General features: G+C 41.4%; 4 protein-coding genes across 4 annotated transcripts; 3 read left to right on the forward strand and 1 right to left on the reverse strand.

Annotated features, from left to right (window-relative positions):
* Positions 1–1,108: 1,108 nt before the first annotated feature.
* Positions 1,109–10,353, forward strand: rgmb (repulsive guidance molecule BMP co-receptor b). The gene is made up of 3 exons (XM_041043318.1): positions 1,109–1,629; positions 5,557–6,110; positions 7,948–10,353. The coding sequence occupies exons 1-3, from the start codon at positions 1,512–1,514 to the stop codon at positions 8,704–8,706; spliced, it is 1,431 nt and encodes a 476-aa protein (XP_040899252.1). The 5' UTR covers positions 1,109–1,511; the 3' UTR covers positions 8,707–10,353.
* A 2,549-nt stretch (positions 10,354–12,902) lies between these two features.
* On the forward strand, positions 12,903–20,502 carry erap2 (endoplasmic reticulum aminopeptidase 2). The gene is made up of 21 exons (XM_041041404.1): positions 12,903–12,983; positions 13,711–14,064; positions 14,181–14,367; positions 14,485–14,654; positions 14,766–14,904; positions 15,001–15,135; positions 15,237–15,357; positions 15,427–15,581; positions 15,711–15,824; positions 15,910–16,041; positions 16,152–16,283; positions 17,086–17,154; positions 17,272–17,447; positions 17,557–17,636; positions 17,731–17,914; positions 18,054–18,210; positions 18,311–18,495; positions 18,640–18,801; positions 19,031–19,171; positions 19,438–19,519; positions 19,908–20,502. The coding sequence occupies exons 2-21, from the start codon at positions 13,904–13,906 to the stop codon at positions 20,052–20,054; spliced, it is 2,829 nt and encodes a 942-aa protein (XP_040897338.1). The 5' UTR covers positions 12,903–12,983; positions 13,711–13,903; the 3' UTR covers positions 20,055–20,502.
* Positions 20,503–20,875: 373 nt separating this feature from the next.
* Positions 20,876–35,641, forward strand: LOC121184041 (leucyl/cystinyl aminopeptidase). The gene is made up of 22 exons (XM_041041403.1): positions 20,876–21,284; positions 23,560–23,654; positions 24,466–24,668; positions 25,327–25,438; positions 25,586–25,843; positions 26,029–26,219; positions 26,303–26,441; positions 27,032–27,166; positions 27,312–27,432; positions 27,558–27,709; positions 27,796–27,909; positions 28,017–28,148; positions 28,309–28,443; positions 28,669–28,829; positions 28,915–29,003; positions 29,092–29,275; positions 29,412–29,568; positions 30,744–30,928; positions 31,144–31,305; positions 31,468–31,608; positions 31,723–31,804; positions 33,887–35,641. Exons 1-22 carry the CDS (start codon positions 21,257–21,259, stop codon positions 34,016–34,018), a joined length of 3,108 nt encoding a protein of 1,035 aa, XP_040897337.1. The 5' UTR covers positions 20,876–21,256; the 3' UTR covers positions 34,019–35,641.
* Positions 35,642–44,124: 8,483 nt separating this feature from the next.
* slc14a2 (solute carrier family 14 member 2) lies at positions 44,125–48,828 on the reverse strand. The gene is made up of 10 exons (XM_041043238.1): positions 48,742–48,828; positions 48,125–48,196; positions 47,585–47,771; positions 46,916–47,105; positions 46,593–46,721; positions 46,049–46,241; positions 45,589–45,736; positions 45,086–45,220; positions 44,890–44,939; positions 44,125–44,797 (listed from the first exon to the last, which is right to left on the reverse strand). Exons 1-10 carry the CDS (start codon positions 48,808–48,810, stop codon positions 44,396–44,398), a joined length of 1,575 nt encoding a protein of 524 aa, XP_040899172.1. The 5' UTR covers positions 48,811–48,828; the 3' UTR covers positions 44,125–44,395.
* Between the last annotated feature and the right edge of the window lie 8,527 nt (positions 48,829–57,355).

Genomic DNA, 57,355 nt, shown 5'->3' on the forward strand with positions numbered 1-57,355 from the left:
GAACTGTTTTGGTGTCTCTGTGTGTTGTCATGTCTGGAGAGCTTTGTGTCACGGAGGTGCTCCCTTCACTCCGCGTTCTGCTCTGTTTCTGTGATCTATTCTGAGCTTTTTGCCAATGAAGTAAGCAGAGATACAAACTTATCTGAAGAAATCCACAGAGGAAAGTTTGTGCACAACTCCCTCCAACTGCAACATAATTATCAACATAATTTGGAATAAAGTTAGAAGCGTGGTATTCCATTCCTGGAGGGTTTCATCAGAAAACCTAAAACAAGAAATCAAACAAGGAGTTAGCCATTTGACAGTGAATGCTCACCAACTAATATCATTTCTCCCACAAAATATCCAGCTCTCATGTTCAGAGGATCAAATACATCAAAGGCTTGAAGCAGCTGATTAATATCACCAGCAGTGAGAAAAGCCTGGGATCATCCTACATTCAAAACTATGAGGAGCATAAAGAGCAGCAAGTGGAGAAAAACGCCTCAGATTTTGGGAATTATTTTGGTTTTAACAATGCTTATATTTTAGTTATTGATGTGATAATATAAAGATCCCTGAAATAATAAGATTCATATTTCATAAAAAAAACATAAAAAAAAACTATGAAAATAAAGTTTTTACACGTAAACTTAAAACACTAACTTCAGTTGTTTTTGTACACTACTGCAAGAAAGAAAATACAAAAATAAAAAAAAAACAAAAAACGAACACACATTAAGAAATGGAGAATTCCTATGAGCTCTGGTTTGTCTTGACCAGCTTTCACTCTGCCGCATAAAATACCTTGGCAGCACTACATCGGAAACCCATTATTCTCTTCTTTGTACACAGTGATTTAATGGCATCTTACCAACGTTTTACAACTTTTATCTCCGGCCTCTTCATTATTCTGCAGAGTGCGCTCTCTCTCTCTCTCTCTCTCTCTCTCTCTCTCTCTCTCTCTCTCTCTCTCTCTCTCTCTGTGAGTCTTGGTAGGCGGGTTTTCCGCCAACAGGGTTTGGTTGATTCTCTATTGATTTGTTGGTGGGGCAGAGGAGGAGGAGAAGAAAGTGAAAGGGGAGGAGTGGAGGAGAAACCCCGGCCTGGTGAGGCAGAGAGAGAGAAAGAGGGAGAGATGTGACTGTGCGTGTTTGGGACGAGAGAGGAGAGCACCGAGTGATCACAATCAAGGCGAAAGTCCGACTGCGGTGTGAGCGCAATTAAATCACGTGGGGTGTGGATTTGTCCGGGGGAAAAAGTAAAAGTGTCGTCGGAGTGACTTCTGGTTGCACTTTGTTTTCCTCCTCTCTTTGCCTTTCCACCAACCGCCCCCCGCCTCCCTCCGCCCTGCATTCCGCGGAGCAGCTGTGTTTTAATGCCCCTGCGCACCCGAGGAGGAGAGGAAGGAGAGAAGAGTGAGGAAGAAGAGGCAGAAGAAGAAGGAGAAGAAGTCAGAAGGCCTGGACACCACCCCTCCTCGCCCTTTGGAGGTCTGTCCACTCTCCCCTCCTGGCCCTGCATGGACGGGGATGGGGAGAGCCGGATGCTGTGGCCGCGGGGCTGAGCGCCTCGCCTCCCCGTCTCTGGTGCGCCGCTTCCGGCCACTACTGCTGCTGATCATCGCTCTCTGCTGCGGTGCTCACATAGGTAACTAACTACACTTCATCCCTGCAACAACTACATGCTCTGGGTCATAATAGCCACTAATCTGTGATTTTTACGCACTTTGTTTTCCAGTTTAGTACTAACTGGTGATCCGCCGCACCAGCTACACCCCCAGCAACAACATGTCTTTTAATTCTGTTGCATTTAGAAGTTATCAGAGATATTTTATTAGTTATTAACCGTTTGCGATTATTGTGTTGCCGATCCGTGTTAGGCCCAGTGCTGTCTGACAATGGCTCTCTCTCCAGCGGCAGTGCAGCAGTCTGAGCACGGATCGAGTTTCTCCTCCTCTCTCCTGGGCCGTCATTCTCCTGTCTGCCGCTTAATGGCTCATGGAGGAGGGGAAGAAAAGGGAAGAGAGTGTGACTACCTCTCCTTATATCCATATATAAAGAATTACAGCTTTATTCAGAGCAATATTGAAACAGAAATCAAAATTTGTCAGTTAATGTGATCACAAAAAGTTTGGATAGGGGCTGTACTGTGTACTGTGTGTAAATCTGGCTAAACCTATTGTGAAATACAGTTTATGTTTAGTTGCATGATGCAAATTAATAAAATGCATCATAAGAAATAGTACCAAGGTGATTAAAGTTAGGTGGACTCTTTAATAGGAAAAAGCATAAACTAAATGCTTTTCTGAACAGCAATGTCTTTGTATTCATGGTTGTTTGTCTTCTGACAGTCACCAAAAGCAGAAACAGTGGACATATAATGTGACTCCTTTTTTTTTGTGGCTATACAGAGGTCACAATTCACCAACTCCTTATTTACCACATTGCTTGTTGGTTTGAAATTCATTTGGTTAAGTTTAGTGAAGGTACAGATGCATTTCTCCTTTGGTGCAAAAAGCAGTACAATGTCCTCTTTCCAGAAAGCTTTTTTTTTTGTTTGTTTTGTGGCCGAGTGTGTGTGTTGCTGTGTGTGCAGGGGGTTGGCTCTTGTGGCGGCTGTCTGTTGAGCAGTCACACCTCCAGTAATTAGTTTAACACGGCTCAGGCAGCGGGACAAAACCGCCTCTGCACGCTGCGTGGTGGGAACAGAGAGACCCACTTCACATTAAAGACCCTCTTGGCACTTTCTGTTACATGTGCGTAACCTGGAAAGAATGTGTATTGTTTAGTCTGTTTAGCTAAACAGAATGTTTTATTTGTTAAAATTTGTAGATTTCAGGGTGTTTGCACATATTTCATTGTCGCTCCAGCTGTCAGCCCCACGTGTCTGTTTAGACTGGAAGGCAGGAATGTCTGAATTGTTGACTATTGTTCGCAGCAGTGTCTAGGCGAGAGAGAAAAAGAGTGCGCACTGTACTGAGCTTCTGTAAAGCTTTGTATCTCTAAGCTTGGAGGGCTGTTTGTGTGATTTGAGCTCAGTGTGTGAGAGAGTGCACACAACATGGTGATCAATAAGCACTTCACAAGCCATTCCATCGGTTGAGAGATGATCCCAGTAGATCTTTTTCTGATCTCCGGAGATCAGAGAAGTTGGAGGCAGTTGGATAGGGAGACAAAGAAATTGCTAAACCTGGGAGATTCAGCTGGTGGATCTTTTGACCTCTGTCTGATGGTAGAAAAGGTGCCTAAGGATGCAGGGAAGAGAAGCTGAGAGATGACCCCGGGCGGGCGGGGTGTGTGTGTGTGTGTGTGTGTGTGTGTGTGTGTGTGTGTGTGTGTGTGTGTGTGAAGAGACCGGCCGGGGAATCGAGCTGAGAGAGCTGAAGGCTGAAAACAGAGTAGTGCTGATGGAGGTAAATGATTCAAGCTGGGGAAAAAAATCTGATCTGGACAGACAAGGCTTGAGAGAAAAGTAGAGATGAGACCTTTGGGATGATGAAGTCAGTTGGGAGAGGGGGATGGAGCGAAGAAGAGAGGCTGATGATGTGGTAGGGCATGGGAGGAGTGGTGTGGGCCTTGCTGGCTGGTTTATTGTGTCTATATTAGGTACTTACCCCAAGGAGGTGAAACAAATCAGACTCTGGATGCGCTGAATGACTCTCACACGAGGAGTTCTTTATTCTCAAAAATATTTTCAAGTCGAGTCAGTATTCATCACCCTGGCTCCATTTACCACAAATTTCTTACGTAAAATGGACAGAATGCAGGGTGAGCAGTGGAGCAGCACGATGGGAGCTGGTGTACAACTTCAGCAGATGCTTGTAATCAGAGACGTTTTAACCTTTGTATAAGTCAGCGGTTTGAACCCAAGTCCTTCAGTTACAGGGTCAACTCCCTTTTTGCTACGTCACCCTGCTGGGAAAAATGTCATTGAATGAGTGCTTTTGTGTATTTTCAGAGCAGCTCATGATTCCAATACCCTCTGAAAGAGAATAAACCCACTCTGATTAGATTGGAAGCGGTATTTCAGTACTGCAGGGCAGATAGGAGGGAAAGAAGGAGGCTGTTGGTGCGCCAGTCAAAGACACAATGTGTCCTCAGTACTCAAACCGTCTGTACAGTGGCGGTTGGCATGGAAGGCAGCCTGTGCATGTGTGTGTGTGTCTGTGGGCTGTGGTGTCAGTATTTAACAAGCTGGAGAGAGATTCTGAAGCATGGTGTGAGTGGGGGTCCGTACCTACACCCTGATTTCTAAAACTCAGAGCACTACTGCCCCCAGATGGTGGCGTCCAACTCCTTCATGCCCCCAAATCAAATAAGTGTGCAAAGAAGAGCTGGAATGTGCTGTTTGCTTGTGTGTGTTTATGCATCAGTGGTAACTTACGGTTGTTAATTGACTGTGTGACGTGAAGTGAATCTGTTGATTTCAGTAAAAACCATGGACTTTCTGCTTTTGCTTGACCATTGGGAGATCATACCACCATCTGAAGATCACAGACTGTGTGTGTTTAACGGAAGCACGACCAGCATTCTTTCTAAGATAGCTATTTGTGTGTGTGTGTGTGTGCGTGTGCAGCTGCCCATACACTGCAGAGCCTCTCTCTCAGGCCTAATCTAATAGCAGCACGCTGTGACTGATGCATTAGGTCTGGTCTCTAATCTCTCTCTCGCTCTAACTCCCTCTCTCTCTCTCTCTCTCTCTCTCTCTCTCTCTCTCTCTCTCTCTCTCTCTCTCTCTCTCTCTCTCTCTGATGATCTATGATATAAAAGGCTGCTTTGACCCTCGTTACATTCAGAAATGCAGCAATAGATAAAACATCAGGGACAATTTCAGACCAAGAAATTTGTTCTGGATGGACATACGAGAACAGTATAATCAGTCTTTCAGATGCATTTCCGTTCTTCAGCCTGCTCTGGCGATTATGGTTTTAGCTTTAAACATCAAAAAGACAATAAAAAAACATAACTTAAAGTCACATTCAAGACACATTTGTTGTATATAAAGAAAAATTCTGACTTTTGTAGGGGACCACAAACACAACTGCCTTAAAAATTACCACAGAATTGAATAAAAAAAAGTGTCAACAAAACAGAGATTTACAAGTATCATGGTAGTATGTCTGCATGTAAAGCACACCCTGTATTGTCTAGTTATCTCTATCTACTATACCTCATGTGTTTTCCCTTGCTCCTTGGCTGTATGAGCAGCATTATCTCTTTCCTTGTGGAAAAACGTTCTTTATCTTTTCTCTCTGGCTGCTCTTTGGTTTATTACACTTAAGGTTTATTACACTCACAGAGCGGCAGTGCTGATTGAACAAGACTTTGAACCAGCGGACAGTTCTTTTTCCAGTTTTATTAGGCTGGATCGTAACAGGTTGGTAGTATTGTGTGTTTAAGATCAAAGCCTTCTTCACACTGTAACCTTAGGTGTCTTCTGTGAGAACATCAACTTTCCATTTCAAGTGAGATCCAGCTCTCAGTCTTGTTCATGCCTAAATTAAGAAGCATGTATGTATCAGTCAGCTTTATTACTCTCTTGCAGTATTTCTGACTATCTGTGTTTCCTCTCCAGGTCAGTGCCAAGTGGCCACCCCTCAGTGTCGTATCCAGAAGTGCACCACCGACTTCGTCTCCCTTACGTCCCACCTGACATCGGCCGTGGATGGCTTTCACACCGAATTTTGCAAAGCTTTACGTGCATACTCAGCCTGCACCCAAAGGACAGCCAAGTCCTGCCGGGGGAACCTGGTCTTCCACTCGGCTGTGCTGGGCATCTCAGACCTCATGAGCCAGAGGAATTGCTCCAGAGATGGGCCCACTTCTTCCACGCACCCTGAGGTCCATCCCGAGCCCTGCAGCTACCACAGTCGCACCCAGCACGCCCACGCACACTCCCACGTGCATGCTCACACGCACTCCCACGCCCACGGTCATGGCCACAGCCACTCTCGGCCTGGGTACCTATTCTGCGGACTGTTCGGGGACCCACACCTGAGGACATTTAAGGACAGCTTCCAGACTTGTAAGGTGGAGGGGGCGTGGCCTCTCATCGATAATGACTATCTGTCAGTGCAGGTCACTAATGTTCCCGTGGTACCCGGCTCCAGTGCCACAGCAACCAATAAGGTGAGAAGAGAACTGCTGCAAAGGGGGAAGCAGAGAGAAGTGGGCTTTTTGGGGCCTAATTTGCTGTCATTAAGGCTGAAAGAGTTTCCTAAGTGAGAGCAGCTGGTGTAATTTAGTTTATTTCTGTGTGTGTGTGTGTGTTTGTGTGCGTGCTTGTGTGTTAGAGAGAAACATTTTCTGTAATGACCTCTAAGTTGCTTTTCTGTTTCTCAGAGAAAGAAATCTTATCAGTGTGAGCCTGGAAAACTCCCTTGCTCTCGCTGTTCTACTTTTCTCTCTCTCTCTGTCTCTGTCTCGTTCTCTGTGTCTTTCACTACCTCTGACTCGCAGGTGTGAGGCAAACAGCCCCGATCTTGTGACTGTCTCTTTTGACTGAAGCAGTGTTAGAAACCTAACTTGGTTAATGGCTGCATATAGCGTGACCTCTAATAACATGGAATGAGATGTGTGAAAGGACCCACTGTTTACTTATGTGTGTGTTTGCAAGCATTTGTGTGTGCGCGTCTCATAAGTGGCACTCTTTACACTCAGCTTAAAGCACTGTGTGTTAAATGTCCTTATCCCTGTATGACAAAAATGACACACACACACTCTACCAAATGGATGACGAGCCACACAAGATGATCTTTGTGGTGTTAAAGAAGCAATGTTGATGTTTCCCCTGATGATCTACCCTCTCTAGTTTAGTCGATAGCTTTAATTATTAAAGCACATACACACCCCTGTATACACTTAGTCATACACACATTGGCAAAAACACACACACACACACATATTAAGCAAATAGTAGGGTTGCTACACTGTGGAGCTGAAGGTTTGACCTTGTGTCAGAGGTGGGGCAAGTTATTAGTCATGATTATTAGGGACACACACACTCTTTTACACACACACTCACTCACATACGCACACATTAACAGCCCTCCAGGCTTAATGGCCTGCCAGGCCTCATTCCTCACAGCTGTCATGCGAACAAAGCAGCCATTCACCGGAACTATGATGCTAGCGCTAACCGTAATGCTCACACCACACCCTGTATCCACCACTGCTTCCACTCACCAGTGGGGCCCTGTGTGTTTTTATGTGTATGTGTGTGTGTGTGCGTGTGTGTCAGCATGTTTGCATAGCTGTGTCAAATTACTACTTGTTAAAAAGTCATTTAGTCATTTCTCAAATGCAGTGTGATGAGAGTCAATAACCTGAGTAATAGGTAAATGTTAATGCACACACACATTAACATTTACCTGAGTAACAGGTAAATGTTAATGTGTGTGTGCATGTGTGGAGAGAGAGACATTTCACTTAGATCTATAACCAATGATGATTTTAATTACCAATTAATCTGTTGGTTTCCTTTCCCCGATTAACTGATTAATGGTTCAGTCAAGATAATGCCAGAAAATATTGAAACAAAATTTATTTAAAGGATTGATCAGTAAGGATTGAACTATAAATATTGTTATTATCAATTAATTTCCTGATTATCATTTAATGTAAAAAAAAAAAAAACATTGTAAATGCTGTGCCTGATCAGTATTCAAAATCCCAAATATATGACATATATCATACATGACAAAGACAAGCAGCAAATCCTAACTGAAACGATTAATCAACTATCAAAATTATTCGTGAGTCATTTTGTTTCAACTAACTAATCAGCTGATTGCCTAAATGTTGCAGCACTACAGCTGATCAACTTATGGCTCCAGCTCAATTCATCTCTTTGATGAAAGTTGTGTTCCTCTTGTATCTAATGAATTGGCTTGTCATTCACTGAACACACTCTGGACTTAAAATGTCCCTACAATTTATCTGATGCGCCCCCTCTCTTGCTCTACAGATCACCATCATCTTCAAGCCCTATGAGGGTTGCACAGACCAGAGGGTCTACCAGGCCGTCACAGACAATCTCCCTGCTGCCTTTGATGATGGCACCGTGAGCAGTGGAGACCCCATCCACACTTTTTCTGGTGCGGACGGCGCAGGCGGGAAGGTCCGGGCTCTGTGGATCTCTGAGCGCACCCCGGGGCACCATGTGGAGCTGCATGCTGGCTACATTGGTGTGACTGTAATCGTACGCCAGCTGGGCCGCTACCTGACCCTGGCAGTGCGGATCCCAGAGGAGCTGGCTCAGGCCTACGATGCCACCCAGGACCTGCAGCTGTGTCTGAATGGCTGCCCTAGCGGAGAGCGCATCGACCAAGCAGGGCATCTTCCCCTGCCCCTCTCCCCACCCGCCCTTGGCCTACAGCTTCAGCAGCTACGACGGCCAAGCTACTCCTCACAGACACAAGCATACTCCTACGGTACCCCGCAGGTTTTCGGCGTGGAGGGGGCAAAGGAACGCTGCAGGGAGAAGCTGGAGGTCCAGGACATTTATTTCCACTCCTGCGTGTTTGACCTCTTGACCACCGGGGATGCTAATTTCACAGTGGCAGCGTACAGTGCACAGAAGGACATGGAGAGTCTCCACCCGCATCGGGATAGATGGAGGATCTACCCCCGTGGCTCTTCCACCTCCACCTTACACTCTGATTGTCAACCTATCACACGGCTCACTCTGCTCCTGCTGTGTGCTCTGAGTGTGGCGTTGATGTAATAGTGGGAGTGGGAGTCTTTGTGTGTGCCTGTATGCGTGTGGGCTTGTGTACTGTATGTGTGTGCACTAGAAAGAGAGTTTTTAGCTCTGAGCACTGATACTGAGCGCTGATTCCTCTCTCTTGCAGAGAGGAAACAGCAGGCTGGACAGTTACTGGGAGCTTGACGATTTTGTAGAAGAGGTATCAAGACCTCCCAGTGAGCACAGGAGATGCTGGTAACACTAACTGCATCTCACCTGGAAGAATCAGCTCTCTGGAGGTAAAAAAAAAACAAAACACAGGAGATGTGTGCAGTGTGTCTTTGGATAGGACACCTATGACAGTGACACAAACATTCCTGTGTGGGTGCATTGAGTGTGTGGATAAAAACTCCAGACTGTAAATAGTTCATTTTGTCTTCAGTGCACAGTGTAACAGTGTAGAGTTCGGGGGGGTTGTTTGTGCCATTTGATGTGATTTTCCTTTCATACCTCAGACAGAGGCTGTTTGTTTTAAGAGAAGCACTTTATTTTTATTTTATTATTATTTTTTAACAAATCCACATCAGTGTTTCTTCCTCCCATTTACTGTTCTTCACCAAAATCTCCAGCGGCTCAAGTTTTGGAGATCATCTTTAATTTGGTTTTTGATCCTTTCAAAGTAAAAGGCAGTTGATTACAAGGAGCTGCCATTTTTGTTAAAATGCATCATTCTTCCAGTAGCTGATTTGACTCAGTGCCTCATTTTAAGTCAGTCAATGTGAGTTGTTCTGTTGAATGTATTATGTATATTGTCACAGCAAATGCCATCAGTACTATTTTGTTGCTGTAAGAACTTGTTGTTTTTCCTCAGTCCCCATTTGTGTGAGTGTAGGTACGTCAGTGTTTTTTTTTTTTAATCCAGTTGGTGACATGCTTGAATGTGTTTTTATTTCACCTGAGAATCACATTAGAGGTATTCCCACCTTTTTGCCAAGAGGCTATGACAATACTGCCTCATGTTTGTTACTCAGCGTATTCTTTACTGTTTTCATTTGAGCCAAAGACAGATGATGTATGGTTTTTATGTACAGAGGAAAACATAACTCACCACCAAACCAGCACCCTTCTCCTCCTCACAGTCTCCCTCTCCCCAGTTTTTAAACTTGCTACTGTAGACTATTTTTCTCCTACTTCCAGAATTGACAAGCTGCTCCTTAATGCGATACGTGTAAGGTACTGGAGTGTAAACAGAACACTGCAAATCACTGAGAAAACTTCACCGCAGAGTCTGCTGGGACTTACATTTCAGCATTGTGGGAAATTAATGCCATTTGATACCTGCTAGAAAAGTCAGTCCCTACAACTATGAGCTTTTTCAATATGTAACATTCTGTATAATTACGCCCTACTTGTTTGGCCATATAAGCTTAATCTCAGTTTTTTGGCATTGTGATCTCTTACATCATGTGTGAGTGTCAGTTTGGTGAAGAGTGACTGGTCAGTGTTGAAATACTTAACTTATTTATGAACGTAGTGTCCTGTAGAGGAACTTAAGCTCCATATTCTTGCTGTTGGATAATTTAAAAAAAATGTCAAGATGTGATTGTACTGCCACCTAGTGGTGCTCTGTTGCTATGTCAGTGTGTTACTCAAGGCGCTCAAAAAAAAAAGTTCAAACAAACTGTGTGCAAGTGTTTTATTTAAAAAAACAATAAAGTCAAAATGGTCAAAGCTTACTTCCTGTTTATTCATTTTATATTTACAAGAATATAAAAAACAAAACATGAATACTAAAAATGTAAAGTTTAAAGTTATTTGTAAACTTCCAAATCCCTTGAGCCAAGTTTTCTTTGCAAACGTTTTAGTAATTCAAGGAATTCAGAATTAAAGATTACTGGGACTCTACACGTTTTCTCACAAAGGCACACACACACACACATATATGTACAGTATGTGCACTAACCCATCTGTCTGAGGTTAGGTTTTAAACAGATACCAGGTTTGGCCCCGCAAACACAATCTGCTTTCAACTGCCACAGCCAGCAACACCTGGGATGCCAGTGTGGAAGGGCTGAAAATGGCGCGACAAAAGATTCGTAGCATTTGAGAGCTCCTTCCTTCATGATCCTGATGGTGGTTAATTTCCCATTTAATCCAGGAGGCTTTCCAAAATGCTCCAAGACCACAGGAGCATACTTATCATCTTCCAGTGCAGAAATCCTCTCTGTGTAGAGTTCAGACAAGAAAAAGTTCCCCACTCTTGGTTAGTTTTTCTTTTCAAGGTGACATAGCGGATCAGAAGCTGTCCATTTCCAGACATCTGAAAAGTCAAATATACTGTTAAGTCTTAAGTCTTTAAAAAAAAGTGAAATTCAGTTAGTCACTTTTAGTGTCTGTGGGTAATGCTATTCTGATCTTGTTTTGCTCCAGTTAAAGCACATGGACTCTTACCACTTAATAACAGCATAAATGGTCATCAGAGTGTTGAAAATGATGATCTTCAAGAGAAGCAGCCTCATAGCCAGTACAACCACTGAGTTAGTCCACACAACAATGTCTGGAAATCAAACCACGCAGACCAACATAAGGAACAACATCTGTGTAGTATGAGTCACAGGGAATAGTTTGGAAACAATTGAAATATACCTTCTATCTCTTTATCCTCATGGCAAATCTTATCTTGAACGTCTGAAATTATAAAAATGTGTTAAAGGCTTGGTGAAACAATGAGACTCTGATGTGCTCATGTGATCTACTTTTCAGTCCTACCTGAAGAAGTGGTGTGGTGTCTCCTGATGACCTTCGGGTGTCGCCTGTGACTCACAGAGCAACTGTACGATGGCCAGTCACTGGTCACCACCGTGATAACCGCCACAGCGCTGTGACCACGATGCTTCCTGTTTAAAGCAATGCTGTTTGCTGTAGTAGACATGTGGGCATCTGATGGTGACCTCCAGCTGACCTCCAGGTGCCCCCTCCTGAAGTCACTCACCATACAAACCAGCAGGGTCCATCCAAGCCTTTCCCCTGACAGGTGGACTGGAGGGGCCAGAGATGCAAGGACATCACCCTCTACCCCTCCTGACCCAGGTGGACGTAGAAGGATAGCAGAAAGGCAAATACAATGTTAGGACTAAAAAAATGACATAAACATGCAGTTCTGCCACTGTCTTTCAACAACCTTCTCTTGGTCACTAAATAAAGTTACATATGGTGGTTATGCTATAAACAGAAACTTTAAAATTCTCTTATACATTTTGGAATCATAAGGTTTTTACTGGAGAACTTATTTGCTTCCTGAGTTAAAACATAAACCAGGATCATGTGTTATAGATGAAAGGCTCTCACCTGTCCATAAATAGATGATAGGAAGGTAAAATAGACCCCTGGATGGCTCAGTCATGTCTGCTTTAGTCAAAGTGGCTTCTATAATAACTACCCTGTCTATGTGTGTGAGTGTGTGTGTGTGTTTGTGCGCCTAGTGTATGTGAGTGTGTGTGAAATGGGGGCATGCCGTTTGGATTTGCCAGGAGCATTGCATTGTGGGGGATCGACATGTCTCATTGTTGTGACCTTATACTAACAATGGTATCCCCCGCTCTACCCCCCCATCCCAACACACACGCAAACTGAAACACACACACGCAGAGAGAGAGAAAGAGAGAGAGGCAGAGAGAGTGTGAGCTCTTACACATGTGAAGCTCTATCTGCTTTATGAAGAAAGGAGAAAACAGAGGACAGGACGTTAATGTGGACACAAGAAAGTCAGTGAAGAGTCAGTTTGAACAACTGGAGACACACCTGCTTATGGCTGTTAGATCTGAGGTGAGAAACTGATCATATCAACGCACCCAGAACATTAGACAACACTCTTGTAGGGTACACCTGCACACACAAACACATACACACACGCAAAGTGTTGTGAGGACGGCTGTTTTTTCAGTGTGTGATGTTCTACATTTGTTCCAGTGTAAATTTGATATTAACCACCTGATCACCTCAGCAGAGAATAACATTTTTATTGTAACTATTCTAGTTATAGTGAACCAACTTTAGTATCTGTATCCTCCAGCTGTAAAAGAAATCACTTAAACATTATTTAACAAAGATTAAATATGAAGCTACATTGTCCACATTATCTTTCTCTCTCTCTCTCTCTCTCTCTCTCTCTCTCTCTCTCTCACACACACACACACACACAAATCCACACACACATTGGCGGTTTTTTACCTCAGCAGTGGGAGGGAGCTGAAAACAGAAAGTGAAACTTAACAGCAGGGACATGAAGGAAGAATGATGAGGCTAAAATGACTGAGGTAAAGCTCTCTGACTTTTCTATAAAACATGGCTTCTGAAGCAATCGCAAAACAAGCATTATTTTCCTAACTGTAACCTATTAATGCTAGTTAATTACATTTCTGCTCTCACAGTTTGTTGTAACCGATAGCTTCATGTTTTCAGGATGGTGCAGCAGAGCTACTGCATACGCGGCCTGATTTGAACTGCAGTACTGCTCACTGCAGCTGTTGTCACCTCACAGTTTTAGCTGTGTCCTCACCTCGTTTTGTCCGCATGGAAAATCATGTGGTTTGTTTGTCACTCCTGAAGGAGACTCAAACAGGCAGCAGTGAAGACCGAGATGTGTTGTGGCCTATCACTTTAACAAATCTCAGTTTGCAAGAATCCACTGAGCACTCTTTCCACCACGGCTCCACTTCCTGTAAGCATGTAAACCTGTCTTCCCAAAGCTAGAATATAGTGAAACACTAACAACCTGTGATCCTGTATGAGCAAAGGCCAATCAACGAGAGAAAGATCGAGAAAAGTGAGGTAAAAGTTAGCAGTAATTCAGTCTTATTCTTCCATTAATTTTTGCAGAAGTTTTACAGTGAAAATAGTGACCTTTGCGGCCATAAGACAAAACGGGAAGCAAGCATTTTCAGACCTCTACTAGACTGAGGAAAGAATAACGGCGTTGTCTGAGTGAATACTGTGTCTTTACAGGAGTTGATGTGTCCTTAATCCTCAACTAATGTCTTTCAGGTTTAAGAAGAAGTCCTGAGAACCTGCCTGACGTTTTTTCTCCAGCCACATCAGTGTCCAACACTCACATCAGGTGGTTCTTAGTTGCTCCCTGTGTTTGGGATGTGACCAAGTGACTTCAGTACTAGCTGTCAGCCTGCCACAAGGGTTGGCCTTTTTTTTTTTTAAATCAGGGGTTGACATTTTTTCTACAATGGTCTTGGTGAGGCTGTTAGTGCTGTCTCTATTTCATGTATCTCTGGTTGGGTGTCAGCCCACCCAGAGTTCACAACAGGCGTCAAGCCCTCCAGGAGAACAATCTCCTTTGGGTACTGGTAATCTGTCCTTCCCGTGGAGCCGTCTTCGCCTGCCAAGGTACCCTTCACTCTACTTTTGTTTTACACCCACACACAGGAAATTGACGAGAAAATTGGTGGACTTCTGCTTTTGAGTCACTGATTTAAAAAGCAGCACATATTTCTTCATCTTAGGTACATCATTCCTCTTCACTACCGCCTCCTCCTGCACCCCAACATCACAACTCTCAATTTCACCGGCTCAGTGCAAATCCAGATTGATGTCCAGAACAACACAAACTGGGTTGTATTACACAGCAAGGGTCTGCAGATCTTCAAAGCCACCATACTGAACCAAAACTTTGCTCATCTGTCTGACCAGGTAGCTGTAAATGCAGAGCTACAGATTATTTATCCTTGATACCCAGCTTCTCTCCATATCTTATTCACTTGGCATTTAATGATGAGAAATGAGAAATTCCTGATTTTCTTTTTATAGGTTCTTCCAGTTCTTCATAACCCCTCCCATGAGCAGATTGGCATTTTCTCTCCCAGAGTGCTCAGCAGTGGGCAGAAGTACTTTCTGTATATTGAGTTTGGGGCAGAACTAGCAGAAGGCCTCTATGGCTTCTATAAAAGCACCTACAGAACCAGTGCAGGAGAGACCAGGTAAGAACTAATAGGTTCTTTTGCAGCAGGTTTATACATCCTACACATACAGGTGTTGCAGGTTACAGTTACAATACAACACAAAAACATCTGCTGATGTCTGTCTTTCAGAATCTTAGCCTCAACTCACTTTGAGCCCACGAGTGCTCGGATGGCATTCCCTTGCTTCGATGAACCAATCTTCAAAGCAAATTTCTCTGTTCGGATCAGGAGGAGCCCAGAGTACATTTCTCTCTCCAACATGCCTGTGGTGAGTTTTACATATGTAATATTTCCGACATGAACTAACACACGTTAAAATGTATGTGGGGAAAAAAGGTTACAATGAAATATTTGTGTATTTCAGGTCAAGACAGTTGAAGTGAGCGATAACCTGCTTGAGGACCGGTTTGCTGCGAGCGTAAAGATGAGCACATACCTCGTAGCATTTGTCATCTGTGATTTCAAGTCTGTCACTGCAACAACATCCTCTGGAGTGCAGGTATGCCCTCCAAAGTAAAGTCTGATTTTCTTAATTTCTTGCTTAAAATGTTACTTTCTTGCATTAGTTTTGTTGTTTCATACATTGCTGTGTGTCCATAGGTGTCTATCTATGCCGCCCCTGAAAAGTGGCTTCAGACCCACTATGCACTGGAGGTTGCTGTCAAAATGCTGGACTTCTATGAGGAGTACTTCAACATCCGCTATCCTCTACCCAAACAAGGTAAGTTTTTTTTTTTGCCCATTTATTCTGTCACTTTCTGTTACCTGACATTTGTTTTCCCTCTCTCAGATCTGATAGCCATCCCAGACTTCCAGTCCGGTGCGATGGAGAACTGGGGTCTGACCACCTACAGAGAGACCAGCCTTCTCTTTGATCCCCTCACATCCTCTGTTTCGGATGAACTCTGGGTCACTATGGTAATCGGCCATGAGCTCGCCCATCAGGTGAGGGTGTAGGTGACAGTGCATACAGGATTAAGTGTTTGTTTATCTACAGTAGTTCAGATGCTCATGAATCACTTCATTACATAAACAGTCAATGCAGAATAGTAAAAGTCCAAATCTTGCCTGCAGTGGTTTGGCAACTTGGTGACCATGGAGTGGTGGAACGATATCTGGCTGAATGAAGGATTTGCCAGATACATGGAGTATATTTCAGTGGAGGCCACCTACCCTGACCTCAAAGTGGTATGTGTATGTGTATCTGATTAATAGATTACAATTAAGCATTAGACAGAGGTCTGATAATGATGTTCTGTGCACAATCTTGCAGGAGGAATATCTACTGCACACCTGCTTTGCAGCAGTTGGTCATGATTCGCTGAACTCCTCCCGCCCAATATCCAGTCCAGCAGAGAACCCCACTCAGATCAAAGAGATGTTTGACACAGTCTCCTATGACAAAGTATGCGTTCATTCTCATACATTTACAAGCTGATTTGAAACCAACATATAACATTAACCTGCAGTGGCTTGTTGATTAAATTCATCCTTTCTTTCTCTCTCTCTCATCAGGGAGCATGTGTCCTGCACATGCTACGACACTTCCTGACAGATGATGTGTTTCAGAGTGGGATAGTGCGATACCTCCGCAAATACAGCTACAAAAATGCCCAGAACCAGGACCTGTGGGATAGTCTGGCCAATGTATGAACACCAGTTGCATTCAATGTGCAACACGCTGTGTTATCTTCTCTCAACTTCATTTTTTCTTTATGGGGATATAAATACATTAATAGATCAGAATGCAGCTTGCATTTTTTGAGATGTTTTTTTTTGTTTGTTTTACAAATTATCCTCTCACCTTTTTTTTTTTACAACCTTAGCATTAGACAAACAGGGAGAGAGCATGACCAATCCATTTACAGAAATCATACATTTCATATTTTTCTGTTTTTCTGTTCTGTAAAGACGTTTTAGATTTTTGATTTGTGGTTTCTGTCCTTCCAGGCAGTTGTTGTTTTTCATTCATTTCATTATTTTGCAAAAATCACTTTGCGGAGACTTTAAAGTTGCTTAAAGTGGGTAATTAATCAAAGTAAACATTATGTATATTCTTATTTCTGTCGAAGTTAAGTTATCTGTGCCTGGTAAAGCAGTTGTAAGTGCAGATTAATTGAAAGTAACAAAAATGCACTGCCTTGCCAGGCACTGATAACAAAATACTTATGAAAATAAAAGCAGACATGGTGCTCACTATGATGGATTACCAATCTGAAATAAGTTTAATGTCTAAGTTTAAAGTTCTTACTGTACCAAACTGTATTGGAATTAAATCCACAAACATAGAAAATTGACATTCAAAATCTAAAACGCTGTAGTGTACTAAGATCAGTGGTAAAGCAAAGTAGAGGTGATTTGTATTAAAGGGACTAAACAATTCAAAAAACTGTCATGCATTTTAACAGAAATTGATGTTGAAAATGTTCAGCTTTATGTTGTTTTTCAGACGTGCTCAGAGGAGGACTTCGTCTCAGGAAAGCACTGTTACAGCAGCAGCCAGGCCGCCAAGAATGCAGTGAGTAAACATTCAAACATAAACTCTCTGACCTCTCCTCATGGGTTGCCTCTTATGAACGTCACGCCGTTTACATGATTATGATCGCACGTGTTGATCTCGAGCTGTCTCCTACAGTACCTGTTTGCAGGGGAACATCTGGATCTGACAGCCATGATGAACACTTGGACTCTGCAGAAAGGTATTCCTCTGGTGACTGTAACAAGGAAGGGGTCTCGTCTGCTGCTCAGGCAGGACAGGTTTCTGAGGACAGTTCTGCCCTCTGACCCTCTCTGGGCCACACTGCAGAAGGGGTGAGCATACACATGCTGCATAACCATTGTCAGCAAAACTTTGATTTCAAGTAACTCTCAAGTTCTAAGTTTAGGTTGTGTCTAAACAATATTCTCTGCTCTTGTATAGTTTCCTTTGGCATATTCCCCTGACGTACAAGACAGATGCATCCAGCACCATTCACAGACACCTCATGACAACACACACAGGTAAGAGGGAAGAGAGAAAATGCTAAATACAGATCTTACATATCTCTCTTTTTCTTTGCCTTTTCATGTCTTTTGCTATTTATGTGCGATTTAGACAGCATACACATTGGAGAGGAAGTCAGCTGGGTGAAGGTAAACACTGACATGACTGGCTATTATGTGGTTCACTATGATGACGGTGGTTGGGATGAGATGACCAAACTGCTGAGGGAAAACCACACTGCTCTGAGCTACAAAGACAGGACTCAGTTGATACACAACTCTTTTCAACTGGTCACGTAAGTGTATAAGTGTGTGTTTGTGGTTCTGTGTAAGAGAAAGAGAGACATTTTTTTCTTTGTGTCTGTTGTTAAACATAAATAAAACGGCTCTGATTATTGCACCCATTCTGTCAAATATTCTTGTATTTGTCTAAAGGGCAGGTCACCTGCCGATCAATAAAGCCTTAGACCTGCTTGGTTATCTGCGATTGGAAACACACACAGTGCCTCTCCTCCAAGGATTGGGTTATCTGGAGGCCTTTTACCGGATGATTGAGAAAAGGAATGAGCCTGAGCTAACACGCAGCCTGGGGGTAAGAAGAAAGGAGAACACAGACAGCATGATATTTAGGTCATTGTCAGCATGAAATTGAGTTCATGTGAGATGCCGTTTCCCTGTGTACCTTGGTGCAGATGTACATCCTGCAATTTTTCCGTGCCATCATCGACCAGCAGACATGGAGTGACAATGGCTCTGTGTCAGAGCGACGGCTGAGGTCAGAGGTCCTCTCTCTGGCTTGTCACCTGGATTACCCTCCCTGTCTGGAGCAAGCACAACAGACCTTCAAAGACTGGCTTCAGTCCAATGGAACACTCAAGTCTGTCTAAATTACATTATCAGTCACCAACCACTGATATAATTTACATGAACAACAGTATTTCCCCTTGCTACACTGGACCATATATAATTTGACATTTCATCATGTCCCTAATACGCACGTCTCTGCTTGTGTTTACTCTAGCTTACCCACTGACGTGGCAGAGACCGTGTATTCAGTTGGAGCTCAGGATGACTATGGCTGGACCTCGCTCTTGCATACATACAACATCTCCCTCTCTGCAGCACAAAAAACCAAAATCCTGTTTGCCTTGACCTGCACCAAAGACACCAGCAAACTGGAAAGGTACATCATCTTCCCACTATATTTTTCTACACAGGTAATGTTGCCACCTTGTGGCATATATGGGGTATGGCATCACAGTACTGCTAGCAGCACATATTCTTGGTAAGCATTACAGACATTTTAAATAACTTCAAGTAAAGGCTATTCAAGTGACAGATAATGTGTCATAAATGCAGAAATGTAGTATTTTAGTCAGCAGCAATTGTGCATGTGTGTGTTTGTGTTGCAGACTGCTCGAGCTGGGTCTGGAAGGAAAGGTGATTCGATCACAGGACCTGTCTCATCTCATCCAGATGGTGGCCAGGAACCCACGGGGACATGTGCTTGCCTGGAACTTTGTCAAAAAGAACTGGGACACACTGGTTGAAAGGCTAGTATAACATATTGGAGACACTGTCAATGAAACTGCAGGACCAGTCTAACACAGTAACATCTAAGTACAATTTTTTTCACTCCTCAAGCTGGTCTTGTGGGTTTCATGTAAATACTATGTGTAAACCAATGAAAATTGCCTTTTTAGTGGCTTCCGTGCTGTCCAATAAGAAATGGAGCATTGATTTTTGATTTGATAAGGATCTGATTAGACCGCATCATGTTGTTTGTGACTGTCCCCTCTGTTGTCTTTCTGACCTGCAGGTTCCAGTTGGGCTCATTTTGTATTAGAAACATCATCATTGGTACCACAGGCCAGTTTTCTTCTCCAGAGGAACTCAATGAAGTAAATACACTCTTAAATCTTAAACTAATCTTTATTCCACAATGTTATATTAGCAATATTAGAAATACTGTTTTTATTGGCAGTATTTCCCAGAAGTTGATTTGTGTGTTTTAACCGTTATTCCTTCACATAATATTAAGTCAGTGGTAAAATCGAAATATTGTAGTTGGAAAAAAAAATACTTTAAAATAGCAGTGTCTGAGAAGCCTAACCTTTCTAGCCTGTTTGTGTTTGTTTGTAGTAAAAAAAACACTTATTGTAATTGTTTAGAATTGTAAAATGTTTTGGTACTGACCTAAAAAGACATATCTACAAAAACCTAAGCATGTCACTTTTCAGTTGTGTCCTTGTTTGCATTTGTGTTAATGTATGTGTGTTTGACCCGCAGGTGCAGTTGTTCTTTGAGTCCATCAAAGAACAGGCATCTCAGCTGAGAGCCACTCAGGTTGCCTTAGACAACGTGCAGAAAAATGTTAGCTGGATTCAGAGGAACCTAGAGACTCTGAGAAACTGGCTGAAGGAGCAAATGAAGTGAACGGCAGCAGATAGAGAGGTGGTGGTTGATACATACCACAGAGGGGAAATCTGAAGGTGTTTTTGAATTTGTATGTGTTTTTATTTGGAAACTGTAATGTGCTTGACATCACTGGAGAGTTGATAGTTTTGTATACAAAAAAAGCATTTTGTGAATTTTCAGGGGACTAATTTGTTAGGACAAAAATGTAATTAGCACAACTGGCAGCTGAGCAGTGGCACTGTGTGTGTGAGGGGCCATGTGTGCACCATGAATATTGTGTTGTCTTTGTGTGTGTGTGTATGTGTGTGTGTGTGTGTGTGTGTGTGTGTGTGTGAGAGAGAGAGAGAGAGAGAGAGAGAGAGAGAGAGATCCATTCCAACGATCCATTCCAACGTAACACACATATGCTCTGTAAATGGGTTCCTCACCAACAGACAATAAAAGCGCCTTTGTGTGTTAACTGAAACATATCCTTGTGTCATTGTGTACATGTGTTTAGTCCAACCATTGTGTTTTTAAATGTGTGTGTGTTTGTGTGTGTGTGCTTGGTATTGATCATATCAAATATTCTAGTGTCAATACATGTTGTTAAGATTATGATGAGAACTACCATGGTCCGTGCTAGCCATCATAACATTCAGAGCTGAAGCTAGGACTGGCCTATCAGGAAATGAAATGAAACAATGCAGTGTCCTCATAAGTGGAGTTTAAAAAAAAAAGTGCGTGTGTGTGTGGCGTGCTTATGGCTTCCTGTCCCCGCCCCCAATGCGGCCTCGTCCAATAGGATTTGAGCATTGTAATTCGATGGGGACGCTGTCAACAACTGGTCGGAGAGGAAGGAAAGTGTCATTTGCTCGTTCGTTAGTTTGCCGAACTAGTGAGATTTGTTTACATATTTCTGTCGAAAGGTTTTACAGTTTGGACAACCCCGCCTTATTCACGTACTAGTCCAGTGTACAGCTATGGACAATAAAGTTGTGGAAACCAGCTAACGCTAGCTGAATGAATGTCTTTCAGTCAGTTTAAATTGTTGGAAGTTGGCTCGTTCCAGGCTAGCTATTACGTAGCTAACGTTAGTACAGTGAGGACGGGCTGCTATTTATTGTGAGCGTCCGATAGCCTGCGGCGTGTTGTGGCCAGCAATAAAAAACATCACGGCTGTTGAGCTACTGTGAGGTTCCTTTATTTTGGACGCGAGGAGCCCTTTGAGGTAACACACCATGGATCCATTTGACAGTAACAGTACAGGTAAGGAAGAAAGATGGTAGATACAGTATCCTCAAGCTAACAGCAGCAGGCCAGCTAATAACTAACGGGTCATTAGCTGAAAGCTGTCTGGGAGTGACATTCACCCGAGGACACATGTTGAGAGGGGTGGGTCTGACTTTTGACAATTCTAGTGAAAGCTATCTTTGTGTGTCCTGACTTGGTTTCTTTTTAAACAGTTGGGGGAATCACGGAAGCTAACTAAATCGCAGTGTCAGTCTGTTGATAGCGCCATAGAGGCATGATAATATTTTACAACACACGGCTGTCTCTTCCCCTCAAGGCAGCAAAGCAGAATTTGCAAATCTTGTGGTTCATTCATGTAACGTTTTGGTTTAGTTTTAATTGAACAAAACCAATAGTAAATACCAAAAACCAACAGTTGAAGCAATGTAGTGAGACTCTTGACATAGTATTCCTCTGTTAAGACTGAAGTTGTCTGTTAAAACACATTGTTTTGCCCATTTTAAGCCTGATGGTTTGATAATAGCTATGTTTTGTCTTGGTCTGGAGAGCTGATAAATCATGCTGTGCTCAGCTCAGGCTACCAGCAGCCAGCTACTTTATAACCTCTGGTATGGTCCCAGGGCGTCCAGGGCTTTATTAAAACAAACAAAAAGGCCAGTGCACACACTATAACAGCTCTCAGGGAAGCTGAGTGTTCTCCATGGATGTTATTTCATTTCAGGTTTGTCTTGATCTGAAAGGAGCAACAACCAAATCACAGCAGTTTGACTTCCTGTTTTTTAGTGTGTGTTCTCTTTTGCAACTTAGTGATTTTGATCAGATAATGACAAGAACACCTTAGTAGCTACTTCCTTCCCATACATTTATTATGACAGTTAACAGTTTTGTGGCACAGTACGCAGTGTCTACAGTGTGTGGTGTGTCTGTTGTCTGTTCTTACTAGGTCTGGATCAGTGGACATACCTGTCAATTGCTAGGATTGATAAATGTTTTCAGTAAACAGGAAGACTACAGTCAGCAGATAGCATGACTTACTGCTATACTTACACACAAACTTTTCAAAAGTATAGAGTTGTTGCTTGTTCACATTTGCCTGGCCCATTTTCTAATTGCAGTCTAGATAATCATGACATCAGTTACCTCTCTCATGTCATCTTGGTTATGTGAGATAACTGTCAACATACTATCACAACAATATCCCACAGCTGTTAGATATAACAATAATTAAATTTAATGTTTGTTTTTTTGGGGTCTTATTTTTATCAAACCCTCTTCTGGGCATTACACATTGCGTACTACTTAGCTCTTAGTCTAATTTTGGACATTCATACCACAGCAGTGTGGTCCAGACAGAGACACAGTGACAGCCCATACAGTCATATCAGAAACACTGTACAGGACAGACATGGAGCTAAATTCACCTCTCACATTTCTGGGCTCTTGTCTTCCTTTTGCGGAGTTAAAGCTCACTTTTGTTTGCCATCATTGTGTTTGTGTGAACAGCGTGCTTTCAGTAGGTGTTTACTATCTCTCAGTACTTTCCATTCAAACCCATGGCTAACTGAGACTGAAAAAGCATTGTCTTTAGCCTGTAAAAGCATGAATGGAGCGTGAGGTAAAATGCATTGCATAGCATTTTACTACTTTCGTTATTATTAAATTAGGAAGTTGAACATGCCTCTGATTGTTTCAGGGTTTAGTAAGAGCAGAAATCTGGCAGCCAGAAAATCACATGGATTTTGTAAGAGGTAACTCTTCTTAGGATGCTGCAAATGCAGGCTTTAAGCTGCTGTAGCACACATGATCAGATGATGAATGTTCATAATATTAGCTTTTTCCTAGTTTTGAAACCATTTTCTCAGTTGTTTGTTGGTACTGTGGTTAAATAAATGCACTATGAAAGAAACAGGAGGATTTCTGTCTGAACAGGCTGTTAATGCCAGTTGTTAAAAGTTGCAGCCTCACAAGCCTGATGAACTAATTCTATGTAGGTCAAAGTACCAGGAAATACTGCAGAAGGTTTACTAACAGGAAGCTAAAGAAACTCAGTGCTTTGTTAAATTCAGCTTGATGTTCGCCTGCACGGTGACAGACAAGCCTTTGTTGAATAGTGGCTTACTGCCATCTCTTTGGAAAATTCTGAAACTTCAAAAACATACAATACAAACTTATATTCTGTGTTTGTGTCAGTGTATCTACTCATTTGGAATCCTCTCTTTCTTTTTCGCACGTCTCTCATTTCCCCTTTTGAGAGTCCTCTATGTGATTTGTCTTTTTCTGTGTGTGGCAGAGCGAGCGAGCCTTCCAAGGAACATGATTGAGAATAGCATGTTTGAAGAAGAGCCTGATGTCGTGGATTTGGCCAAAGACTCCACTGCATTTCCGGTTTGTCCATGTCATCTTATACCATGCATGCTACGCATGGCTTTACTTCAAGGACTAGTCTGGCTCAATAATTTGCATATCTTAGAGTACATATTTTCACACACATTGTTCAGTTCTGCTAATCTGATAATGTTAACAGATTGGCTGTTGGCAATATAAATAAGGATCAGTTCATTTAAGGATGGCCGACAGGTCAAAACACACAATGTTCTCTTTTACTTGTCTATAATTTTTTTAAGAACTGAGAGCTGCAGATATCTATTATCAACATTGTGTGAATTATTTCTAGCAAAAAGGAATGTTATTTTCGCATGATGAAGATGCTGTATATTCACAATGTTCCCAGTATCTATATCCTTCTCTGTGGAGCTGCAGTGACCCATTTTCCCCACAGAAGCCATTTAAATTTTATCTTATCTTCACAGTCTGCTCTTCCCTGGTGTCAGTTTCTGTCAGTATAGACCTACTGCATCATAAAGTCACCCAACAAACCCTTCTTTAAATTTCATTTGCTTCTTTGCATCCCTCATGTTCCAGGATCATAATTACGGCATTGACCACAATTCTAATTTAAAAAAATCTGTCTTTCCTGTCATTATGATTTAACTTCTGTGGGCTGTTGTTACAACCTTCTCTGTCCTGATTAGTTTTCATTGTTCCTCTCTCACTCTCTTCACCACCTCCACATGTGACATTTTATCCTGTTCTAATTAATTTACCTGAGAGTGCAATCCAGTTATTAACATTATATGGGAAACACTGTGCAGCTTAACTGGAGAATGACATAGTGTACTTTGCATGGTGTCTGCAGACCTTTCCTGCTCTTGACCCAGATGAGGTGGTATTTGAGCCTCGTAGCTCACGGTTGCTTGTACGAGGCCTGGGAGAGAATGACATGGACGAGGATGAAGAGGACTGCGAGTCTTCAGCCCGTCTCCTGGGCATGTCCTTCATGAACCGTAGCTCTGCTCACAGATCCAACTCTTCTCCATACACCAGACAGGCTCCACCCAGGTAATGCACTGAAAAGGTCACCATTTGGAGTGCTGGCATTAAAATTTATTTTTCCAGTAAGGTATGCTTTGTAGCATTTTTGTCTCAAAGCAGGGCTGCATAAGTAATCATGTATTATCAAATCCAGTCGCACCTGTGATCACTATAGTGATGGCTTTTGGTACTTCAAATATAGCTGCTTACAGATATCAAAACTTCAAATACAACACTGGAAAATGTAATATATGGGACCTTTAACCACTCCACCTGTCATCACAAAATCAAGAATAAATGCTTGAAGACCAAAACATCTATAACAGCGATACTGTTCAGGGTTTGTATTCATCGTAGTTCCAGACCAGGAACAGCAGCAATTAAATGTAATCATTTGGCTGCCTAAATGACGGACATCAAAACTTATGTGCAGTCTAATGACAGTTTATACTGTTGACTGTTTATATGACAGTTTTACTTTCTGCTCAATCTTAGCCAGTCTTTGGGTCAGGCTTTGGTTTCCACGTGGTGCAGGTGCAGGTACAGAAAACTGCCCAAACATAGGTACAGGTTAATGTGTATGGGAATGGGTGTAAGTCCACTGAGCATCACCATCCACATCTTCTATATAAACGATGCTGCCTGTGAATAAAAGTAGGTGATGTTGAACTCTTTCTGGTTTCAGGTCATGTTCACGACCCTCAGCCCGCACCATGGTTGTTTGTGTGTTATTCCTGGTGATAGTAGCCTCTATGACCATGGTACTGTACTTCTTACCTGGATGCACCTTTACTAGGGTAAGGAAAACATTCACAAGTTCATAAATCACCTTTTCTATGCATTAAGCCAATGTCTTTGTCAGATTTTTTCCATTTTTATTTCTATGTCATACTCAATCACACACCTACTTCTTTGGCTCAACCCAACCCTCCATCTTTCTGCAGAAAGGTTGTGCTAAACCGAACAAGACCACACCCTTAGAGACAGTCTACCCTTTGTCCACAAATGGCGAACTGTTTCCATGGGCCCAGTTTCGGCTGCCTCTCAGCATACATCCCCTCAGCTATGACCTCACCCTGAACCCCGACCTCGACCACATGACCTTCACTGGCCGCACTGTTATCAACATGTCTGTACATCACAACACCAAACGCATTGTCCTGCACAGTGCTAATCTCAACATTACCAAAGCTACCTTCAAGGTGGGTTTGGAAGGAGTCTGTGTCCAGATGACAGTGTGTAATGACAGACTTTAGATGATTTAGATGTCAAAGCCTGCCTGACTAGTTGTACAGAACTGTATACAATGATTGTATTTATGCCTGAACAAATTAAATGTTTCAGATTTTTTTTTTTTGTTATGTTTTTTGTTATGTCTCTCTTTCAGCGGGGTGATGGGGAGGCCAGTGATGTGACTGTGCTGGAGTACAAACCCAGACAGCAGATAGCTGTTAAATTCTCTGAGGAGCTGAAGGCAGGCCAGTACTGTGTATTGACCCTGGAGTACTCTGCCAGCCTCTCACACACCTATGATGGTTTCTACAACAGTTCATACACAGATAAAGAAGGAAACAAAAGGTAAGTACTTCACATTGGCTGAAGCATTTATCTAAATTGCTATTTTGGCATAATAATCGTGCTCATGTCCCACTTTTCCCTAGGGTCCTCGCTGCAACCCAGTTTGAACCGCTATCGGCCAGGAAGGCATTCCCTTGCTTTGATGAGCCAGCTTTCAAAGCTACCTTTCTGATTAAAATCAAAAGAAAACCAGACTACATGACTCTTTCCAACATGCCAAAGGTACTGTAATATTATTACATTATTATATTTATTTTTTTGACATACATTTTTTTTAACCAGACAAAACACTAACCATGTTTAGTGTTTACAGGTTTAATGTGTTACTAGCCAAATACTGGTAACACAGTGAACCTGCGTTGTTGCACAAACTGGTTCAGTTTTTATTGTGGCTGTTTGACACAAAGTGCTTAATCAGTTTATCAGTTCACCAGCTGTTCCAACAGCTTCCCTTTTGGTTGCATTGTTGAACCTGCATTGTTGCACAAATTGTCAACTGCAGCTCACCAACAATGTCATGTTTGTCACCTCGCTAGCCAAAATTTACAGTACTATATCGTGTTGAGTCACTCACTTTCTATATTATGTCACTTTTTGTCTTGGGGGGCATGTGAGTCATTCCTGTGGCCACTGTGACTCACTGTGAGCTCTTAGTGTGAGCACAGCAAAGCTAACAGATCGTGTATTAGTATTTGCTAGCAACGCTGTATTCCACAGACTGACAGCATCGCTAATTTGATTTACTTACTTACTTTGGAGGATACCGACAGCATTAGCTGGTAGTCATTGTGTCCTTGTGCTGTGTGTTTCAGGCTAAATCTACACCGCTTCCCAGTGGCCTCGTGGAAGATGAGTTTGAAAAAACCAGTGTCAACATGAGCACCTACCTGGTGGCCTTCACTGTTGCTAATTTCACCCCCATCCGCAAAAATGTCTCAAATACTCTGGTAGGTCTGACACAGATATAAGCCCTTTTTGTTTTAAGTTCAGGCTGTACATGCTCCAATTAATTTTTTTTTTAATATTTAGTGTTCAGTGAGGCTGTATAGTTGCTGTCTGGATGTAGCTGATCTGTATATCTGTTGGTTTTAGGTGTCTGTGTACTCTGTGCCAGAGAAGAAGGAGCACACTGACTACGCTCTAGAAACAGCCTCCAAACTGCTGAAATTCTACAATGAGTTCTTTGAAATAGACTACCCCCTCAAAAAACTAGGTGAGTACACACACACACACACACACACACACACTCTCACACGCTCAAACATACACACACACACACACACGCTATATTATCCCCCTCTGATTATTCTTTATTTTCTCTGCTCTCTCTTTTGCCAGACTTGGTAGCCATCCCAGACTTCCTGGCAGGAGCCATGGAGAACTGGGGGCTCATCACTTTCAGAGAGACCAGCCTGCTGGTGGGGAACCAGTCCTCTCCTCTGGAGAAACAAGTAGTTGCCTCTGTCATAGCACATGAGCTCGCTCATCAGGTAGTCTTGTCTGCCTTTGTGTTTGTCAAAGGAACAGAGACCATGAAGATGATTCAGGTTGTAATCTGTCTGATGTTGTGTTTCAGTGGTTTGGAAACTTGGTAACTATGAGCTGGTGGAATGACCTGTGGCTCAACGAAGGCTTTGCCACTTACATGCAGTACATGTCACTGCAGGCAGTGTTGCCCCAGCTGGATATTGTAAGCTCTCACATCTGGCTTATAAATTACATCTCACATACTCAGAAGCAGAGTACGTTATGTGTTTCACAGCGTGCCTGTGCAGTAAGTCCTCTGTTTGTTTGCAGGGAAATTTATTCCTGGAGGTGCGGTTCAGAGCCTTGGACAAAGATGCACTAAACTCCTCTCACGCTGTGTCGACAGAGGTTAATACACCGGAACAGGTGGAAGAGATGTTTGACTCCGTCTCCTATGAAAAGGTACACTTTTATATATAATATGTCAGTAGATAAATTGACTCAGTTTTCACTAATTCACCAAACTATCATATCCAACTTTGAACTTTCTCTACCTTACCTGACATTTAGTTCCAACTGTATCTCTGATCACAGATGCTTTGTGTCTCTCTCTGTCTTCAAGGGTGCATCCATTCTTCTGATGCTGAACGCCTCCCTGCCAGGGGATCAACAGTTCAGGAAGGGTATCATTCAATACCTAAAACAGTTCAGTGGATTTAACACGGACACCAATGACCTCTGGAATAGTCTTACACAGGTACGTGTGTGTGGATGTGTCTCTGTGCCTTTTTATGGTTTGGTGCTATCCATTTTTAGAATTTATAGAGAGTGTTGAGGCTTGGCTTATTTATCAGAAGACATGGTTTAGATGGAAATTGTTACCACAAATCTTCAGAATATAACTGCAAAGTTTTTGACTGCTTCCAGACAATGATCATGACAGTGGGCTGCACACCCTCTGAATTTCTCTTCCTGTCTTCAGGTTGAGGTCTCGACGCAGCACCAGAATGTTTCAGAGATGATGAGCTCATGGACATCACAGAAAGGCTTCCCACTGGTCACTGTAAGCCGCAAAGGAGATCAGGTTACCCTCACACAGGAGCATTTTCTCCTCACCTCTGATAATGCCACGGAGACATCCAGGTGGGTTACATTACCACACACACACAGACACGCACAGATCACAGAAACACACCGCAGCCCTCACTGTATTGTGCTCTCTCTGTAGCCTGTGGCATGTTCCAGTGACGTACGTAAACGACAGCTGTAGTTTGGCCCCTGAGTGCAGACAGGTGTTCGCTTTGAAGAACAAAACAGGTAAAACACAAAGTATTAATCTCCTACATTGTTTCTCAGAATCTTGGGTGTTACATCAAATGGTAAACTCTTATGTGTGGGTTTTCAGGTACTTTTAAGCTGCCAGAAAGTGTAAAGTGGCTGAAGTTGAACTACAGAAACACAGGCTTCTACATCGTTCACTACGAAAATGAGGGCTGGGCTTCTCTTATAAAGGCTTTGTCCAGCAATGTCAGTGTTCTTACACCTGAGGACCGTGCCTCTCTCATACACAACATCTTTGCTCTCTCCAGGTATGACAGACCATCATAATAGTCTTTTTATGCCTCAGTGATACAGGTTGTAGTCTAGGAGCGGTATTTTACTGTTCTTGCACTTCACTTTCCTTTTCCACCTCTCCTCTCCCTCACTTTCCTGTGTTGTCAACAGACTGGGACGTGTATCCTTCCGTCAAGTCCTCAAACTGTTGAACTACATGTCTAATGAAACGGAGACACCTCCTGTGACAGAGGCCTTGTTACAGCTCAATACTATCTACAGGCTGCTTGACAAAAGACAGGAACATGTTCTTGTGGCCCGCATGAAGGTACTGCACACACACACACACACACACTGTAGAAAGTTAGTTTTGTGAATAAACATACACACAGTCCAGAAGATCCTCAATAGTTTGTAGATTTGATTAAATTAAAATATGTTTTTTTTTTCTTTTCAGTATAGTTCAGCTGACAAGTTATGTTGATGAGTTGGAAAAGTAACATAAAATCAGTAAAGTTTAAGAAGTAAGCCTTAATAATATCATGTCTTGAGTTCTTGAATTTTACCAAACTTGACCTTAAAACTAACTCCGACGTCCTTGAATTTAAATAACAAGCAGTTCTTTTCCCATTACCAATAACAGATGTGTGCACACTAAATATCTTCAGCTATAACACTTGAAATTACACATTTCTATCACTGTAATTATCTGATTAATTGTAAACTGTAAAACACATTTTCATATCTGATTTGATTTCATTTAAAAAGTTAAGATGCTGGTGAATTTTTATGTTATCGTTGTCTCAGGACATACAGTATAGGATATATAACATATTAACATCCAAAAAAATCATGTCAAATTTTCTGACATGGTTGTTTGAGCACTATTTTCATGAACCTGTCAGTGCAGTACAGAGTGCAGTCAGATGAGCCCTGAGCTGTGGTGGGCCATGCCAAGCACACCTTTCGTGGCCAGGCGCCACAAAAAGACACACCGGCAGTGCGCTTGCAAATGGAAAGAATACATTATCATACCTTATAGGTGGGCATGTTAGAGGTTGTGACAATCATGGCCAATCACATTCACTACTTTCATCTCCTATAAACATAGGACTGTGCCCATCATGACGCACTGACAGTTTAGGAATTCCATAGAGAGCTTTTCTTGGAGGAAAACTTACTGTTGTCTGCAATATCAAAACACAACTGCAACAGCTCAAATACACTGCCAGGAGCAGATGATGTGTCTCTCAAGTTGACTGCCCACTCCCTTCTTCACCTCTCCTCCCACTACAGTGCATAGCGAGTCACCAAAAAACCAAACTGGCACAGCTGAGGAAATTACCTCAGTATGCCACAGGAAAACACCAGTTCACTTGTGCACCCCTGCATTTTTACCATGCGCCAACATGAAAATAGAGCCCATTAACTAAGTTTAGTGTTTGTGTACTGATGCTAATGTTAGTAATCTTTTAGTACTCTTTTTTTTCTTGTATATATCAGAATTACATTCTGGATCATTTTGGTTCTCTGATGGACAAACAAACATGGGAAGAGGAGAAGAGCGTTTCAAAGCAGGAGTTGCGCTCAGCCCTGTTGGAGATGGCCTGTAGACTGAGTGAAGAAAAGTGCACTCAGCAAGCCAAAAACCTGTTCAAACAGTATGTTGACTCCAATGGAACGTTTAGGTATGTAAAGCACACAAGAAACTTCATGATGCCAGCAGGGTGAGGAGCGCATGACACATCTTTTTTGAGATAGAAATTATCTTTAGTAGGTGTGGAGGGAGCTGTAACTTGATTTGAATGGGTTTCTAGTATAAAAGTTGTTGGAAGAAAACTGAAATTTGGAGCAGCTGTAAAATATGTTGTCATATTTATTTTTTCTGTATGTATTTCTGTAGGATACCAGGTGATCTGCAGCGAGTTGTATTCGCTGTGGCTGCTCAGTCGGATCAAGATTGGTTGACTTTGCTCAACATGTACAAACATGCTACCTATGATTCAGAGAAGCGAAAAATGCTACAGGGCCTCGCGTCCACTCAGGACACCCGGCATATAGTATGGTAAGTGTGTGTGTGTCTGCATCTGGCCAGGGTTAAGTAGCAACATCCTTTCTTCCTGTTGATGATTTGTTTAGCATGCATAGTTATGATACTGACGAGACAGTAGTGTCAGTTTATGCACTGAAGAGCATTCGAACAGAGCACTTGTTTTGGTTTGTCTAGGATTCTAAAGGCAGGTCTGAACGGAGGCATCATCCAGACACAGGAGCTGCCTTTGGTCATCAGCACTGTGTGTAACGGCTTCGCCGGCTACTTGTTTGCCTGGGATTTCATACAAGAGAACTGGGACCAACTCATAGAGAAGTAAGTGGTCCCTTCAGCTTCGTACGTGTTACCACAGAGAATAGATTGTAGGATTATTTCACATAAAAATGAGAAGTTGAAATGACATCAGTCTTGTTGTGTTTTTGACTTTAGGTTCCCTGTGGGATCCTTTGCCATCCAGACAATCATCAAATCTGCCACCTCCCAGTTCTCCACACAGACACGCCTTGATCAAGTATGTTTTCAGTTTTTTGTTTTGTTTTTTTCCCTAATAGAATACAGTAATTCTGCAGCGTATTTGGGGCTCTGTGCCATAGGTGGGGAAAAAAACGATGGTTGATTAATCGCGAGTATATTATGGACAATTATGAGTCGATTATTAAATTTCCAAAGATCGATTTTTTTGTAATTGTAATACACTGCAGTGACTCTCCAGTTACTGGCTGTCATACAGGATTTAAACGCAAGGCGGAGCTGTTGACTAACAGTCATAACAAAACACCCTGTAACAGAGCCAGCGAGCGAGCTTACTATGCTAGTGAGGTGTGTGGCATGTGGCATGCGAAGTGGACAAAGAAAAAACATTAACCGGCAACCAACCAACCAGTCCATCCAGCGCCATCTGGGCGAGCGTGTGGATGCATTTTGATTTTCAAGGCAGGAGTTTTAAACACGTCGGCAGGATGTACGCTGTCTGCAAACTTTGCCGCACTAAGCTAAAGTACTGCGGCAATGCTAGCAACATGAGGGCTCCAGGTTCGAAACCCGGTCTGAGCTCTTCTGCGCGGAGTTTGCATGTTCTCCCTGTGCCTGCGTGGGTTTTCTCTTGGTACTCCGGGCTTCCTTCCACAATCCCCAAAACATGCACATTGGGTTAACTGGCCTACTTTACATTGTACCTAGGTGAGTGTGTGTGGTTATCTGTCTTTGCGTCTGACTTTGCGTGTCGGCCCTGCGATTGACTGGTGACCAGTCCAGGGTGTACCCCGCCTCTCGCCTGTAGTCAGCTGGGATAGGCTCCAGCTCCGCCGAGACCCTGACGGATCAGGCGGTATAGAAAACGGATGGATGGATGAGGGCTCACATGCCGCGCTTCCATCCAGAGGAGGCTGCGTGGGCTTAAGACAACCGCCTGCAGCCTGTCATTACAACGAATCAACGTACTCTCAACGAGGTGACAACAAAATTAGCCCCAGTGAAAGATTACACCTTAAACGAGTTTAAAAAAAAATAATTTGGAAGTTAGAGATATACTACACAATTTTGTGGTGTATTTTGGGTTAATGTTGTCAAATGGAAACTCAATAATCGATGGGTAATCGAATCAAGACCTCAATACTCGTAACCGAATCAGGAAATTGGACCGATTAACCACCCCTACTTATAGTTAAGGATAAAGCCCATAGTAGGGCTGACAACTGAACCATCCCTTAGTTATGCTGCTATAGGCCTAGGCTGCTGGGGGACTTCCCTTGATCATCTGCACACCTCTTCTCTCTTTCTATCCTCAGACCCACTCTCACATTTATTAACCTTTATTACATGTCATTAACCCTGTGTCCTCTCTCTCTTGCAGTCCTGTGCTTGTTTCTGTCTGGTCTCTCTATGTACCTTTCTGCAGGTATCTCTGGCTCTGGAGCTGCATGTTCTCCGCCTGTGGTCCTGGCTCCACTGGCCTGCTGCTGTTTATTGTCTACAATTATCCATTTCTAATACATTAATATGTTTAATGTTCCACTCTGCTACAGATAAATTTTGGATTAATATTCTGTGCCAACTGTAAAGTAAATAATTACCAGTCATGACAACTTTTTGCTTCTGTGCTCTGTTTCCTATCATAACTGCAATCTGCTGAGCACACAGTATCCACTAACTGTTCTGTAATCTGAATGCTGGCCCTCTGACATTGTCCACTTCCAACCCTGTTTGTATCATGTTTTATATGCTGCATGTCTTTCTCCCCCTCTCCTCCATTCCCAGCTGTCCTATCTTCCTCCTTTTCCTCCTTTCATCCAGCCTGGCCATCGGCAGGACGGTCCCCCATATGAGCCAGGTTCCTGACTTCCTGATAAAAGGGAGTTTTTTCTTGCCACTGTCACCTTAAGTGCTTGCTCTGGGGTCAAGCCCTGGGTCTCTGTAAAGCGCTTTGAGACAATTTTGATTGTGGAAGGCGCTATATAAATAAAATTCAACTGAAAAATACTCTGCACATGTTTGTGAGAAAACATTAACCGTTAACTGTACAGAACACTTTTTATTGTGTTACTGTATGCCAAGTCCAATCTGGCAGACATCTTAATATGTGTTTTGTGTGCAGGTACAGGGTTTCTTCTCCAGGCTGAAGGAGCGCGGCTCTCAGATGAGGAGCGTTCAGGAGGCTTTGGAAACCATCAGGCTGAATCGGCGCTGGATGGACAAGAACCTGTCTACACTCCAAAAATGGCTCTAATACAGGCACTCCATCCAGTCTCTGCCCCATTAACAGGCAACTGGGGTATGTTGTCAAGACAACAGCAGTGTTTGCACTATTGTAGGACTGTGTCTCCTAACTCCCTTTATCCGGGCCAGAGTACTAAACAAAGCCAGAGGTTGTCCTCTACCTGGGTGGACAAGGTGTTTGATTTTCTGAGATTGGTCCTGTAAGTTGTATTCGCTAGCTCAGGGTGGTTCTGATTGTGTGTCTGACAGGGAGTTGTCAGGCGCAAACACACACTCCTCACACTTTATGCTGTCGACCAAACCTCTCCTCTGCAGCTCTCATATAAACCTCATGCCTGAGCGGACAATCATGCTTCACCCAAACGTCTTTCGCTCGGCTTGCTCTCAGGCACTTGAACTGTATGAGCTGTTTAATGGCCACTTCAAAAAGAGAAAGTATGAAGAATGTCTGTTACTGTTTGTGTATGTACTGTCAGTCAGTCCTGGACTCTCTCTGTCGGATATACGTGAATGCAGCTGTGAGGGATTCCTCAGTGATGACAAGTTGAAATTACAGTACTTGAGAGAAGTCAGTATTCTCAGAATTAAACTAACCTTTTATCGCTGTGTTATGAAAATCTGTGTAGAAATGATAGTTGCCTGTCAATCTGTACTCTACTTATTCATGCAACCTGAAGCATTTACTATATTAATCATGGTTTCGCTGGAAGATTGGTAGATTGATTGATTGATAGCCTAAAGTACCAAATTTGTGTCGGCATCACTTGAATGTACTGAAAAACCTTCCCACTGTGTACAGTAGGTGGCGCACTGCATGGCAGTGCAGGTTTAAATCAACAACCAATGTGTCTTAGGTGAGAGCAGGCAGTGCACACTGGAGCCAAATTTTCCTGTCCTTCTTTCTTCCTCTCCTCCTTCCTTTCTCTGCCAGTCATAAACCGTAGTTTAGCTCATGAAGTTGTATTTTGATTGCGTTTTTCTGCGTGCAGTGCAGCCACTGTACAGACTCACTCTTTAACTCTGTGTGCTTGTAAACTATATGTAATTATAATGTAAATATGCTCAACCCTATAACCCTTTTCCCTGCGATTTTGGATGTACTGTTTTAAACATCTTGAATTTTAACATTTTAAGATTTGCTTTCTGTTGTGTACATATAGTGTAAAGGGGAAATGTATACATAGAATTGATCAAGAGTCTTGGTCAGATACTTTTTACTCTATTGCTTGATTTAGACCACCGCAAGGAGGTCCTTAGCTGATGAATGTTTGTGTTCTAAGGGCTAATGTGCACATTGAAGATACGAAGTGAGTAGAAGAACATCTATATTGGGCATGATTAATCTGTCCAGTAACCTGTTGCTCATCAGCCAAATAAAAATACAGGAGGTTTAAAGTTATTCCAATGTTAACCAGCCATGTTGCTCCCAAGAATGAGGAGTAGCCTAGCTATTTATTGAGTGTCTTTATGTTTCCCCAGCTTTTACTCCAAGGTGTTATTTAAATATGCTTGTACACTCATCCAGAGCTTTATTTAAAGTGTTAGTTATTCACTTCATCACTGTCATTAGATTCAGGATAATTGATATCCAGTAGATGAGTTGATTTTTCTATAAACGTCCTGGTTAACTTCATCAGGCTTGTATCCCTTGTTTTTGGTTGTCAAATTATTGTTTAAAGCCTCTTTGTGTCCTTTATGTTAAAACCATGCTGGCAGGAAGTTCATAAAAAGAGTACAGTTACCAGTAACGGTACAGCCCTGTGTGTAGATTGGAAACTGGTGGAGCTATCTACACCCTCCCTAGGTTAACAGTGGAGGTTAGAATGACAGTATAGAGAACTGAAAAAAGTACTAATGAGTAAATCAGACTTTAGTCATAGAATCTTATTGCAGTTTAGATCTGTCTACAGATTGTCACCAGTATTCCCGTTGACTTACTCCATACAGCCCATTGTAGTTCCACCAACTGTGATAACGAGTTTAACTTTGTGTCCTGACTAATTGTGGATCGTACCGTTGTGACACCCAGCTGCTGGGAATCAGTTCAGTGCAGCTTCAAGTTGGGACACTGATTTCCCATCATCCGGGTAGAAAATAACTGGTCCATGTTCTTGATGTCATTCTTACTGATCAGGTACGGGGTCTTTGTCAAAGTAGTTGAATCGGTGATGAAAGACTTGTTGTAGAGTACCACGTGCACAGTAAAGCCTATCAGATTGTCTTTGTTCTTGCACTGGGATGATATGCTGCAGACGCTTTTAAAAAACTGTGTTGCTCTTCATGTGAACAAAATATAAATAAAGTTGTTTTCAGAACATGCTAGGTTTTCTGTTTTTATAGCTCCACGTACAGTGGGTACGGAAAGTATTCAGACCCCCTTAAATTTTTCATTCTTTGTTATACTGCAGCCATTTGCTAAAATCAATCAAGTTCATTTTTTTCCTCATTAATGTAGCAGCACCCCATATTGACAGTATTCAGACACTTTGCTGTGACCCTCATATATTTAACTCAGGTGCTGTCCATTTCTTCTGATCATCCTTGAGATGGTTCTACACCTTCATTGGAGTCCAGCTGTGTTTGATTACACTGATTGGACTTGATTAGGAAGGCCACACACCTGTCTATATAAGACCTTACAGCTCACAGTGCATGTCGGAGCAAATGAGAACCATGAGGTCAAAGGAACTGCCTGAAGAGCTCAGAGACAGAATTGTGGCATGGCACAGATCTGACCAAGGTTACAAAAAAATTTCTGCTGCACTTAAGGTTCCTAAGAGCACAGTGGCCTCCATAATCCTTCAATGGAAGATGTTTGGGACGACCTGAACCCTTCCTAGAGCTGGCCGTCCGGCCAAACTGAGCAATTGGGGGAGAAGAGCCTTGGTGAGAGAGGTAAAGAAAAACCCAAAGATCACTGTGGCTGAGCTCCAGAGATGCAGTCGGGAGATGGGAGAAAGTTCTAGAAAGTCAACCTTCACTGCAGCCCCTGACAGAACTGGAGAGGATCCCCAAATCCAGCTGTGAAAAACTTGTTGCATCTTTTCCAAAAAGACTCATGGCTGTATTAGCTCAAAAGGGTGCTTCTACTAAATACTGAGCAAAGGGTCTGAATACTTATGGCCGTGTGATATTTCAGTTTTTCTTTTTTAATAAATCTGCAAAAATGTCAACAATTTTGTGTTTCTCTGTCAATATGGGGTGCTGTGTACATTGAGGAAAAAAATGAACTTAAAGGATTTTAGCAAATGGCTGCAACAAAGAATGAAAAATGTAAGGGGGTCTGAATACTTTCCGTACCCACTGTACTTGGAGCTATAAAAACAGAAAACCTAGCATGTTCTGAAAACAACTTTATATTTTGTTCACATGAAGAGGCTGATGTCTGAACACAATGTCAATGGTGGAATAATGCTTCTCTGTTGTACCACTAGAGGTCTTTCTAGCTCTTCTGGAAACTTGCATTTTGAATCTCATTCCTGTTCTCGAGGTTTGAGAAATTGCATTGCTGTAAATGAGATTAAATGATTCACCTATGCACTAGAAATGTTCTGTGGAATGATAATTTAAAAGGACTTGAAGCCATTCCTATATGTCAAGTCTGTAAAACAAAATTAAGCCTTCAGTCTAGGTATTCAGGGGATTTTTCATGTTAAATAACTGCAGGTTTTTTTATGCATTTTAATTCAGTCCGCTGTTGCAAACTATTTCCCCCAATGTGTATGAGTGTGTGTATTTTGTGTGTTTTAGAAACTCTGTTTTGTGCCTTGAAGACTTGTTTTGGTGGAGTGCCACACAGCTGGAAGACATCATACAGGCAGTATTTTCACCCTCATACTTTCTTTCTTGGCCAAACAACCCAAGTGCAGAAGGTATAAAGAAAACAGAGGGCTTTATACTGAAATAAATGAAGCAGTTCAAGCTCAGTGTAATAATAATGTAACGTAAGAAGCTGTATGAGTCCAAACTCAAGACACTTCATGGGCCTAAAACAATTTGTTTGCACGTAGCAGTAAAGCTGTGCATCCATTTTCAGCATTATCGGTTACTTTGTCTTAAATTATGGCCGCGAAGTGCAATTTTTGTGGTGTTCTGTGGTCATGATGAGACACTTCTTAGACTCACTCATGAACTTGTGATATTTATCATATATGGTTTCACGTTCATGTTGTTTTTGACAAAAATGTTTGCACATAAATTATCAAATCAAACAAATTAGATACATTCTTTGTTTGACTGTTGAACCCTTTTTATATAAGCACTTAATGTTGATGTGATCCTGAAAAAATTCATTTGTATTTTGCCTGATAAATCACACTGTTCGCTGTGCATAAGTCTTTACTCTTAGATGAACTTTAGACCTTGCTAGAGGTCCAGATGCCATGACAGCTCATTGGCTCATTCAATTCAGCCAGTAGAATGAGATAGTACTAAAGCTACTACTGACTTCAGGTATCTTAAACTCAGTTAACATGCCATTCTTTGGAGGTTCCTCAGCAGTCAGCTCATAAATTTGAATGACAAGTTCAAGTTAGTCAAGTCAAAGCAAGTCAAAGCAATTATCATATATCACCTCTGTTTTACAACAAATTTCACGCACTGCTTCTTCATCCTTTGAGTCCTGCTGTTTATCCCTATACTGAGTAGATTCAGTGTCTGTGCTGATCACTCACCAATTCAGCCGACATCACACAGTCTTTGTTTCTCATGAAAGATTAAGCTTTGCCTACTCCTTGTACTTTAGTATTCTGGCAGTTCATTGGAGAGCGCAGGATAAACTGTTGTCCTAAAAAATAAAAAATAAAAAAGACCAATAATCTTTGATTTAAATATTTTGCTATGTGTAAGGATGTTGGACCTACCATTGGATGGACTGACATGAAATTTTGTACATTCATGGTCTCCAGGAGATGAATTGCATTAACCTTGGTGATCCCCTGACGTTTTGTCTTGCTCCACCATCAGGTCAAAATTTTTGTTTGTCCTGCAAAATTAACAACATTCCCATCAGCATCAGCGTCCCTTTTTTGTTTTGTGCTAATTAGCAAATGTCAGCATGCTAACATGCTAAACTAAGACAGTGAACAAGCTGTGAACAAACTTAATATTATACAGCACTTGCTTTACATCAGCATATTAGCATTGCTATTATGAGCATGTTAGCATGCCAATCAATTTTACTGAAAGCAACACCGTGCCTAAACCTCTAACATGGCTGCACACTGAGCTTTGTGTCCATTTCCCTCTTTTCATTGACCCCCAAGTATACTTTGTGGGTCCACGCTTGATGCTGGTAAATGTGAAGATACACTCTTGATGTGATGATATGGCACGAGAGGAGAGATGACAAAGTTTGTCCTCATTCCACAAGAGGTCAGGGGGGAACTTTGTAGAAGCTCCTTTGTATTGCACCATAGATGCGCTAAAGATATTAGTCATGTCACATGACTCAAAAACCTACATAACTTTACTTGTATGCACTGAACCTACAGATATTTCCAGTATGTTCTCTATACAGGAGTGTTGGTGGGTCCCTTCTACTACAGATGGAAAAGGGACTTAGGTCTTTTACTTAGGAAAAAAATATCAATTCTGCAATGGAATAATACCTCATTAAAAAGTAAGTCATGCATTCAAAATTTTGTTTAAGTAAAAGTGTATAAAAGTAAGTGTTGTGTTCTTGTATTAGTTTATGTTGACACGTTAAGCATTCCCTTTCAGAAGGTTATGCTTATTTTATAAGTTGAATTAACAGGAACAATATTCATTGATCAAAAGGGGGAAAAAAGCCTGAATTAATCTGGTTTATTTGTCTATTTGATTAACAGATATCCATCTGCTCTCCCAAGCCAGATGTACAAAATATACAATAAAGTGACGTATCTCTTAGAATTAACAAGTACAAAATGATAAATATGCACAAAATTGTACATTACGCATCCACCAAAGTTATATATGAATTACCTATAATCAGTATGTCAATGCTATAGCTCATCAAAAATACTCCAATACTTACTGCCAGCTTAACTTTGGGGCATCATGATTTTTGATGTTCTGCATGTAAAATCTAAATAAACTAGCAACTGTGGCTGTCAAATGAATATCATGTTCTAAAATGTACAATATGACAGTTTATTTCAGTTCAGTATTACTGTCCCCATTTAAAAACACTAAAATAAGACAAGACACAGAAAACAAAATGTCCCATCTGACATGTCTTACCAAAAAGAAATATAATACCTATGAAAACCTACTAAAATGCTGTGTAACATTATTACGTGTTTGCAGTTGCAGATTTAAGTCCTCTTTGCTAGAGAATGCAGCAAACAGGAACCGAAATCACTCTCTGGGTGACACGAAAACTTCCACAATCTATATGTGTCGTCAGTAGTCAGCAGCTATGCAGGAGATTTGAAGGAGATTGGTCAAAATATAAATTCATACTTCTAGGACAAGAGATTAAAGAGCAGAAATGGTAAGAAAGATCACAGATAAGATCACTTCATCGTGCCACATCACATGACTTCAGCCTTTGTGTGACAAAGGGCCTGGTCACGAACATAGATACTGATTGAATGATAATCAGGTCATGTGACCATATAAACTATAAAGATTTAAAAATCTGTTCTCAGAACAGCAGTCCTATACTATGAAGATGATACACGCACATCGACCTGTGTGTCATGTGTCACTCTCCCAGTCAGTCTATCATCAGTGTGAGTCATTGTTGGTCCCATTCAGTCACAGCCCCTGCTGGAAGCACAACAACCATGTCAACTATGCAGCCCTGCTAAACGGAGAGGTCAGGTTGACACTATCAGCAGAGCTTTTCATGGTCACAGTCACCTGCATAAGCAGGTCACCTCCGTAGGAATCTGATTGACCTGAACGGGCCATGTCTGATTCAGAGAGATTATACATTGCATTACGTGATCAATGAAACTGATATGCAAAGAATCACGATTGTGGGGAAAGTCGCTGAATGAGGAAATGTGAGCAGCAGGTGAGTGGTGAGTGGTGAGAGGTGCCATAAGCCAGCGATGAAAAAGACTGAGAGGCCCAGTGGACTTTGGTGAAGGCTACATGCCAACAAGAGCTTTTTCTGCTGGTTTCTTGACAGCGTTTGTCACGCGTTGGTCTGCTTTTGGGAGAACGTGATGGTGTTAACTAATGATTTGGTGGTCAGCAACACACTGCCCCATAACTCTGCTTATCACTCTGTCTCTTTCTTTCTGTTTCTTTACCTCTTTCACCCCTGCTATCATTAGATGAGGCCTAGTCTGTAATTGTTGGAGCTCTAAAGATTGTGGTGTCGTAGTTTAAGCCAGGTAGACTGTGGATTTGATTTTATTTTTTTTTTGATGTATCTGAGTTCTTAAGTATAGTGATCTCAGTAGTGATATTAAGATTAGAATTGTTAATTTAGAAATAAACCGCACCCAAAACTGTCCTTTGTACAGTTCTTGCCATATTCTTGCAGGTTGTCAGTGTGATGTTGCAGACCAGCTGAAGCTGAAGCTTATGAAGATGTACATAGGGTAGTATAGGAGTGATGGGACAGTAGATATGGAGGAGGGATGGAGATAGAATGCACACTGGTGACTGGAAGTGCAGCCTTGACCCTTGCAATTTAAACCACAGTGATACAGTCACAATTTTGGTTGTCACAGTCAAATATTGTGCTCAGCAATGTTGTGTTGTTTAAAGTACACTGGACATTGATGTAAGACATTAGATGTGAAGCTTTATAAGAGGATTGAGTTATTTTTGTTGGTCACGGACTGAATTTGCCATTTTTAATGTGCCATTTTAAGGTTGGTATTCAGGTCATGACATACAGTATGATTTAATCTAAGTTGGCACAGTTTTAATCTTTCTGATTATACAGTTTTAGTCTTGGCACTTTTACAAATGTTGCCTTTTGACAGTCAGTCTGATAAGGTGTCTCAGGAGTCTTGGATTTTTGTGATAGCATGCACGCTACAAAGATGTTAGGATAGGAATTCATCCCACATTGCATTACCACTCCTCTGATAAGACACTGTTCAGCTGCTGTCCTGCACCATTAGAGGTCACCCTAACTTTCCTCTCTTAGGTCCACATGTACTACATTTGCTGTTGGGGGTCCTTGGCTCATAACAACATAATTGTAGTTCTTCCTGTTGAGCAGAGTGAGTATGCAAACATGCTTGTGTAACACCGTGATCACAGCTCCAAGACTTGCTGTCATGAGTTGACTTAGCTGTGATGCTGCAAATATGTCTAGCTTTAGGAAAGAAAATAAAATATGCAGGGTAACTGGAGTGACAGTGCTTAAAGGGAATATGTGTGTGTTTAGCTATCATTGTCATGAGTTTAGACTTAACTGTTCAAGACATGCTCTTTATTTATACCGCCAAACAGAACTGAATTGGCAGAGATCCAGAAATCCTGCAGAAGTATTCATAAATCATGAAAGCTGTTTAAGCAGCAGTCATTTCAGGTCATACTGGACATGTAACTAAATGGGGGATGGGGCAGTTTGAATTATTTTTTGAGAAGGTGCCACGTCGGCTCCGTTCAGTTTTTGCTGTTAGGCTGCTTGAGGTCAAAAATGTGCCACGCAGCTTTGTAAGCATGATCTAAGATCATTTACATTCAACAGAAGACTGTCCATAGAAACTGCTGGTTTACCTCGTGGTGACTGTGCTTTGCTGATAATATCAATATATTCAGTTCCTCTATGTCTGAGATTGAAGACTGTACAGTTTTGTAATTTTGTTCTCTAAACAAACAGCAGGAAAGCTTCTGGCTAGATATGGGTACAGTTATCTGATCCTCTTTAAAACTTATCTTCATACTGTATCTCACATGTTTGGATTGAGGAAGAAGGCCCTGCAAGCTTCTAGAAAGGTTAGGGTTAATTATCCGTGAATCTTCTGACTCTTATATATTCAGGAACTATGGAAAGTGGCCTAGTTCTGAGCTTGATCACCATGTGCTTTCGGTTTTATTTTGTGATAGTATGAAAGGGTTTTATAAATCCCACCAAATTCTTTTAACCTTTCAAGTAGAGTTAAAACATGATATGATCAAACATGTAACAAATGACTCCTTATGACCGATGGTTAGGCTTCACTGTTGGGCGACCTGTAGCTGCTGTAGTTATTTGTCGGGAGCAAAAGAGGAAGTTATGTGACATATATAGAGCACAAAAGTCTGCATTAGGAGGAGACTGGGGTGGATAGATGGATTGACAAATCACAGGACTTGTACACAGGAGAATGCTGTGTGTCTCCTGTGTAAATCTGTTGACCATCGATGTTTTTCTTTCATCCATGACCATTCCACAACCTTAGCCGTAAATGTGTAATTGTAAATGTGACAACAAAGAGCCTCTAACCTTAAGGATGTTATTTGAGGAACATCCTCAAACATAATAGTCTCTTCCTAAACCTAACCAAGCAGATTTTGTGCTTAAACCAAACCAAACTTTTACTGTCCCGCAACCTTAACCCTGTGTTTATTGTTGTTGTTACCATGACAAGGAAGGCCCGGTACACCTGCTGGAGTCATGCCATGTAGCAAACTCAAACTTTGACAGATTCATAGTCAGCTGCAGCCACGCCTCTGTCAATTAAAGCTTGAATCTGCTGAACCTGGAATGTGCTGGCTCACCATGTGTAGAATGCTGCAATGCTGAGCTTCACAATCAAAAACAGGCCATCCTTTGCATTTCTTCCTGTGATGAAGCTTGTGTGGTTTGCAGTTTGTGTATAGGTGATATATTATACAAGTTACCAGTTTATCATGATATCATGATTTGGCATGATGTAAATTATTGGAGAGAGTATAGAATCAGAATCAGAATCAGTACATGTATGATGTGTGTTTTGCAGAGTAGCTTGAACCACACAATATTTCTCTTTCATTCCCTTTGTAAGGATCCTCATTCCCATGCAGTAATAGCACTAAATACTTAAGATTTATTTGTGTTCAGAATTTATAGCAATTTCCAGTATTACTTCCTCTGTCCTTTGCATGCTGCACAAAGAAATGTGCCTTACAAGTAAATGATATAAAACAAGTGTTTGTCATACAAGCAGAATAACTGAATAAACCAACATGGAGTAGATGGATAATTAAAAATTATTTATTTAAAAAAATATACATTTTACATGGTTTCACAGATCAAATTGCTACATGTCAACAGATCATCCAGTAAAACATCTGGACTCTATCAAAAACTACCAGTATAAGTTTTATATACAAACATACTGAATGAACATTTACAGATACATTACATTCTTCATATATTTACCATTAGTGTATTATCATCTCTCTCTCTCTCTCTCTCTCTCTCTCTCTCTCTCTCTCTCTCTCTCTCTCTCTCTCCAGAAATGTATTATTAAACATAATCAGCAACAGTGATCTCGGTTAGACCATTTTGTCTGATTACTTCTTCAGGGCCCTGTTGTTCTAACCCATCCGTATGATCCTTTACAATCTCCGATGCCTCACTTGCGGCTCGCCCTTCTTCTATTCTTTCAAGCTCAAGCCTTAGTTGATCTTTCTCACTTAGTGTCACTTCCTCTGTGATGGCTTTCTGCTGCTCCTCGCTCTCTTTCTTCTCTTTCTCAGCCTTCTCCATCTTCTCCTGCTTCTTCATTTTCCAGAAGAAGCCCAGATTTTTCTCGGGATAGGTGACTTTGGCCAGTGGGAGTTTGAAGATCTTATTGGTCCCCGTGGTTAAGAGGAGGAAAGTGAGGGCAGAGAGACAGAAGGGCCAGGTGCAGGCTGGCAGACCAAACTGCAGATGACAAATACATCATGTTGCAGTTACTAACTTGTCTGTATCATGGACTGATGTGTGAATGCAGTGGGAGAAGAGCGCACACTCACCCTGGACATGATGTTGGCAATGGCTGAGCCGAGGTATGCACAGAAAAAAGCTGCAGAGGAGAGGAAGAGAGTTGCGGTGGGATGGCATTCATGTGCTGATACGTGTGATAATAGATTACAAATATGTGGTGGCTCTCTGCCAGTGTTGCACATGGTCTCATGTCATATGGTTTTTATCTTCCAGGTGTCTACTCACCACATGTAATGGCAAGCAGGTGCACCTGCCAGGTGAGTGCGTAAAACATTCCTCCGATGGCAATGCAGGCTAACACACAGTTATATCCCCAGAGACCGAAGTAAATGTCTCCAAAAGGAGCTGCCAGAGCCAGACCTGCAAAACAAACACAAATGCCATCGGAGAAGTGCCAACCTCACTTTAAGTTCAGATTATCTTATATATATATGTATATAAAAGTATATAAAAGGTGAGACAGAGGTGAGACAGAATCACTTTTATATACATGTATGCATGTGCATAATATGTATACATATTTATGTATATGTGTAAATTGTAGATGTACTTTTATTTGTATTTTTATTTTATATCTTCATTTTAAATTATTTTCTACCCTGCTGCCTCTTCTGAGAACTGCTAAACAGCATTTCATTGTTTTTAATGACAGTAAAACTTGATTTGATTTATTTTTCCACACCCTTTGTATATTGGATGCATGCCAAGGTACTGTCCAGTGCTCTCACCTGAAACCATGCCCACTGTGGATCCCAGGACGGCATGAACACAGGTGATGGGGGAAGAGATGAAGAGCGAGATGATGAAGATTCCTCCTGTCCAAGGGTTGTCACAGCCATAGACTTGGCCTATTCCCACGGGCACTGACATGAACAGCTAAAGAGGTGCAGACAGAAAGGTTAAACATGAGGAAGGCATGATGTGCACGTCACAGATCTTTTCATTCATCTTTCCTCACTAGACTTCTTCTTTGGGCTGTGTTGATGTGTAGAAACTGACATCCTTCTATCACACCTATTAGCTTCGATGCACCTCTACAGGTAACAACATAGCTAACCTGAGTGAAGATCTGTTAGTAGCACCTAGCAATCCGGGCTTTTAAAATCTAACATAGCATTGTAACCACACATTGCACCTACAGAAAATTTTTACCAAGTACCTGGACTAAAACCCGGGCCTGTCACTGACCTTGGCTACATCGATTTCAGCCCAGGTGATGTTTGGCAGCTCTGAGCGAGGCTGAATGAGGACTTGGGGGAAGTGGTGGTTGTAGTGGCCGGTGGCGACCATGTGGAGACACACCAGGATGTTGAAGGGCAGGGTGAACACTGGCAGATCCCACCGACTGTTGATAGATGCCAGGGCGCTGGACACGATCGGGCTGAAACACAATGATACAACATAGATTTAATTCATTTAAAACAAATAAATAAATAAAATAATATTTAACTCACACAATCATCTAAGTACATCTTTAAAAATAAGTGCTTAAATCTTAAAAACATAAACAGCTGATTCTGCACACTTCCTGTTCTTATCATTAATGTAATAATGTATAATTATACCAGCCATTGGCAGTGCTGTGCTACTGCCAAACCTGTTGGAAACTTCCAGCACTATGCACTATGTTTCTTTCAGTTGCCCATTAGACCTGTTAGCCCTAAAAGTCATTTCTACCTTCATGAATCTGCTGCATCATGTCACCATTACTGTTTACCATCTATCTGCTTACCACATCATAGACATGAAGATATTGGGTAACAGAAGCCACCAGTACCAGTCCCCTGCATTGGAGAACACAGCCATCAGCAGACCCACCAGGATGCCGTTGTAACCATACAGCCCTGCAGCTATTGCACCCCTGAAGGAAAGTCATTTGAATGGATGAATCCATGTTTTCCTGTTGTACAACACAGTGAATGTGGCTCATCCTACACAAGAAAAATTAGTTGGGGATCTTTCACATCGCACTTTCTTTATATGATATCTAATTATGATGTGATTTAACATGATGTGCAGCATCAGTTTGGTCATAAAATAATTGAGGGTTCAAACCTGCTCTGTTGCAGAATCAGGGCAGAAATGGTAGCAAAAAGTGTGCCCACAAAGCCATTGAGGGCCCACCAGTAGTTCTGCAGGATAAGGCCGGCAAAAATGATGAGGCCACTCAGAGGGTTGTTGACAAACATCACTTGGGCAGCTCCACGCAAAACCCAGTCCAACAGCTGCAGCAAGAAGAACTGTTCTGGAAGATGGAAAGCAAGAACGGAGAGAGCATTGATATTTTCCCCAAGCTGCTTAATAGGCTTACAATAGTGAATGTTTGGCAAATTTTATTGGTCTTTTCAGGCTCATTGTTGTGCAGTCAGGGGTAAGATAAAACAATCCTGGATGGCTTACATAGACTTTAAAGACTGTGAAAAGACGCACAGTGAGAAGTGAAGCCTGGGACACTGAAATAATTGGAGGATGAGGGATGAGTCTGTGTCACAGTGTGTCTCTCTGCCAACACTAAAATGTGAAATTGTGTGCAGTGTGTAGTAACAGATGTACAGAATGCAGATACTCTGTTTACCATAAAAAGTAAAGGGGAAAGGGATTCAGGATATATTGGCCAAGGGTACAGTCAGTTTCAAAAAATCCTGTAATTTGATAATTATGTCATGTCCAGAGTACCACTGCTGTATGCCTTAGTGTGGGTCAGGGCAGTTAGTGTTAACTTACTTTCCATCCACTTTCCAAACACCTCCATGTCTCCAGAGAAGTAGGAGACTCCCTTGAGAAAGCGGACCCTGGCCCTCTGCAGGGCTGTGGGTCCTGCAGGCTGCGCTGGGTCTTTCTCCTTCATGTCCTCCTGAGAGTTTTCATTCTCAGAAGGCAGGTCAGGGTTCGCCATCAGTGGCTGGAGTTCCTGGGGCCCACATTACAGTTAGAAATTAATTAGACAGAGAGAAAGTACAGGGACTCCATCTGTCTCTTACTGAAAAGGCAGCAAATCATCAAATTTGACAAGCTAGATCAAGGGAATGTTTGGCATTTACATCTCAGTCGCATGTCTTAAATACTCCTCCGATTTAGCATTGCACACCTAAACAATCTTGTCATTCAAGATTTTTTAAAACGCATTAAAATCAAAGCAGCAGAACCAGAGATATTGTCTTTTTTAATTCCACCTATTCTCCTATGCTATCTATTCTGGAAACGTAGAGCCTATATTACCCACAATCCACAGCTCAGTGCTCTGAACTGTGAGCACTCGCTTACAGTGAAAGGGGTGGCAGGAGAGCTGGTGGGCAGTGCAGCAGAAGTGGAGCAGTTGATATTCTTCTGAATATCCTGAAAGGAGAGAAGCAGAGATGTCACTCAGAAGCAGATTAAATCGTCCTTGGTACTCATTATAAGTCATATTTCAAACTTAGAAATATATAAAACATCTATTATAAATGTGAATTTATTGCTTTATTTATTTATTCATTTATTTTCACTGTACCTTCATTCTATTAACCTTTATGAAAAACACAAGTAAAATATCTTATAAATTGTATTTTGTGATGTAAAAAAAAATGTTTAATTATTATTAATTATTAATGTTTAATGTATGTTTAATTGTGGCTCAATTAAAGAGCAGAGAAGGTTAAACCAAAATCAACCAGCTGCCTTTTGATAGGAATCATTGTTTACAAAACTTCACTTCACTTCACTGAATTTTAATTAATCATCCATCAAAATCAGTGCTCCCAGATTAAGAATTATATATGCTTAACTTTACACTAAAATCTTTAAATATTTTCTCATTCGATCAAATTGGCACATATTAACTAAAGTCTGATAGTGGTTTCCTGTCCTGCTGGACTCTAACAAACAGTCTCAAGTGCTCCTACCTTTGTGCTGTGTGATCTAGGCATATGTCCCAGAATAGGCACTGGCTGCATGGGTAGCCAGCTTCTCATGAGCTGCACTACAGAGACTTCCACTGAAGGCTTTTATAGTAACAGACCAAGGAGAAAACCCCACCTCTTCTCTCCTCTACATCTCTCCCTCTCATCCACCTCTTCCTTTCCTCTGCTCATTCTCTAACAGGAGTCACTGACACCCACGCCCAAGTCTCTCTAAACACACAGTCAGATGTCACAGTCAATTTCTGTCCTTTCTCGAACATCAAAAAAAAAACAAAACAAAAAACCCACAAATGAGATGAAGATGAAGTCAGATGAAGTCAGGGTTTTGTCTTAAGGTGCAGGCGTTGTGTGAAATGATGCACAGACTAATGCATCCACTGATTTTACACATCAAAGTCCGTTTACAGGTCTTGGGGAGTAGTCCTGGATATGTGAAAAAACGTTATTTAAAGCATGTTGTGGAGCAGGCTGCAAAAAATTTGATAAGCTGCTGCAAGTGACGTCACTTGAGTCAGTGAAAAAAATTTGTGGGTGTGGAGTTAGAAAAAAGTGTCTGTGAATGTTCTCATTCATCCAGGTCAGAGAGAGATAGAAAAAAGTGAGCTTATCAGACCTCATTCCTGCTTGAAGCCAGCAGCTTCCAACACACCTGAGTGTCGAAATGTCTGCAGTTGAGTTGGATTGTGGGTAATGTAGGCTCTGGGCTGCCACAAACAGGAACAATGCATAGAATAAAAAGTCCGACAATATTGTTTAGGAATGCAATGCTTAGTGGAATATTTTCTCTGATGTATGTCAGTTAAGTGAAAAGCATTGTGTTTGTTGTTGCTGTTTGTTGGTTGGCAAAACAAGCAATTAGAAGATGTCACTTTGGGCTTAAGGAAATTGTCAGTCAATCAATCAAATGGAAATAATGTGTAGATTAACTAGTCATCATTTGTTGCAGCACTATTGTGGACAGAGGACTCTATCATGGGTTGAATCCCAAGGTTGAAATACTTGGGATTCCCAACCTGCCAGGTTTCAGCAAAAATTAGACGTGCAGTGCATCTATTCTAAATAAACAGCTAAAAGCAAGAGAGATACAGTGTAAGTGCTTAGAGTGTGTTAATTCAGCAACTCACAACACACCACAGATGAAGGCACAAGAGCAACTTCAACACAGCTAATAATGAAAAAAATAATAAATAATATAGTGAATCTATAATTTTGGTTTTAGAGTCCTGGACTGATCCTATGCATTCTGGCTCAGTAGAGTAATTGTTAAGGACCTTACCAACATATCTGCTTTTTGTACTATGGCAAGTTAAACTGCCTGTTTCCCAATATTTACAAAGAAAAATACCTGGTGAGACTTTTTCATTTATTCAGTAAATACCATTTTAACATAACATAAAAGTTCAACTACTGATCTGAAATGTAGTTTATTAGAAACCAGAATCATGAGAATGTAATATTAGGCCTTTGATAAGACAAAATCAAGACATTCCTATTTGAAATATAGAAAATATGTACACAATTCTGACTATGACAGTCATACAAGGTCTACAATGTTGTTCTAAAAATCCTCTCACTCCCATTCTCACTGAGATTGTTTGTATTTGCGGCAACATTGGCATGATGGGATTTAATCCTTACTGAGTGACTGGACATGTTGCTCTCATACATGACGAAAGATTGTAGATTTACATTGTTAACCCTGTTTTTGCTCCCCTGTACCTCATTGCATGCTTACAAAAACAATGTGACAGTGCAATATGTAATGTAAAATGATCTGTATGTCAAGAATGACACCTGCACATCAGCAAATGCTCACAACTGTTGAGCGTTTAGCTAGTTAAAGTGGAGCTAGTTTTAATTACTGTGCATTCAGTTAGTATGTTTATTCCAGTGGCTCCCAATCAGGGGGTTGGGCTACTTCCAAAGGTTCACAGGATAAATCTGAGGGGTAAAGAGATGATTAACGAGGTAGGAAGGAAGACGAAACAAAGTTCAGCTGCATAGATTTGTATTTATTTCTGGGCTTTTTGCCAATCTTTGCTTTTCTGTGAAACAATCGATTATTTTACCTCCGTGGGTCTCGCAAGGTTGGGTCTGTTTAGTGGAACTGCTAACAACTCATGAACATGAGAAATATGACCAATTAGACATTGGATTTTTGTAAGTAGTCACAAGCTAAAAATGTTGAGATCTGACGTAATCACTGACGTAATCTGCATAATATTTTATAAGCTTATGATTCTTCATTTAAAATCCAGAGGAGTAAAAAGCAAAACATATCCCTCTGAAATAGAGAGTAGAAAACAGATAATGGAAATACCCAGGTAAGGTACAGGTACCTTAAAACTATATTACTTGTGTCTGTGTTCTTACTATCCACAGCTGTATTTCAGTTTTTCAGGGAGGCAGCAGATTTTGTAGATATTGTTTATATTGTTGCACCAGATCATCATCATCATCATCATCACATGATCTCCAAGTTGCATTATCATAAACAGAAGACACGCACATGCGCACAAGTGCACTTACAGATGGATAATGCGAGTGCAGAGGGGTGTGTTTGTTCCTTCGGTGTTTATTTAGTCATTAAGCCCAATTACTGTATAGTTACACAGCTGATGAACAGAATTGATTGCTGCTGCAGACATCTAGTCATCACTGACAGAGGAAGGAGAGTGGCCTGAAAAAGAATGGGAGGGCCAGAAAAATGTCTTCAACATTTCTTTAGACTCATTAAAAGAGTCTTATCATAAATAAACTGGTTTGGTGAAATATTTGTGCCCCGATAGATCATACCACGTCTTTCCAGCAATGGTTTTTCGAGGCTTGTTCCTGGTAAGCTGATCATGATAAATTAGATCATTTTTTTGGACCTCAATCTCATGCCCAAAAAAAACTGAACCTCTGATTGGCTGCTCTCAGACATGACACCTTTTCCACCCATTCTTTTTTGTTGTTTGAGGTGAGTTCTGTGAAACTGGTAACATGCTCATGCTCATCATATTATCATTATTATCATAATCATCACTGTCTGGCATAAAAATGAAGTCCCTGGCTATGTAACACTAAACAGAACATTTCTTAAGAAAGAGTCTTCTTAAAAGAGTCGATACACAAACTGGTTTGGTGAAATATTTGTGCCCCAAAAGATCACACCACATCTTTCCAGCAATGGTTTTTCGAGGCTTGTTCCTGGTAAGCTGATCATGATTTATTAGATTATTTTTTTGGACCTCGATCTAATTCTGTGAAACTAGTAACATGCTCGTGCTCATCATCATCATATTATTATTATAATCTTCATTGTCTTGCAGCCCTGCGATTGACTGGCAACCAATCCAGGGTGTAACCTGCCTCCCGCTCGTAGCCCAGCTCCCCGCAACCCTGACGGATCAAGCGCTATAGAAGATGAATGAATGAATGAATCACTGTCTTGCATAACAGTCACTGGCTTTGTAACACTAAACAGAACAACAGTGTTTGACCATTTACAACTAGACTTTTCCCCTTAAAAATGTGGTGTTTTCACATGTTGTGACATTTTGACATCTTAAAATATCACAGTGAAGTTCAAGTTTTAAGTTAAGTGTTTGTGTAATAGCTCAGCTCGTCTGTGGCAGCTATTGCGTAACAGTGCGTTCATCATGTTCTCCGCCAGCAGGGATTTAACATGTCAGTCAAGTTACTCCAGGTACAAGCTGTCCTGATGAAGATCACTGAACGAACAGACTTTTCACAAATCATAAAACCTTCAAGTTTTACTGATTTATTGCATTTGTCTTCCTGTACCTGCTTTTCCTTACAGAATGGATAATGTTCATGGGTTTTCAGCATGTCAGGTGACTGTGATGGAGAGGTATGGTAATTGTCATGTAGACCTGGGTCATTTCATGCAAACATTTTGGTTTCAAATTAAAGCTGTTATTATTTTATTTATAAATTTTGTATAATGTAATCTTTTGGAAAATCTGAGCATTGATCTAAGTCGTAGCCACTTGCAGCCTCAGCAGCCTCAAGAAGAGTGGGTTGATGCTGACATCTTGTGGAATTATATGAAATTACACATCAGCTGTGTCTCTTCATCACCCTCCTTTCCTCCATGATCACTTGACCTGTGGGGCCTCACGCTGGATCAAATTTTCAAAAAGAAATTCCTTTGGATTCATTTGTCTTTAAACAGCCTTTTTACCCCAGACTGAGGAGGTGGTTTTCTCATACATAAAACACAAACTCTCGCAAAATAAAAAAAATCAGACCGAGCTGAGTTCAAGGTCAGACACTTCTGCCCATACTTTTCCAGAAACAGATCTGACTAAATTAGAAGAGGCAGCAGTTTCAGTGATTTCATGCTGCCAACCCACCCTCATGCACACACAAAAAAAGGACTGGGCCACAAAGTATGCCCCTATGCATGTGCTTTCTTTGTGTTTGTGTGCCTGTGTGTGTATGTATGTGCGTGTTTGTGTCTCTGTGATGGGGTGGTGCATGGTGAGAGGGCTCTCTCCAGCTTCTGCCAGAGTCTATGGAACCTGATACTTGATGACTCCCCATCACAAGAATGTGAGTTTCCTTCTCTCGGCGCATCTGGCCCGACGCCCGGCCACATCTCCATCTGTGTGTGTTTGCGTGTGTGTGTGTGTACACGAGTGTGTTACTTGTTACTATTTGCCCCTTTTTCAGAATGAGCGGCCTCTTTCAGCACAGTGAGACATTCTTTGTATGATAGTTGTCCGATTTGTTTTCTTAGTCTTTTGCTAACGTGCTGTCACTTTCATTTGCAATTGCAAGGGATCTAAATTCAGGGGACAGAAACTAAAAAAAAAAGAAATTACAATGTCTGAATGTTTGTATTTAACACATTTTCAGATTATATAAACATTTTATGAGGATTAAAATAACCTGGCAATCAGAGTTGTTATTTACCAACTGACATAAGTGTGGTGGTCAGAGGTGTTAAAATATTTTATCCCCGTTCAGTGCTTTTATTTGTCACAGGAAACTTTTTGGCTAACACATGGACAGTTACATTCCCACTCGTAAAAAAATTATATTTTACTTAACTTCAGTGGTTTTAACTACTCACCTCATTTTAGTGATGTCAGAGTGTACTGCAGGGTGTGTTGGTACACTGTGACATCACTGCTGGGCGTGGCTTCAGGTGAAATGGAGCGCACCTCTGGTCGCACCTAACAACTGACATCAGTAGTTGGGTCACAGGCGCAACAGACGTGAAACTTTCGATCAGAGAAGGCAATTTTTCAGTCTGGTACATTACTCTTTAACCCTGTGTCTTGGGAGCGTCTGAGGAAACTCACACAGACGCAGGACAACACCACAATGCTCAAGGGACAGTGCTAACTACTGGCTATGCTTTCTGGTTATTAAATCAAGATTAACATGCTTGTGTGAAAGGAAAATACTTTAGCAGAAGATGCAGTTTCTATTAACACACTAAAAATTATGAAATCAATAGCATTAAAGATTGCTCAGTTTGAAAAGCATAATTTGCTTGAAATGATTAGGTAACTCTGGACCGTTTAATGTGGTATCAAAGTATTAAATTGCAGACGAGGCTTCAAATGGATTTGCCAAAGTACACACACAATCTAAAAGATGTGAGATCATGGTGATGACAGACTCAGCCCATTCCCTCCTCTTTAATGAAAACCTGAAAATTCAGGATGAGGAAAAAACATGGTGTCATCTCCCTGGAAATACCTGTGTGTGTGTGTGTGTGTGTGTGTGTGTGTGTGTGTGTGTGTGTGTGTGTGTGTGTGTGTGTGTGTGTAACTTTGTTTCATAGATAAATGGCCAAAAATGGTCAAATATTTCGACTCCTTTGCTTCCCCAGAAGCTTCAACACAAAAACTGTCATGTAGCCAGTTTCTTAAAACACGCTGACATCCTCTGGAGAAGGTAGATGCCTAGTGTGATTTGTTACACCTTTTTTTTTCTGCAAGGAACAGCTACAACATATGCAATGTGAACTATAATCACCTGAGAATTAAAAATGTTTTTTTTTATCCTTAACATCATATAATATGTATTATGTTGCAAAATTTTTTACCTTTACTATATAATATGGTCACATATGACTTCCTTTAGATTATCATATTGTATAGATACTCAAGGTGTTTTGGACCCAAAGCTGTGTGAATATCTCATTTATAAAGAGATTTGTATAAGGAAATATTTATTAAGTAAGAGCATCTATATTATTTAACTCATGGATCTTCAGTATAATGTCATCCAGATGTAATAACAGGACCAGTTAGCGACTCACTCATCATTTTTAGAGCTGCTTTATAGGACATGTTTAAATCACAGAGAAAAACCAGCAGATTAGACATTTAGACAACGTGTACTGACCTAACTAAATGTAATTAACTCCTGTTGCTCCTTAGCTACAGATCGCGTGTGTTTTACATTTATGCTGAACATTTCCAAAATGCATTCTATATAGTTTTGGAAGTCTGAATGCATTTCTCCCACCTTAAGAGTCAGCCACTGATTTCCACGCATTTTCTGTGGTTTGGAAATTCATAAACAGAAACTTGAAACTTGCAGACTGTGATAGATTACACAACTCAATCAAGTTTCAAGAGTGAGCTACTCGTTTTAGTTACTATATAGAAAGTAATGGAAACTATTGCCTACCTGGAGTTTTAGGAAAACTACTTAGAACAATACGAGCCCCACCACAGTTTGCAAAATGTTATGGAAAGTACGTGTTTTGTAGTGAAGCCTGATAAAAGCTTGCAAAACCAGTGGTGCAGTCCTTTAAGTAAAAACAGTTTTAGCATTGTCAGCCAACAACTGTTAAAGAAACTAAACTGGTGTTGGACAAAGTACAGGGATTTACCTCCAGTTGATGGCTTAACGTCACAAAGATTTTAAGCTGTGGGTACATCTGTGTTGATAACAAATTAAGCAACTAAATTGCTTTGAGACATTAAAGCTCGTTAACGAAAATAAAGCATAGCTGGTGGAAATAAATTTAAACTCACTTTTCCCCAGCTATGGTGCTAAACACAATGATAAAAACCTATTCAAGGAATCTGTTTATTTCTTATTTGTTTGTTAAAAGTGATAGTGGCAGATAGAAAATATGGAGAAGAAAAACCTCCCTTTGGCTCTGCCCCTTGAAAAACACCAAGTGTCTCGCTTTGAATGAAGTGCTGGATTCTGTTTCTCTTCTTTAACATTCAATAAACTGCACTTCCCAGAAACCCAAACACGATACAGTCATTTCTGCATGTGTGTTTGTGTGTGTGTGCGTGTGTGACAGCAAGAGAGCGAGAGAGAGCAGGTACGAGTGAGGACAAAGGCTCACTTGTTCACAGCGGTGCTTTATCCTCATTACAGTCCTCATTTGTTTACACTGTTAACTCTCTCACTTCCTCCATCCTTCACTGCCTCTCCCTCTCTCTCTCTCTGATGACACATTCAGTCAGTACACAATCTGCGATCAGTGTTTACACTCTCTCTGCCCTTCACTCATGGCATGAGTTGCAGCTCAAACATGGTACTGTAAATTTGTTAGTCGTGTTGGCAGGACACGCAGGCTTGCAAACATTTCACGTCTGAAGCGATGAGTCTGAGAAGGTGCTAAGCAAAATGAGGAGAAATCCACACCAAAATTTAAAAAAGCAAAGAAAAAAATAAGAGCATGGTTAGGAGGATGAAGTAGTTTAGATGAAAGAAGGGACTGAAGATGATCGGTGAAAGGTGGAGGGAGGTATGGTGGTGATGAGTTACATCAGATGGTGCAAAAAATGGTATGAGTGCAGGCAAAGTAGAGGGGTTAACTGTGAAGCTAACTCTTGGTTCACAAAGAGACAGACCAGCAGAATTAAAATCAGACAGACAGAGAAAAGTGGGAGCAGAAGGGAAAGATGAAGAGAGCGACAAAGAGCGAGAGGGGAAGAAAGAGGGAGAGCGAAGGAGAGCAAAAGACAGAAAGTAATTGGTTCTATGATGGCTTCCAGCTGCATGGCTCTCTGCCAAGCCAACTCTTCATGACACGCACTCACACACTAACACACACACACACACACACACACACACACACACACACACACACACACACACACACACACACACACACACACACACACACACACACTTCAAGTCAGTAGTGCACTATAAACATAAGATCTTGGTAGTTTCTGACAATATATGTTAGCAACTGTGACATGCTTAGTTGCTCAACGTGAAAAATCCATTTTGTGATTGAAATAATGAACTGTTACTTTCAACAACATGCAAATTTCTTCCTGTTCTGGTGGCTGAAAACATATAACATAAATATAAATGTTTGTCCATGTTGGCAGCAGGATTCAGGGACCCAGATATATATTATTTTAAAGATGTGCCTCTGCAGTAAAGCACTGTGAGGCTTGACAGCAACCATTTCAATGCACAAGACTGGGTGCCACTCTGATATGCTGGATTATAAGGTAAATTCATGTTACATATTTACTCAGTGACTCTACAACAATGTCTCATTTCAGTTATACATGCATAAATAGAGATGTAAAATTGCAAGCTGTTCTTGCAGATAAACAACTCACAGCCTATTAGATGCTTTTATAAA

This window comes from Toxotes jaculatrix, chromosome 7, assembly GCF_017976425.1.
Source record: "Toxotes jaculatrix isolate fToxJac2 chromosome 7, fToxJac2.pri, whole genome shotgun sequence".
Lineage (NCBI taxonomy): Eukaryota > Metazoa > Chordata > Actinopteri > Toxotidae > Toxotes > Toxotes jaculatrix.

Coding starts and splice junctions, on each gene's coding strand:
- rgmb (XM_041043318.1), top strand. CDS start 1,512: ATGGGGAGAGCCGGATGCTGTGGCCGCGGGGCTGAGCGCCTCGCCTCC. Junction 1,630..5,556: donor CTGCTGCGGTGCTCACATAG/GTAACTAACTAC, acceptor TTTCCTCTCCAG/GTCAGTGCCAAGTGGCCACC. Junction 6,111..7,947: donor GTGCCACAGCAACCAATAAG/GTGAGAAGAGAA, acceptor CTTGCTCTACAG/ATCACCATCATCTTCAAGCC.
- erap2 (XM_041041404.1), top strand. CDS start 13,904: ATGGTCTTGGTGAGGCTGTTAGTGCTGTCTCTATTTCATGTATCTCTG. Junction 16,284..17,085: donor TGTGGGATAGTCTGGCCAAT/GTATGAACACCA, acceptor GTTGTTTTTCAG/ACGTGCTCAGAGGAGGACTT. Junction 17,448..17,556: donor TGGGCCACACTGCAGAAGGG/GTGAGCATACAC, acceptor GCTCTTGTATAG/TTTCCTTTGGCATATTCCCC.
- LOC121184041 (XM_041041403.1), top strand. CDS start 21,257: ATGGATCCATTTGACAGTAACAGTACAG. Junction 27,167..27,311: donor AAAATGTCTCAAATACTCTG/GTAGGTCTGACA, acceptor TGTTGGTTTTAG/GTGTCTGTGTACTCTGTGCC. Junction 28,444..28,668: donor TCTGGAATAGTCTTACACAG/GTACGTGTGTGT, acceptor TCCTGTCTTCAG/GTTGAGGTCTCGACGCAGCA.
- slc14a2 (XM_041043238.1), bottom strand. CDS start 48,810: ATGAGAAGCTGGCTACCCATGCAGCCAGTGCCTATTCTGGGACATATG. Junction 48,197..48,741: donor CTAGATCACACAGCACAAAG/GTAGGAGCACTT, acceptor CTCTCCTTTCAG/GATATTCAGAAGAATATCAA. Junction 45,221..45,588: donor CACAGTGGGCATGGTTTCAG/GTGAGAGCACTG, acceptor TTTGTTTTGCAG/GTCTGGCTCTGGCAGCTCCT.